A 60024-nucleotide genomic window follows, 5' to 3' on the forward strand; every position below is an offset into this window, starting at 1 on the left:
CCACCTCTAATTTGCCCGAATATCACCCCTGTTTTATTTAGGAGGGGAGTCAGATATCTATTGTTAAATGCCCTGCTAGTCAATCACCAACTTGTTATTAGCAATGACTTATTATTATTATTATTATTATTATTATTCGCAGTTATCAGCAATAATTTACGTAGCAGGGATCAATCTATCAGTAGGTACAAGCACGGTAAACCAGTAATCGAATTTAAGCACTGTGAGCCACCATAAGAGGGGACCGGTCAACACACAGATCAGATCCACCAACCAATTCCTTAAGTAACCTAATTAACCTAAATAGCAGGGCTCAATCCCAGAGCAGGAACAAGCAGTTAAACCAGTAATCCGATCTACGCACTGGATGTACCACAAGAAGGGACCGGTTACCCTTCCCCTTCCCCCCAAGAAAGCAAACTGGCACAAAGCAACCCGCAAAGGCACACGCAATACAATAGATTGAACTTGTAATATCACAATAGCAGCTGAGGAATGGTACCGGTAATGGCTAACGTGGGACTGTTGCTATAGCAAGTAACCCTGGAGCCTCACTCAAAATGGCTGCCGGGCTTAAATGAAGAGGAAACCCCTAAAAAATGGCGACTGCCAGAGCACGTTGCCACACTTAAAATGGCTGCCTGATTTGCACTGAAAAAGAGGCCCTCCAAAATGGCGACCATCAGCCGGGCCACACTCAAAATGGCTGCCGGGCTTGTAACCACACTCAAAATGGCTGCCGGGCTTGTTAGAGGAGACCCTCTCAAAATGGCGGCCGTCAACAGACCCACGTGGCCACACTTAAGATGGCTGCCACAGGACCCACCTGGCCACTCACAAATGCCTTCCTTTGAGCAAAAGAAAAACACCGGGAATAGGGCCTTAGGCTGACTCTAATTAAAATTTTTATTTATTTATTCATTTATTTTTTAAATCTACGGGGGGGATGAGGGAGCTGGGGACTGACTAAAGGAGAAAATGCACAAGGAGCCTAAACTAAACGGGGGAGCTGCTTGCAAGGTGGTGGGGGGGGGAAGAAAGGAAGCTCGAGAAGCTAAATGGGGGAGGGAGACCCAATGGTATTGCTCACCCGACCACACGGCGATGTTCAGGAAGGTCCTTGCACGAGGGCAGAGAGAGGAGGCAGCCGCCTCGACTCAATGGCCAGATAACCGGCTTCACTGCAGTGCCTTTAATGCAGACACAGCTGGCTGGCGCTTCCTTGTTGCTGGCGCTCAGGCTCCGCCGCGACTGTGAAGCTCCTGAAGGCTGCGGGAGCTTCGGACCCAAACAGCTGACTGGCGCTAAAGACGCAGTTCCCTCTGTTGCAGGCGCCGATGCTCCGCCGCGGCTAAGAGGCTCCTGGAGGCTGTGGGAGCCTTGGGGCCCGGATACAGCTGGCTAGCGCTCCTCCGTTGCTGGCGCCCAGGCTCCGCCGCGGCTGTGAGGCTCCTGAAGGCTGCGGGAGCCTCAGACCCGAAAACAGCTGACTGGCGCTGAAGACGCGGTTGCCAGGAACAGCTGATGAGCGGAGGAAGAGCTGATGAGCGGAGGAAGCCCCCAACGCGCCTACGAGGCAAGACCTGGAAAGGAAGGGAGAAAAAGAGGGACAAGGTGGGGGAAACAAGAAAAGGGGACCTAAAAATAAAGCAAAGCCACGAAGCAAAGGAAAAACGAGCGCTGAGACGAGCGCTTCTGTTCGCTCCGGCGAACTGGAATAAAGAGACCGAGTTCTGGCACGCGGGGGGTTTTAAGCGCTGCGGCCCCGCCCCCTCGTCCCTATTGGACAGGGGCGTGGGTGACGCAGTTGGAGGCTTCCATTGCGTGGGGGCTGAAACTGCAGCCCCCACGCAATGGGCTCGTCGGGCTGCCCACAATTCCACCTCCGGCAAAAGCACGGAAGTGGCTTTGTTGACTTAGCAGCATTGCTTTCATAGGATAAATAATAGCTGTCTTCTGAAGGGCTGAAGGGTGTTCCAAGTGCCGGAAGAACACACAAAGGATCTCCTCCTCCTCCTCCTCCTCCTCCTCCTCCTCCTCCTCCTCCTCCTCCTCCTCCTCCTCCTCCTCCTCCTCCTCCTCCTCCTCCTCCTCCTCCTCCTCCTCCTTCTTCTTCTTCTTCTTCTTCTTCTTCTTCTTCTTCTTCTTCTTCTTCTTCTTCTTCTTCTTCTTCTTCTTCTTCTTCATGTTCCAATAAAGCAATGCAGAGGCCTATTGCACTTTTTCATCACTTCACCTCTTTGTTAGATTAGTAAATGTTAGACATACCGGTAGGAAAACAAGCCTAAAAGCTATGCAAACCTTTTCTTCAGGCCGTATTATTGAAATGAAAACATATATGTTCAGAAACAAAATAAATGAAATATGTGGAGACATCTGTTAACCCAATGAAGCTGGGTGTTCTGAGTGGAATATGGCGCCATGTGCACAACGCTTCCCAAACCAGCCGTGGGATCACCCTGAATGCAGATTAAAAGTAAGAGTATCCACAGAATCAGCCTCTACTGGAGGGTTCAGGTTACACAAAGCAGTGGCTGATGGGAGACATCAAGTAGCAACAAATGATTTCAGCGAGGGCGTTTTGAATATTGTTACAGATTCCAGAGGATAGAATGCATGCGTATAACATGGTCAGAAGTCATTTCAGGTCGAGATGGCAGACAATTGAAACCCTGTGCTCTTTACTCCTCACAGCCAGCAGAGGACCTCAGAGCCAGCACTGGTCATTCCTGCCCATCCCTTCCTCAGAAGTGGAAGCTGTGACTTTGTAATTTAGAAGTTTCTCATCATGTCCTGCTTCCCACATGCGTTTGGTTGGCCACTGTGAGAACAGGCTGCTGGACTAGATGCGCCACTGGCCTAATTCAGCAGGCTCTTCTTATTTTCTGAAGTTATTTCAAATCATCTTGGCAATAAATCTCAGGCTATGCAGCTGCTTCTTTTTATGAAGGTTAATCCTCCCCCCCCCGGCTTGTGCTATTTTCAATCTACTAATCACCCCCTTGAAACTGCTATTTGACACATTACGGAGAACTAAGGATGGAGAGGAGTTCAATTTTGTCCACATTTTAATGAGAAACTACACAGCTCACATTCTTGGACCAATATGCAAATCGAAATGCAGTTATCGTGAGAAAGTGGCAATTCTCTGAATTTCGTGGTACAGTTGTTCAGCTACAGAATAATTGCAAAAATGCATATACTGGGGTAAAGTATGCATTAAAGAGCATATATCTGTGAAAACACAATGATATCATGCTTTATTTTAGCCAAAAGTGCAAAGAAAAAAGTGTGTGGTAGGAGAAATTTGCACTGATGAATTTTCATGAGATTTTTAAAAGTCCCAAACTGATGTGGAGATGTGAGGAATTGAAGAGTGGAAAATGAGGTGGTGGGTTGTTGGGAGGAACTGATACTGACAGATTTTCCCATCCCTAGTGAGAAGAAATGTTTTCCATGAGAAAGAACCCAGTTCAGAAGGAGATAAATTGGAGATGGGAGACGAGTCCTCACTCCACATCTGGTGGGTAATACTGTGGGTGACCAGAAAATCTGAAACAAGACAAAAGAGAGTCAACACTCAAGGGTGTGGAAGATGCACAAGCAACAAAAATTGATCTGTTGCCAGCCATTGTCTCATGAGACCATTTCACACAGTGCATGGCAACCACCTCAAGTTTGTCATCAAACGCCCGTTCTGCTGAATATCTAGGAGGCTGAAATTCAAAATGCACCTGTCACAGTGGCCTAGGTGGGCTACTTCAGAGTAAGGACTCCACACAGCTCTGCATTTTATCCTTTTATTGGTGCTGTGTATTTACAGTGCTGAAAACAGTGCTATTTACAGATAGTAGTACATGTTGTCAGTCTTGCACAGAACCTCTGAATGGCGGTTCGCGCGTTTTCCTCCAGCAAAGTAATCTTGGCATACTGAATCTCCTCCCCTGGCGCTTCTTACGCAATTCTGGGGTCGGTGGGATCGGCCTCTTTCCCACCGTCTCCCTGCTCCCCTGTTCCTTTCCCCGGCGGTGCCTGTGCCCCGCTAAGGTACTCATGCTCCTGCTTCCACTTCCTGACTCACCACTCGAAGTCTCCCCCCTCAGCTTGTGTTCAAGATGGGAGGGGGCTGTCGGTAGCTCTTCTCCCTCACATCCATCCCCCTAGGTCCCCCTCCCCCCTCCCTCGAGGGTTCCGAGAGCGCTGGGGACGACTGAAAACCTAAAAAGTCCATGGCATCCGAACTGGTGGGGGTGAAAAGCTGTTCCCAGTCGGGCTCAGACGGTGCCGCTTCCTGCGACGACGGGAATCCCAAGAATTCCGTGGCGTCCGAGTCCATGGGTGAGAAGAGCTGTTCTCAACCCTCTGCTGGTTCAGGGGCCCTGGGCACCCTATAGACCCAGTCCCCTTCTTCCTCCTCTTCAAACCTCGCTTCCCAAGACCAGGGTGAACTGCTCGTGTCTTCCCCTGCGTAGGATCCCCCCGTCTTCCCCCTGCGAAGAGGATTCCTCCTCCCGCTCCATGTGCCAAGGCTTTGGCTTGTGTGGAAAAAGGGCATGAAACTCCTCTACCAGAAATTCCTCCTGTACCTCCCTCGCAGGTACCCATTCATTCTGAGATGGAGGGGTGTCCTCTCATGCCATGCGGTACTCCAGGCCCCCCACCCCTCTTCTGGAATCAAGAATTTCCGTGGCTTCGTTGAGCTGCTCCGTGCCTCCCCTCTCCCCCCTCCCTCGGGGGGCTGGGCGCTGTCTCAGAACCTGCTGCTTTCCCTGTAAGGTGACAGCAGCGACCTGTGGAACACTGGATGCACCCTCATGTCTGCCGGCAGTTCCAACCTGAAGGCTACCGGATTGACCTGCTGCGTGACCGTGAAGGGCCCCAACCTCCTAGGTGCCAACTTCTTGCACCTCCCCCTGGTTGGAAGGCCCTCAGAGGACAGCCACACCCTGTCTCCAACCCTGATGACCTCCCCCGGTCGCCTGTGGCGATCTGCCCCCTTCTTGTACGCCTCCTTGGCCCTCTCCAAGTGTTCTCTGAGTTGTTGGTGCACCGTCTCCAATTCCTCCGCCCAATCTTCTGCTGCTGGGCCCTACTCCTCCTCCTCCCCCTCCCTCTCTGGGAAAGATCTGAGGTCCCTCCCGTAGTTGGCCTTAAAGGGCGACACCCCTGTGGAGACGTGCACTGCATTGTTGTAGGCAAACTCTGCCAATGGCAGACGATCCACCCAGTCCGTTTGCCTCTGGCTGACGTAGTCCAAGTCCATTCTTGGACCCCAGTCCAAGAATGCATGGGGCTTTGGTACTAAGTATCCACAGGAATTCCTTTTATAATTTCACCTTATTCTCTAGGAAGAGGAGATAGATCGATGCCAGATCTTTTCTTCTTTTTGCTCCCGCAGTTTGAATTCTTGTGTGAAGCACTTTTACGTATCCATATGCATACTATCCATATTACGCATCCATATGCATACAGAGGACGAGATGGTTGGACAGTGTTCTCGAAGCTACGAACATGAGTTTGACCAAACTGCGGGAGGCAGTGGAAGACAGGAGTGCCTGGCGTGCTATGGTCCATGGGGTCACGAAGAGTCGGACACGACTAAACGACTAAACAACAACATGCATACTATCTAAATGTGACTTACATTTCCGCTTTTATGAAGCTCATGTTTTTGTGAAGGCCATCAATGGATTTCATATCCTCCTCAGACAGCTGGAAAGTAAATGCCTGTCAGGAGGAGAGAAAAATAATAATGTTGAGGTGCTTTTACCTCATGTCTTCCTTTTGCACCTCAGAGCTATGCACCTTTTTCCAGCAACAGAGATATCAAAGCAAACTTTGCTACCACCTCCCAAAGTTTAATTCCTTCATTCAACAGGTTCAGTCCAGATGTCTTCCTACTGAGGGAATTTTATATGCATAGTAATGTAGTTTGCAATAGAACAGGAGTGGGGAAACTGTGGCCCTCCAGATGTGGATGGATTCCAACTCCCCATCAGTCTCTGCCATCATGACCAATGGTCAGGAATGAGGGAAATCATTGTCCAGCTAATGAGGTTCTTCATGCAGTGCATAGCTAAACTACTGAACTTGCTCCCATGGGAGACAGTGCCAGCCACCAACTTGGATGACTTCAAACATTAGACAAATTCATGGTGGATAAGAATATCAATGGAAGCTAATCATGTTGGCTGCACTCTGCCTTCACGGTCTGAGACAGTGATTCTTCTGAATGCCCACTGCTGGAGACTCCTCCAACATCTTGAGTCCCCAAACCAAGATGTGCGTCTTCCTTCCCACACAAGTCATGTGACCTGTGAGATCACAGTGTCCAAATGATGTCGTTTTTCGGTATTGCTTTTAAATGGATTTCTATATACTGCTTTACCTGGGCATTTTCCTCAATTCGTTTTCTGGTGTAGGTCTTCACCAGGACCACCAGGCCGCGCTGCAGTTGGTAGCGAATAGCCACGAGAGCTGGGCTTTTGTTGTACTTCTTGGCGATCGCAACCAACAAAGGGTCTTCAAGCAGGACAGGAGTGTTTGTATCTATCCTGCCGGAGAGCAACGTGGAAAGAAGGTGTGTTTCTGGTGTCCAGAATATATAAATCTCACTCTGAAATTAATTCAGTATTGGCCTACTCCATCCAATATACACTAAATATTTTGTATTTAAAGCTTGGTTAGTCGATTTGACCCACCTGTGGGACCCAGGTGGCGCTGTGGTTAAACCACTGCGCCTAGGGCAGGGGTGTCAAACTCAAATTCATCGGGGGCCGCATCAGCAGTTTGGTCACCCTCAAAGGGCCGGTTGCATCTGTAGGACTATGTGTCCACTCTTTATTATCATAAATTATTGTCACTGCATTCAATTATTACTGTTTTTTGTAATAATGTAAGTAATAACTAGCTCTGAAAGCAGAAACATAGTCAGAATAATGGCAAGTAGATATTCAAATGTACAATTATTGTACAATTTATTGAAAAATGATTTTTGGTAACAGACAGTATTTTTTTTTAACATACAAATATTGCCAAACGCTTGGAGCTGCTGTTCAGGAAGATGGATTTACAAGGGTCCCCCATCATCCCCCTGCGCCTCACAGGGTTCTCTGGGGAGAGGGGCTTGGGTGTGGGGCTGAGTGAGGAAGCCTTCAGTCCTTCCTCATTCCTGCTGGTTGGGGGGGGGCAGAAGGGGGCTGGGTGGGGCTCCTGCTCTGGCGCTTCATGGAGCAGAGGGCAAATGTTCTCTGCACTGCAAGCCTATGTATCTTTAATACCCAATGGAGCTTAGGTTTGTATAAATGGGTGTGGAAGTGCAGCCTTGGGTTGAGCCTCATAAGTCATACAATATGCAATGTGAACACAAGGGACCATGGATCCAGTAATCAGCAAAGCACGCAGGTATCTAGGACAAGTAAAAATGTTTTATATTCAACAAATTCTCAAACCGCTCTACTTTAGGTTACAGGTAGGTAGCCGTGTTGGTCTGGATCGAAGTAAAATAAAAAAAATTCCTTCAGTAGCACCTTAAAGACCAACTAAGTTTTTATTTTGGTATGAGCTTTCGTGTGCATGGTATCTGAAGAAGTGTGCATGCACACGAAAGCTCATACCAAAATAAAAACTTAGTTGGTCTTTAAGGTGCTACTGAAGGAATTTTTTTTATTTTACGCTCTACTTTAGAATATTCTGTTGCAGCTAGCTGCAGCCTGCAAGTTAGTCTATTGGTCGATCCCTGCGAGGCTCTGCCCTTCTGGCCCCGCCCCCTCTCCCTGTGCGGAAGTGAAGCCGGAGTTTAACCCTTTCCGTAACGTTAGTGGCTGCTTCTGTTCGTTCCTCAGAAAACGGACCATATATCTCCCTAAAAAAAGCTCAACTCAAGCAGTCTCTCTGGAGTTGGCCACCCCTGATCTATATAAACTATCCAGGGAGGAATGGAGGGCTGCCTCCCTCCTGCCACCCCTCCCCTGCCAGATAATATGCCATTCTTCTCCGCTCCTTTGCTAGCCGCCCACCCCTTCCCCCTCCCCTTTTTCGCCAATCAATCCTTCTCCATTTGGGAAATTTACAGGAAACCCAAATTCGCTGTCCTTGTTGGGTGAAGCAGATTTTGAAAAGCATAACACACACACACACACACACACACACACACACACACGAGAGTGACACCCTGTGTGTGATTAAATGTCTTGAAATCTGATTCTGATTTCCTGGGGAATCAGGAGGAGTTGATTTTTTCCTCCCCCCCCCACTTGGATTGAAACCTTTTTAAAAAAAACTCCCATTTAAAGGCAGCCCGACCTCAGTTTCTCCACTGTTGCTTTTCTCCCACCCCTCTCCCTTCCCACACCCCTCGCTGCTCTTTTGATCCCTCCCAGTGAAGCAACCCTTCATTGGGTAGTTCAGAGCCAGCCAGCGAGAGGGAGAAGCAGCAGCAGCAGCCAGCCCTGCCTCTGCCGCTCATTCCGGCGCCTCTGGAAGCCGCGGCTGCGGCTCCAGCGCGCTTGTCTCCTCTAGCCAGAAAGGGAGAGGGGCTTTGGAGGACTTACGGAGCTTCCGGACGAACGGCGACAAGGACAGCTTCGTCGGAGGAGACGACGCGGCAGCGGAGCGCGTTGCCACCGCCGCCACTGCCCCGCCCCACATTCAACCACCGCGCCAAAAGCGAGCGCGAAGTTGCGAGAGGTGGGGTTGGGGAAGGGAGCGGCGGCGGGCCATCTCGCGAGAGTAAGAGGCGAGAACGGTTTCCCGAAAGGAGCCCCTGGGAGCTGTAGTCTCCAAGCGGAGTGCTCCCCGCGCGCCTCCAGATAGCGGCCTGTTTGTCAGCGCGGCGCTTCAGCAGCAAGGTCCCGCTGCTGGGTCCTGCTGGCTGGGGCGCTCGGCGGGCCACATGAGGAGGTCTGGCGGGCCGCATTTGGCCCGCGGGCCTTGGGTTTGACACCTGTGTCCTAGGGCTTGCTAACCACAAGGTCGGTGGTTCGAATCCCTGTGACGGGGTGAGCTCCCGTTGCTTGGTCCCAGCTCCTGCCAACCTAGCAGTTCGAAAGCATGTCAAAATGCAAGTAGATAAATAGGAACCGCTACAGCGGGAAGGTAAACGGCGTTTCCATGTGCTGCTCTGGTTTGCCAGAAGCGGCTTTGTCATGCTGGCCACATGACCTGGAAGCTGTACGCCGGCTCCCTCGGCCAATAATGCGAGATGAGCGCGCAACCCCAGAGTCGGTCACGACTGGACCTAATGGTCAGGGGTCCCTTTATAGTCGATTTGAATTAATATAAGTCTTTAGTATCGTACTCTCCCCCTCCAATAATAAATCACGAGCTCATACGTTGCACACGGAACATTCTGTAGCCAAAATGATAGCATCCATGCACAAAAGAGAGGTCTTTTTCTTTGCTTAAGTACAATTCATATTTGGGGGTGGGGGGAGACCTAAGGATGGAAAGAAAGGCCCAAGGAATCCCGTGTGCCTGTTGGAGAGTCGATATGGAAAAGAGGGAGGGAGTTCAAATGAAATGGAGGATCCTGGAAGAATACATAGCTCATTGACTGGAAAGAGAACTCAATATTTGTTGCTGGTCCCACTTGTAAAAAATAAGCATTTAAGTCGTTTCCAATATAGATAAATACAATACAATTCAAAATTCTGAGAAAAAACAAAACAAGCTATGTAAAAAGAGAAATGCTATAAATGCATCTCTACCATTCTATTGCTTAAAGCAACATCTATATATATATAAATGTAAAAATCGTGAAAGTGTGTGTTCCACTTTTCTCCGTAACCGCTTGACCGATCGTCCTGAAATTTTGACACAACGATCCAGGCCACTTCCCGAGCGTTGTTAGGGACAAAAATCCCTCAAATCACACACCTGGCCAGGTATAGACCTGGTTTTCCACCAAGTCAAACAGCACCCTCAAGTGGCGTTATACCCTCCTCCACTCCCTCCCTTCCTGTGAAATCTAAGCCACACCCACAAACCAAATGACATCATCAACCAAGCAACTGAAACTACCAAGGCGGCCATTATCAGACCCCTAGGCTCCTGTCAGGCTACTAGGCTCCCACTAGGCCTGGGGGGGGGGGGAGGGAAGAGGGCAAGCGCCCAGATCGCAGGTCGCAGCACTGCCTTTGTTTTATGTAGCCCCCTGCCAGGCCCCACTAGGCCCGGGGGGGGGGGGGGAAGAGGACAAGCGCATGGATCACAGGCCACAGTACGACCTCTGTTTTATGTAGGCCCCTGCCAGGCCCCCACTCCCTCGGCTCCATTTTACAGACTAGGCCTCAGCTCTACAGCCCTTTAAATACTATCCCGAATGGAGCCCTGGGTGGGAGGTGGGGGGAGGAGGAGCCCAAATAGGTCATGGGCTGACATAGGGTGGGGGGGAGCAACTGTCCAACAACCACCAAAACAGCCATTCCACCCCCAAAGCCCAAGCCCAAAGCCTCTCCCAGCGGCTGCATTAATAAACGCCTGGCAGCATTAGGCAGTCGTTCATCATTTCTCCTAACACGCACTTGGGGGCACAGCGAGGGGTTTTCACTTTATAATTTAGTGGGCGTTAAGTAAGGGCAGTCATGCCCCCTTTAACCTAGGCTTTACCGTATATACTACAACTGATTACAACCCTCTGTGTTTTTTTTATTTTAAAAAAACAACCATGCACTTTCTCTCCCCAGTTTAAGTCCTCAGATATTTGCAGTGGCCACCCCCCACCCCATTTACAATCCCCTACCTTCCCCTTGCCACTTCCTGGGGTTTTTATGGAACTGAACAACTTGGGTGCTTCAGAACACCCTTGCAGGGCCAGACAGAGGCCCTGTTTTTAAACCTTTGGTTACTTTTTTCATTTTACTGATTGTGAATATGCTGACCGAGGCCCCCTTTGGATTCGGAGGCCCGCGCCAAGTGGCCCATATGACCCCCTCCTTCTGTCTGGGTGGGCCTGTCTGTTGCTATGGGGCTGTGGGGCTTCGCTATTTGACCCCTCCATCAGGATTCTTTAAGTAGTTCTCTGGGTCCCAGGGCACATCATCACCCCCGATCCTTAATCTAAAGGGGCCCCTGACCATCAGGTCCAGTCGTGACCGACTCTGGGGTTGCGGCGCTCATCTCGCTCTATAGGCCGAGGGAGCCGGCGTTTGTCCGCAGACAGCTTCCGGGTCATGTGGCCAGCATGACAAAGCTGCTTCTGGCGAACCAGAGCAGCGCATGGAAAAACCGTTTACCTTCCCGCCGCAGCGGTCCCTATTTATCTACTTGCACTTTGATGTGCTTTTGAACTGCTAGGTGGGCAGGAGCTGGGACCGAGCAATGGGAGCTCACCCCACTGCAGGGATTCGAACTGCCGACCTTCTGATCAGCAAGCCCTAGACTCTGTGGAGTAACTCACAGCGCCACCTGGGTCCCTGGCCAGACAGGGTCTGGGCCTGTCTGTTGCTACGGGGCTGTGGGGCTTCGCTATTTGACCCCCCCCATCGGGATTCTTTAAGTAGTTCTCTGGGTCCCAGGGCGCATCATCACCCCTGATCCTTAATCTAAATATATAGAAATGTTCACGATGCAGGGGCCAATGTATGGAGATACAGGGGGGAGGGGACAACAGAGGGCTAAGACAAAAGTGCATGCTTGGAAATAGAACCCAGAACCTAACAGTTCCTTCTCCAAGGGTGGGGGCCAAGGTATGGAGATACATGGGAAAGGGGCCAACACTCCCCAGGGACAACAGAGGGAAGGGTATCCTACTGAAACACAGGGATGAGCCGGGGTGGAGGGAGGAGGGGCAGGATACGTCATGGATCAGGACGGGGGGGGGGGAATCACAGGAAAGAACCACAGCAACACGTGGCCAGGTCAGCTAGTTAAAGATAAATGTAGATATGATTTAAAAACAGCACAAAATTTCAGGAGCAGAAAATATTAAATAGCCCCCTGCCTGAAACATTTAAAAACATACGTGTCACAGATGGGTGTTGGCTACTCCCGAGTAAGCACTCCACACCTCCTCTGGATTTTCAGAGTTTTATTGTGCATGCTATATACAGTGGTGAGATGTCTCAAATCATGTCTGCTCTGCATGGGGCAGAAGCCCGCAATAGCCTCTGGCGGGCTCTGACCCAGCCTTTAAGACTGGTCCCCAAAATGCCCCTCCTACTGGCGCTATGGGATCCCCATTGTGTCAAACCTTTCTCCTCAACTTCCTCTGATTCTTCCCTCTCCTTTCCACCCTCTGATGCAGCTGGCTCCACCCCTTCTTCTCTGCTTCCCAACTGCAGTTGAGGCTCCAGTATGCTGCTAGAGCCCTGGAACCTCCTTCCTGCCTTGATGCTCTTGCTGCTGCTCTCCCATCTGATGGAAGTAAGCAGAGTGGGCTGCTCTCTGCAAGCCCTCTCTCTTACAATACGTTTGGGAGAAGTCAAGCAGTTATATATTTAAAAAAACTCTTTAGTAATGGAAATGTTTCTGAGAATGTCTAAAATGGGAGGGGGAGAGCTTTGTAGATCTCTCTCTGGAACAAGTCCCTCAATTGTGGGACCACTACAGAAAAGGCCCTGGTGCTGGTATTCACCACGAGGATCTTTATTAATTGTGGGACCAAGAATGCAACCTTCAGAGCTGATGTGGATGCTGGGGAATAGTGGGCCTAGGTGGTCCCTGAGGTGGTCCCCAAAGGTTTGGCTTCATCTCTTACCAGTTTGGGTCCCTTTGGGATCCTAGGACACTATATCCTTCCAGGATGATATTGTTTGTCTTGCAGAAGGCCAGCAGCTTGCTTTGGTTCCGATAAGGATGGCATTCAACCTGTAGATTCAAAATCCCCCAACACAACCCAAAAGTGAGAATTCAGATGAAAGAAGAATACCGTGAAATAAATGAAAGAAAGAAAAGCAGAACCATGCTATTATTTTTTGAAATATCCAGCTGTTACCTTTCTTAAAGTGTGTTGTGTTTTCTGATGTATCAGAATCTTTAGATGACCATTCTTGCATTTGTGGTTTCCATTGCCACACTCCTCTTCTGTGAAATGTGTGTTAGCTGGACATGGGGGACAGGGCTTATTCCCCCACAATCTCTTGTCACCCCAGCCCTGTTGAAAATATCCTGGGCACACTGTCCTGCCTGCAGTGTCTCTATTTAAACCCACTCAATCTCTGAATTTTCTATGTTGAGCAAAAGGTCTGATGGGAGATTTACCTGGCTTTCCATCAACATGAGAAGATGCCTCTATATCAGGCTTTCTCAACCTCAGCCCTCCAGATGTTTTGAGACTACAATTCCCATCATCCCTGACCGCTGATTCTGCTAGCTAGGGATCATGGGAGTTGTAGGCCAAAAACACCTGGAGGGCCGAGGTTGAGGAAGCCTGCTTTATATCATCTGGGACTCTTCTTTATCAGGGTCTTAAAAAAACTTTGGTCTCATTGGTTATATGATATATAGCAGTGTCCAAGTGAATCAGGGCTGCTCGGGTGCCTAACTCAAAAGCCCTTCGCTCCCCCCTTGAGAACTTCCAGAGTCCCCACAAGAGGCTGTGTGGGCCCTGATTGCTTGCAGGCCTCCTTCTACCTGAGATGCCTGTTTCAAACATTATGGACTTCTTCACACTTCATTTTGTCTGAGGATTCAGAGGTCTTGATGAAATGGGAACCCATCACTGGTTCCAGGAATTGAGGGGAGTCCACCCCACAACTCATAACCATATCTTCTTGTGAAAGGATCTGCAACCTTATAGACTCAAGCAAGTTTTTTCAGGGACTGGCTGTGTTCGTCAAAACAAAAGTCCTCTCACAAAAGAGCTGAAATAAAGAAGCTTTGAACAGTGCTTAGAGCAGGGGTTCCCAACAAAATTTTCTCGAGGACCCCTCATCGAGCCGCTATTGTGACAAGGACCCCCATTAATTCCTAATCCTGAAATTAAAAAGTGAGAGCCAAATTAAGAGTCTTTTTATAAGAGTCCAGGGAGGAGGGAGGGGAATGGAGAAGACAGGGTACCTGCACAGAAGCACACATATGAAGCCGACGCGCGCAAAGCATCTTGGGGAGGTGAGCGTTAGTAGAATGCGCGTGCTGCCTCTTTGCAAAACAATAGTGTTTGTAAAGCGCCACCTAACGGCATACAGCAGAACTACTGCCTCATCTAATTCTAGTTTTGTGCTAGACTCTGCTCATGCAGGAAGCGGGCAAAACAAAAAATCTGTTATCATACGAAATATATTTAATATATATTTTATTCTAATGGCATCTTGCGGACCCCTCTGGCATAGCTCGCGGACCCCTGGGGGTCCGCGGACCACCTGTTGGGAACTACTGGCTTAGAGAACAGACCCCTAAAAAAAGCAATCACACTTGACCTGGTTTATCACTGGCTTGTATTTCAGTCCTGGCTTGTTCAGGATCATTTCCAGCTGCTTACGGGTGAAGTTAGACACTCCAATGGACCTCACCAAGCCAGCATCTTTGCACGCCTCCATTGCCTGGCAAAGAATAGACGGCATGTTTGTTGAATGGTGTTTGTTGAATAGCTGAGGCCACACTTTATTCCCCCAGATTAAGATTGGAAGCTCACTCATTTATTCCCAAGGGTGTGCAATAATTCACCTGCTCTCATAGGAGCCATTGTGTGAGTCATTGTTCTTGACATGTCTCCTCTGGTAGATCTGGTGCAGGTGCTCTGTATCTGAATGACTCAAGGGCTGGATTTGATTATCCCAGGCACATACCTCCCATGTCTGCCGAAGATCTACGTTGTCAATAATAAATTTTTTGTCTTCTCCAAAGGGAAATAAATCTGTTCCAGGCTGGAAAAGAAGGAGGGGGGGGGGAATAAGTGCAGGCCAGGCCTAGAAGTTCTCTTATCTCTGTAATATTATCTAAGACTAATGGACAGGGATAGGAAACGGGAGTGATAGAAAACAGGAGTTCACCTTGCAGGGGCTGATACCACAGTGCAGGGATCTGTGGGAAACTCAAGTCGCAAGCCCAGGTCTGTCTCCCCATCTCTACAACCCATTTTCTTCTTCCCTTGCTCCCTCGCCAAGTCCTGCTCTGGACACAATTTCTTATGATGCCTATGTGGTTAATGTAATCATTGTATGCAAAGGTTTTCATTAACTGGCATGTTTCTCCCCCAAAATCTGAGAGTGATCATTCTTTGATTAAGATATGATCTAGCAGAGAATTGTCAGCATCTCTAGGAAATGACAATTCCAAATGTTCCTTCAGGGAATCAAATATTTTAGCAGCCCCCCCTTCTCTCTCCCTCTCACTCTCCCTCTCTCTCCCTCTTCAAATATTGTACTCAATACTTGCGTTATGACATCAATAATTATTTACCTTCAAAGAATACGGATTGTGAATTATGAACAGATCCATGTAGTTAAACTGGAGTTTCTTCAGCGATTCTTCCAAGCATTTCCGAACCAGCTCAGGGCGGTGGAAGGTACTCCAGAGCTGCCAAAAATATATAGAGATTTATATTTTCACACAGCCATAGAGCTTTTGGATCTCAGGACAGTTTAGCTGTGGCAGGTGACTATTCTGGTGTGTATAGTGTTAAGGACACACTCAGATATTGTTCTGCGGAGTATTTTAAATTGCTGTGCTGAGGTAAAGCAATTTTAAAACAGTTATTACTAATAACCAAAAAATTTACCATTTATTTATTAAATTTATATATTGCCCTTCATCAAAAGATCTCAGTATGATTCACAAGATAAATGCACAAGATAAAAGCACAAATAAATAGTCAGAACAGAAGCAACAAAACAGGAATCCCTCCTCCCACAAAAAGGCTGTAGAATATTAACCAGCCCATGGCCTTGTTAAAGGGGAACATTTTCACCTGGCGCCTAGAGGTGTATAATGAACCTCCCTACAGAGAGCATTCCCCAAATGGGGAGCCATGCAGAAAAGCCCCCGTTCTCATGTTCCCGCCGTCTGAGCCTCACATGGAGGAAGCACACAAAGAAGAGCCTCAGAGGATGAACACAGAATCTCGGTAGGTTTATATAGGGAGAAGCATTTTGCTCTGATTTTGTTAAATAATGTCTGTGAAATATGCAATTGCATCATGATACAGACACTATACTTTTTAAAAAAATAAATAAATACCAAACTCACTCACTTTTCCAGTGTAGAAAATGTCTTCCCTTTTTACTGTTCCATCTGAAATCTTCGCACGAATGGCCCGCCCAATGTCCTCCTCATTCTGGTATACATATGCGCCATCAATATGACGGAAGCCGACTTCTATTGCTATCTTTGTAGCCTCCTCACACTTACTTTTTTGAACCTACCGGTTGAAAAAGTTAGTCATTGTCTCTGCTTCAATGGAGAAATTTATATCAAAGTAACACTGAGTGTTGGTGGACATTGTCAAACTAGAGCTGAGTCCCAGGGACTAGGCACATCAAAGAAAAAGAAAGAAAAGGCATATAGAAAAAGTGACTTATATGCGTTGTATGTGCGAAGTAACATTGCACCACCGAATGGCATGCAAGATTTAACATGAGTAATCAATTAAATTGCCAGTTATCATGGTTCAAACAGTGCAACACCATACAGTTTGTGGAATGCTCTTTTTAAAAATTGGTTTAAATGTTTGTGAAATAGGAGAGATATCCAAGAAGGGATTGAGAAAGTCTCTTTGTCAGCATGTATCTCTTTGTTTAAATAGATTCTACCCTCACTTTATATGTGACTGGGGCAGACATATGAATTGGAAAAATGGAAAAAGGAAAATTCCGTTGAAAAACTGAGTGGTAGCTTTTATTTAGTAAATTCATGATGTTCCTAGAAATCAATTTAATTACAAAACAAGAATCGACACCAATCCCTTCATTTGCATTGCTGGTGATATGGACCAAATGAAGATGGTTTGGATACAGAATTGATTCTATATTTATTGTTAGTGTCCAGAATAGTTAGCTAATGCCTGGTGATTTTGGATAATATTGTTACTCCCAACAAACTAATGGGGGACACTTATAGTTCCATAGAAAGATTTTTTTAAAATATCACTCGACATTTTGGATTGGGGACTTTGAACCCTGTAGCAGCAATTCACACTGGAAACTGTTTCTCAGCTACAAACCATCCAAGTCTTGCACAAAACATTATTTGCTCCTGAATCTGCTCACTCAGGCCCTTGTTGAATGAAAAGCAGCACTTTATGTGCTGCAAAGCATCTGTTGCATTCTTGGCTGTGGTGGCACAAGAAGTTCTCATGCACAATTGGCTTCTCAGATCAGGTGAGGTATCTCATGCTGTGCTTTGCGTTCTATGAAGCACCCAGCAGCTCCCAGGCATTTTGTTCCTCAAAAACAAGTTACCGTACTACAATCGTTAAATGTTTTACTTACAGCGTCCGGGGAATAGGTTCCAAACCCCAGTATGGGGATTTTGTTTCCATCATTCATTGTAATGCCACGGTCTTTGCTAAGTGCCATTTTCTGCTTCTGTGCTTGCTCAGTTCTTTGCTCCAGGATGAAACTGAACAACACTCTTGTGGTGAAAGGAAAAACTCGAGTGAGAAAAATGAAGTTCGTGTTTCCAATGAAATGTCTTCTGTTGGCATGATAGGAGGGGAGTGTCTAAGCAAATGCCCTGAACAAATGAGATAGAAGGGCGGGAAAAACTATGACCTACTTTTTATCAGTAAACTTCATCAGAATGTCATTTGGTAAACCAGCTGTTTCCCTGTTGACTTATCAACATTGCTTTCACATGATAAATAATAGCTGTCTTCTGATGGGCTGAAGGGTGTTCCAAGCGCCAGAAGAACACGCAAAGGATGTAAGGAAAGAAAGGACCGTATGAATAAGATCCGAAACTGCCTCTGGCTGTGTTCACTTTGCCAGCACATGTAAAACACATTTGATGTGCATGGCATTCCCCAAAGAATCCTGGGAACTGAGATTTGTTAAAGATGCTGGGAACTGTAGCTTTGTAAAATGTCTTCTGTTGGCACAATAGGAGGGGAGTGCTTAAGTACCCTGAAGAAATGAGAGAGAAGGGCAGGGAAACCTATGGCCAACTTTTTATCAGTAACTTTCAGCAGAATGTTCTAGCATTGCTTTCAGAGGATAAATAACCTATGGCCAACTTTTTATCAGTGATTTTCTGCAGAATGTCCTTTGGTACACCAGAAGCTTACATTGTTGACTTAGCAGCATTATAGCTGTATTATTATTATTATTATTATTATTATTATTATTATTATTATTATTAGCATTCCAATAAAGCAATGCAGAGGCTTATTGCAATCTTCAATCAAGAAACTTCACCTCTTTGTTAGATTAGTAAATGTTAGACATAGGAAAAGCAAACCTAAAAGCTATGCAGGCCTTTTCTTCAGGTTGTTGTGTTGAAATGAAAACATATATGTTCAGAAACAAAATAAATGAAATATGTGGAGGCATCTGTTAACCAAATGAAGCTGGGTGTTCTGAGTGGAATGTGCACAACGCTTCCCAAACCAGCCGTGGGATCACCCTGAATGCAGATTTCAAGGAAGAGTGTCCACAGAATCAGCCTTTACTGGAGGGTTCAAGTTACACAAAGTAGTGGCTGTGTGGGAGACAGCAAGTAGCAACAAATGATTTCAGTGAGGGCGTTTTGAATATTGTTACAGATTCCAGAGGATAAATGCATGCATATAACATCATTTGCTGTGAAACAGAGTGACCAGAAAAACATAGCCAGAAGTCATTTCAGGTCGAGGTGGCAGACAATTGAAACTCTGTGCTCTTTACTCCTCACAACCAGCACTGGTCATTCCTGCCCACCCCTTCCTCAGAAGTGGAAGCAGCGAATTTGTAATTTAGAAGTTTCCCGTCATGTCCTGCTTCCCACATGCATTTGGTTTCTAAATTTGCAATTTAGAAGCTTCCCCTCATGTCCTACTTCCCACATGCATTTGGTTGGCCACTGTGAGAACTGGATGCTGGACTAGATGGGCCACTGGCCTAATTCTGCAGGCTCTTCTTATTTTCTGACCATCCAAGTCTTGCACAAAACATTATTTGCTCCTGAATCTGCTGACTTAGGACCCTTGTTGAATGTGCTTCAAACCATCTGTTGCATTCTTGGCTGCTGTGCCACAAGAAGTTCTCATGAAGAATTGGCTTGGCAATAGAGAGGGATGATAAGTAAGGTGGAACATGATGTGCGGGAGTAACGCCCATATGCCGAGGCGAACATACCCCCCCGCCCCCAACATAAGATTACATTGCAACTCTGTATCATCCAATCTCTGATTGATAATTTTTTTAGCTGCGGTAAGATCAAAATTTAAAGCTTCTAGGGGGGAGATTCCAAAAAGCAAAAGCTTGGCATGGATCTTGTTCGCCCAGGGACTGGTGAATTCGTCACACCATAAACATTGGGCTAGATAATAATCAGGTAATCTGTGTGAGAGTGTTAGCCAGTAGTTGAAAACCCGTAGAAGTGTCTCTAGCAAGGGGACCTTCAGTTCCAGATGTATAGCCGCATTGCTCACACATCAGGGAAGTTTCAACAGGCGGCGTAAAAATTGATTTTGGAGGGTCTCAAGAGGGGAAAAATTTGCCAAGGCAGCCCAAAGTGGTGCAGCATAAGCGAATATGGCAGCTATTCTCGCATTAAACACCTTCAACCCCGAAGGCACATGCAGAGCCCCATCTGTGAAATAAAACTGGAGAAGTGGAGAAAATCTCTCTTTGTTAAAAGAGAGATATTAAAAGCACAACTTCAGGCAATACCAATGAGACGGAAACATGGAAGGTGCCTAAAGAAGCCAGGGTGGCTATCTAAAGAACTTTTGACTGAGTTAAGATTTAAAAGGGATATGTACAAAAAATGGAAAAGGGGGGAAATCACCAGAGAGGAATTCAAACATATACCCAGCACGTGTAGAGACAAAGTCAGAAAAGCTAAAGCACAGAATGAACTCAGGCTCCCCAGAGAGGTTAAAAGCAACAAAAAGGGCTTTTATGGGTATGTCCGTAGCAAAAGGAAGAACAAGGAAACAGTGGGGTCACTTAGAGGAGAAGATGGTGAAATGCAAACAGGGGATAGAGAAAGGGCAGAACTCCTCAATGCCTTCTTTGTCTCAGTCTTCTCCAGGGCCAGAAGAACTACATCCAAGAGTATTAAAAGAACTGGCAGAGGTGATTTCAGAACCACTGGCAATAATCTTTGATAATTCCTGGAGAACAGGCGAAGTTCCAGCAGACTGGAGGAGGGCAAATGTTGTCCCTATTTTCAAAAAGGGGGAAAGAGAGGACCCAAACAATTACCGCCCAGTCAGCCTGACATCAATGCCAGGAAAGATTCTAGAGCAGATCATAAAGCAAACAGTCTGTGAGCACCTAGAAAGAAACTCTGTGATCACTAAAAGTCAGCATGGGTTTCTGACAAAGTCATGTCAGACTAATATGATCTCATTTTTTGACAGAATTACAAGCCTAGTAGATGAAGGGAACGCTGTGGATGTAGCCTATCTTGATTTCAGCAAGGCCTTTGACAAGGTGCCCCATGATATTCTTGTAAAGAAGCTGGTAAAATGCGGGCTAGACAATGCTACCATTCAGTGGATTTGTAACTGGCTTACTGACCGAACCCAAAGGGTGCTCATCAATGGCTCCTTCTCATCCTGGAGAGTAGTGACTAGTGGGGTGCCACAGGGTTCTGTCTTGGGCCCAGTCTTATTCAACATCTTTATCAATGACTTGGATGATGGGCTTGAGGGCATCTCGAGCAAGTTTGCAGACGACACCAAATTGGGAGGGGTGGCTAATACCCCAGAGGACAGGATCACACTTCAAAATGACCTTAACAGATTAGACAACTGGGCCAAAGCAAACAAGATGAATTTTAACAAGGAGAAATGTAAAGTACTACACTTGGGCAAAAAAAAATGAAAGGCACAAATACAGGATGGGTGACACCTGGGTTGAGAGCAGTACATGTGAAAAGGACCTAGGAGTCTTGGTAGACCACAGACTTGACATGAGTCAGCAGTGTGATGCAGCAGCTAAAAAAGCCAATGCAATTCTGGGCTGCATCAATAGGAGTATAGCATCTAGATCAAGGGAAGTAATAGTACCACTGTATTCTGCTCTGGTCAGACCTCACCTGGAGTACTGTGTCCAGTTCTGGGCACCACAGTTCAAGAAGGATACTGACAAGCTGGAATGTGTCCAGAAGAGGGCAACCAAAATGGTCAAGGGCCTGGAAACGATGCCTTATGAGGAACGGCTTAGGGAGCTGGGTATGTTTAGCCTGGAGAAGAGAAGGTTAAGGGGTGATATGATAGCCATGTTCAAATATATGAAAGGATGTCATATGGAGGAGGGAGAAAGATTGTTTTCTGCTGCTCCAGAGAAGCGGACACGGAGCAATGGATTCAAACTTCAAGAAAAAAGATTCCACCTAAACATTAGGAAGAACTTCCTGACAGTAAGAGCTGTTCGACAGTGGAATTTGCTGCCAAGGAGTGTGGTGGAGTCTCCTTCTTTGGAGGTCTTTAAGCAGGGGCTTGACAGCCACCTGTCAGGAATGCTTTGATGGTGTTTCCTGCTTGGCGGGGGTTGGACTGGATGGCCCTTGTGGTCTCTTCCAACTCTATGATTCTATGATTCTATGATTCTAAGTGCTTGGGACACGGTTTTAGCTTCATTGAGGAGATATTGAATTTGTGCTTTCCATCTCAAGTTTTGTTGAAAAAATATGCTTAAATATTGGAATTTGGAAACTTGTTCCACTGTTGCTCCATCGAGCTTCCACTTGTATTGTTTTCGGCTTCTGGAGAAAATCATTATTTTGGATTTAGAATGGTTGATGGTTAACTGATTGGTTTGACAATAGGGAACAAAGATCTTTAGTGCTCTATTTAGGCCAACTCGAGAATAGGAAAGAATTACTGCCTCGTCTGCATACTGAAGCAGTGGGCAGCGATAATCCGCAAGGCGGGGGGCATGAATATTGACGAGCGACTCGATTAGGGGTTTTCTCATATCACTTATATACAAATTAAAGAGATAGGGAAGCTAGTATACAGCCTTGGCGGACTCCCTTATTTATAGGCACCGAATTCATGAGTTCACTTGCTGGAGTTAGTCTCACTCTGGCAACTGATCCCTCATGCAATTGAATCATAAGCCCTAGGAGTCTTCTGTCAATGCCCCAGGTAGCGAGTTTCACCCATAAGGTGTTTCTAGGGATGCTGTCAAAAGCTGCCCTCAAGTCGATAAAGGCAGCACATAGATGGCCCCGACTAGGGGTAGAGTATTTCAGTGCAAGATGGTAAAGAATTATAGCGTGGTCCGTTGTGGAGCGATTGGGTCTAAAACCTGCTTGTTCATGACCAATTAAGTTGGACTTTTCTGACCACTGGGTCAATTTGGACAGAAGAAAGCGGGCATAGATTTTCCCTAGGATTGAACTAATGTTACGATAGTTCGTGGGGTTAGCAGTGGATCCTTTTTTGTGAATTGGGATAATAATAGCTTCCTTCCATGACTTGGCAATGAGACCTGTGGTGTTTATAGCATCGAAAACTTTGGCCAGAATTCCAGCCCACCACTCAGGATGTGACTTAATGGCCTCCGCTGGGACCAAATCGGGCCCGGGAGCCTTACCCACTTTCAGTTGACATATCAAGTCTAGGTGGCGAAATGGGTAGATGGCAAAACAGGTGCTCCAAGCAGGCAGATGGTGCGTCCACCTGTGAGAAGCACTTCCTCAAGAACTGCTCCCAAGTAGGAGCAGGGATAACGGCCAGGGAGTATCTTCTCACTCTTCTATTAATTAGTGACCCAAATTCACGTGATCTATGCGATTTGGATGCTGCAATTAAAGCCTGCCGGCGATACGATTGCCAGGTGCGTTTAGCCTTTGTCTGGGCCTGTTTATAGGCCGTTTTGGCTTGAAAATATGTAACTGGCAGGTTGGTAGCACCTGAGACCTTGTACTTGTTGTAAATTGAGCGCAAAAGGGTTCTAGCTTGTTTACACTGAGAATCGTACCAAGGGGCACCAGAGTTATACTGTCTGCGATTTACCGCTTGGGGAGGTATCGTAAAGAAGGCAGTAAGATCCACCATAAAATGATTAAACAGCCCCAATAGTACATTTGGGTCATGGGAATCAGAAGCTGTATCAGTTAGCTGCACACTGATTTCTTTTTGATAAACGTCCAAATACAATTGACCTTAGACCAATTTATTCCTCTCACTCCAGTCGGAACGTTGGAATCTATTCGGATTGGATGTCTGTGCTCGACTGAATGCCAATCCAGAGAGAATGTGGCTACTAAGGGGAGGTGATCGCTAGATTGTATATTGTCGACCTTAAATGAAGAGACATTCAGGAACAAATCCCTCAAAATCGAGAGGTAATCTACCATAATACACTGTTGGATTTTATGCCTAGATGGGTGTACTCCCCCGGTACATCTGGGGGGCACCTGCCATTCAAGGGGACTAGATTTAGACAGATGGCCATTTGATAGAGAAGCACTCTAGCCTTGTTTACTCTGGAGTCTTTAGAGGTTCTCCCTATGGCTTGTTCCAGTTCATAGTTGTCAAGACATGGGTCAACCCACCATTTGGCTTTATTCAAGGATTTCCAGTTGGCTGAGGTACGGGCATTAAAATCCCCTCCAATTAAGGATTGAGTATTGGGATACTTGACGCGGCATGATAATAGATGGTCTCCTAGTATTTCCCATCTAGAGCGAAGTTCAAGGGACAAACCTCCTGGAGGGAGGTAAACATTGGAAATTAGCCATGAAACCTTTCCCCCGGATATCAGCCCAGATAAGACATAAGGCGAGGAAACCTGTACTAAAGTATGTTTGGTATGTAACTTAAGCGAGTTACCAATTACAAGACCACATTTGGGACAGCCTCCTTTCAAGGAGGGGAAAGCAGGGAGTGTTAGGAGGTCGAATCCATTTATGTCAATTTCCTCTTCCTTCAAAATATAGGGAGAGGTGGGCAGGTGTTCCGATGCACTGAGCCCGAAAGAGGAAGCTAAGGGACACGTGCAGCGGTTAAACAGTGGTCCTTCAATCACTTTGATTGACGTCCCTCAAGTCCAAATGCTCCCAAGATCGAGGGACCACCAATAGGGTGTTGTGGCCACTCCAATGTTCCCACCCACAACACAGGGTCTGGTTGCCAGGTCCCACCGCAACACCTTCAGCAGAATGTCCTCTGGTACACCAGCAATTTCCTTGCTGACTTAGCAGCATTGCTTTCATAGGATAAATAATAGCTGTCTTCTGAAGGGCTGAAGGGTGTTCCAAGTGCCGGAAGAACACACAAAGGATCTCCTCCTCCTCCTCCTCCTCCTCCTCCTCCTCCTCCTCCTCCTCCTCCTCCTTCTTCTTCTTCTTCTTCTTCTTCTTCTTCTTCTTCTTCTTCTTCTTCTTCTTCTTCTTCTTCTTCTTCGTGTTCCAATAAAACAATGCAGAGGCTTATTGCAATCTTCAATCAAGAAACTTCACCTCTTTGTTAGATTAGTAAATGTTAGACATAGGAAAAGCAAACCTAAAAGCTATGCAGGCCTTTTCTTCAGGTTGTTGTGTTGAAATGAAAACATATATGTTCAGAAACAAAATAATAAATGAAATATGTGTAGGCATCTGTTAACCCAATGAAGCTGGGTGTTCTGAGTGGAATATGGCGCCATGTGCACAACGCTTCCCAAACCAGCCGTGGGATCACCCTGAATGCAGATTAAAAGTAAGAGTGTCCACAGAATCAGCCTCTACTGGAGGGTTCAGGTTACACAAAGCAGTGGCTGTGTGGGAGACAGCAAGTAGCAACAAATGATTTCAGCAAGGGTGTTTTGAATATTGTTACAGATTCCAGAGGATAGAATGCATGCGTATAACATGGTCAGAAGTCATTTCAGGTCGAGCTGGCAGACAATCGAAACCCTGTGCTCTTTACTCCTCACAGCCAGCAATCGTTATTCCTGCCCATCCCTTCCTCAGAAGTGGAAGATGTGACTTTGTAATTTAGAAGTTTCCCATCATGTCCTGCTTCCCACATGTGTTTGGTTGGCCATTGTGAGAACAGGCTGCTGGACTAGATGCGCCACTGGCCTAATTCAGCAGGCTCTTCTTATTTTCTGAAGTTATTTCAAATCATCTTGGCAATAAATCTCAGGCTATGCAGCTGCTTCTTTTTATGAAGGTTAATCCTCTCCCCAGGCTTGTGCTATTTTCAATATACGAACCACCCCCTAGAAACTGCTATTTGACACATTAGGGAGAACTAAGGATGGAGAGGAGTTCAATTTTGTCCACATTTTAATGAGAAACTACACAGCCAACCTAGCAGTTCAAAAGCACGTCAAAGTGCAATTAGATAAATAGGTACCGCTCCAGCAGGAAGGTAAACGGTGTTTCCGTGCGCTGCTCTGGTTTTGCCAAAAGCGGCTAAGTCATGCTGGCCACATGACCCAGCAAAACTGTCTGCGGACAAACGTTGGCTTCCTCGGCCAGTAAAGCAAGATGAGCACCAAAACCCCAGAGTTGTTTGCGACTCGACTTAACTTTCAGGGGTCCTTTACCTTTACTGTTAAACAGCTCACACATCTTGAAGCAATATGCAAATTAAAATGCAGTTATCGTAAGAAAGTGGCAATTCTCTAAATTCAGTGGTACAGTTGTTCAGCTATAGAATCATTAAAAAAATGCATATAGTGGGGTAAATTATGCATTAAAGAGCATATATCAGTGAAAACACCATGCAATCGTGCTTTATTTTAGCCAAAAGTGCAAAGAAAAATGTGTATGGTAGGAGAAATTTGCACTGATGAATTTTCAAAGGTTCTTTTTTTTCATCCGAAACTGATATGGAGATGTGAGGAACTGAAGAGTGGAAAATGAGATGCTGGGAGGAACTGTTATTGACAGATTTGCCCAGTGTTTTAAATGAACAAGGACCCAGGTTCAAAAGGAGATAAATGAGAGATGGAAGACGAGTCCTTATTCCACATCTGGTGGGTAATACTGTGGGTGACCAGCATATCTGAAACAAAAGAAAAGAGAGTCAACACCCCCAAAATTACATTTTGTCAGAAACTGGACTTTTTCAAGACTGTCTAGGATCAAATAGGACTGGGATAGCTCGGTCGGTAGAGGATGAAACTCTTAATCTCAGAGACATGGCCACGCTGGGCAAAAGGTTCCTGCATTGCAGGGGGCTGGACTAGATGACCCCCGTGGTCCCTTCCAACTCTACAATTCTATGACATGGACACTTGTCCATACACTTGCACCCCACTCCAACCATGCATGGGGCTTTGGAACAAAGGATCCACAGTAATTGCTTCTATAATTTCACCTTATTCTCTAGGAAGAGGAGATAGATGGATGCCAGATCTTTTCTTCCTTTTGCTCTCGCAGTTTGAATTCTTGCGTGAAGCACTTTTATGTGTTCATATGCATACTATTTAAATTTTACTTACGCGTCCCCTTTTAAATAGCTCATGCTTTTGTGAAGGCCATCAATGGATTTCATATCCTCCTCAGACAGCTGGAAAGTAAATGCCTGTCAGGAGGAGAGGAAAAAAAATACGCTGAGGTGATTTTATCTCATGTCTTCTTTTTGCAGCTCAGAGCTATGCACCTCTTTCCAGCAAGAGAGATATCAAAGCGAACTTTGCTACCACCTTCCAAAGTTTATTTCCTTCATTCAACAGCTTCAGTCCAGATGTCCTCCCACTGAAGGAATTTTATATGCATAGTAATGTAGGTTTGCAATAGAACAGGAGTGGGGGAAACTGTGGCCCTCCAGATATGGATGGACTCCAACTCCCCATCAGTCTCCACCATCATGACCAATGGTCAGGGATGAGGGAAGTCACAACGCAGCAAAGGTTGTTTAGTCCTTCAGTACTCACAGCTGTCCATGGAGGCGCAGGTCAATTCTGTGTCTAGGGCAGCTGTTTAGCAGCTCCATCTAGTATGCAGGCTGAACCCTATCTGCCCGCAGACTGTCTGGCCAGACTGGTGCATGCTCTAGTTATCTCCTGCTTGGACTACTGCAAAGGGGCTACCTTTGAAGGTGACCCTGAAACTAAAACAAATCCAGAATGTGGCAGCTAGACTGGTGACTGGGAGCGGCTGCCGAGATCATATAACACTGGTCCTGAAAGACCCACATAAGCTCCTAGTACGTTTCCGAGCACAATTCAAAGTGTTGCTGCTGACCTTTAAAGCCTTAAACGGCCTCGGCCCAGTATACCTGAAGGAGCTTCTCTACCTCCTTCTGTCCGGACACCGAGGTCCAGAGCCGAGGGCCTTCTGGTGGTTCCCTCCCTGCGAGAAATGAGGTTACAGGGAACCACGTAGAGTGCCTTCTTGATAGTGGCACCCACCCTGTGGAATGCCCTCCCATAAGATGTGAAGGAAATAAACAACTATCTGACTTTTAGAAGACATCTGAAGGCAGCCCTGTTTAGGGAAGTTTTTACTGTTTGATGTTTTATCGTGCTTTTAACATTCTTTTGGGAGCAACCCAGAGTAGCTGGGGAAACCCAGCCAGATGGAGGGCATATAAATAAATTTATTTATTATTATTATTATTATTATTATTATTATTATTATTATTATTCCATGCAGTGTATAGCTAAACTACCGAACTTGCTCCCATGCGAGGCAGTGACAGCCAGCAAATTGGATGGCTTTAAACCAGGGGTAGGCAACCTAAGGCCCATGGGCTGGATGCGGCCCAATCGCCTTCTCAATCCGGCTCACGGACGGTCTGGGAATCAGCATGTTTTTACATGAGTAGAATGTGTCCTTTTATTTAAAATGCATCTCTGGGCTATTTGAGGGGCATAGGAATTCGTTCAATTTCCCCCCCCCCCAAACTATAGTCCGGCCCCCCCACAAGGTCTGAGGGACAGTGGACCAGCCCCCTGCTTAAAAAGTTTGCTGACCCCTGGGTTAGGCTGAGAGAATGTGAATGGACCACCAAGTTCACCCAGTGAGTTTCATGGCAGATTGGGGATTTGAACCCAGGTCCTAGTCCAACACTCTTAACTGCAAAACCCAACCATTAAGTGTAGCTGCAGGCTCCACTTAAATTTGAAGCGAGTAAGATAAACAGCGGCGGCGGGGGAGCTGAAGAAGCAGCTGGCAAAGTTTGTAGAGAAAGCGCAACAAGGAAACTGCTTGTGCTTGCATGTTATACTCTTTGGGTAACAAAGAGCTATTTCATCCCCAAGGGTGCTGGAGACTTGAAATGAAACCGCCATTTGACTCTGCAGCAAGCCACACACTCTCTACTGAGAACTGATGGATAGGCTGACACAAGCTTTCTCTCTTCCACCTCTTTCTTAGACTGAACCTGTTTCTGCTCCACCCACCCCCCAAAAAAGGATTTTTGTTTCTGAAGTTTGTTTATTGTTTGTTGTTGTTTCGACCATCATAGTCATATCAACCACCGGAAAAAAGAATATACATCCTTTACAGTATATACATAAATATAGCATTAAAACATACATTCACACAAACGTGATACTAATAGTTTTTTATATATTTCATTCCCAATTAAATCTTTACAGTCCACCACATTATCCTCAATTTTGGGGCAGCAACTGTGAACCTCACAAATTTGTCTTTCGCAAATTTGCCAAAACCAGACAACTAATAAGTGATCAGCCACATCAGGCCTCTTGCTTAGCAAATCAAGGATAAACCTAGTTCTTGGTTCGGAATACAGAGAGCAATATAGTACATAATGTATAGATCTTCTGCTGCTTGGGTACCAAAAATTTTGGTACCGCCAAATTTTCCTGTAGCATCCCTCTAAATCAGCAGTAGGCAACCTAAGGCCCGTGGGCCAGATGCGGCCCAATTGCCTTCTAAATCTGGCCCACAGTCAGTCTTGGAATCAGCATGTGTTTACATGAGTAGAATGTGTGCTTTTCTTTAAAATGCATCTCTGGGTTATTTGTGGGGAACAGGAATTCGTTCTTTTTTTTTATTTTCTTAATATAGTCCAGCCCACTACATGGTCTGAGGGACAGTGGACCGGCCCACAGCTGAAAAAGGTTGCTGAACCCTGCTTTAAACAATAAACAAATTCATGGTGGATAAGATGTTCATCTTCGCTCCCATAGCCCCACACCAGTTATGTGACCCGTGAGATCACAGTGTTCAAATGATGTGCTTTTTCAGTATTGTTTTTTAAAGAAGAAGAGGAGTTTGGATTTGATATCCCGCTTTATCACTACCTGGAGGAGTCTCAAAGCGGCTAACATTCTCCTTTCCCTTCCTCCCCCACAACAAACACTCTGTGAGGTGAGTGGGGCTGAGAGACTTCAAAGAAGTGTGACCAGCCCAAGGTCATCCCAACAGCTGCATGTGGAGGAGCGGAGATGCGAACCCGGTTCACCAGACTACGAGCCTACCACTCTTAACCACTACACCACACTGGCTCTCTAATGGATTTATATATACTGCTTTACCTGGATGTCTTCCTCAATTTGCTTTCTGGTGTCGGCCTTCACTAGGACCACCAGGCCGCGCTGCAGTTGGTAGCGAATAGCCACGAGAGCTGGGCTTTTGTTGTACTTCTTGGCGATCGCAACCAACAAAGGGTCTTCAAGAAGGGGAGGAGCGTCTGGATTTAACCTGTTGGAGAGCAACAAGGAGAGAAAGTGTGTTTCTGGTGTCAAGATGCACAAATATATACACACAACTATAGGATGGGGGGGCACTTGGGGACCCAACCTGTCCAGCAAAACAAACTTTTCAATCACAGGGGTACCTAAGAAGGGAAAGAAAGGCCCAAGGAATTCTGTGTGCCTGTTGGAGAGTCGATATGGAAAAGAGGGAGGGAATTCAAATGAAATGGAGGATCCTGGAAGAATACATAGCTCATTGTCTTGAAGGAGAACTCAGTATTTGTTGCTGGTCCCACTTGTAAAGAATAAGCATTTAAGTGGCTTCCAATACAGTGGTACCTCGACTTACGAAGGACTCGACAACCGAATTTTTCAACTTATGAATCGGGCAAATGGCCGCACGCTTACGAATTACTCGACATCGGAACAGAAACCGTGGCGGTTTTAGATAGGTTTTTTTCGACTTTTGAATTTTTAAATGGGGTTGCTTCAACTTACGAATTTTTCCGTTTCCAATGCATTCCTATGGGAAATCGCGTTTCCAATGGCGCTTTTCGACTTACGATTTTTTTGACCTACGAAGGTGCCTTCGGAATGGATTAAATTTGTAAGTCGAGGCACCACTGTATAGATAAATGCAATACAATTCAAAATTCTGAGACACAAGAAACAAGCTATGTAAAAAGAGAAATGCTATAATTATTCAAATGCAAGGCCGGGTGCAGAGTCCTTTCATCCTTGCCATTTTACTGCTTTAAGCTCCATGAAACATTATATAAAAGTGATTTAAAAACAGTACAAAATTTCAGAAGCAGAAATTATTAAATAGCCCCCTGGCCACAACATTTAAAAACATATGTTTGGGAGAAGTCAATCAGTTATATATAAAAAAACACTTTAGCAATGGAAAGGTTTCTGAGAATGTCTAAAATGGGAGGGGAAGAGCTTTGTAAATCTCTCTCTGGAATGAGTTCCCCAATTGTGGGGCCACTACAGAAAAGGTCCTGATGCTGGTATCCACCACGAGGATCTCTATTAATTGTGGAGCCAAGAATGCAACCTTCAGAGCTGATGTGGATACTGGGGAATACTGGGCCTAGGTGGTCCCTGAGGTGGTCTCCAAATGTTTTGGCTTCATCTCTTACCATCTTGGGTCCCTTTGGGATCCTAGGACACTATATCCTTCCAGGACGATATTGTTTGACTTGCAGAAGGCCAGCATCTTGCTTTGGTTCCTATAAGGATGGCATTCAACCTGCAGATTCAAAATCCCCCAACACAGCCCAAAAGTGAGAATTCAGACGGAACAAAAATACCGTGAAATAAAAGAAAGAAAGAAAAGCAGAACCATGCTATTATTTTTTGAAATATCCAGCTGTTACCTTTTTAAAAGTATGTTGTGTTTTCTGATGTATCAGAATCTTTAGGTGACCATTCTTGCATTTGTGGTTTTCATTGCCACGCTCCTCTTCTGTGAAATGTGTGTTAGCTGGACATGGGGGACAGGGCTTATTCCCCCACAATCTCCTGTCACCCCAGCCCTGTTGGAAATATCCTGGGCACGCTGTCCTGCCCGCAGTGTCTCTATTTCTGCCCACTCAGTCTCTGAATTTTCTATGTTGAGCAAAAAGGTCTGATTGGTTACATGATTTACACCAGTGGCCTAGTGAATCAGAGCTGCTTGGGTGGAACAGCTTTCCCCAGTTGCCTAACTCAAAAGCCCTTCGCTCCCCCCTTGAGAACTTCCAGAGTCCTCACAAGAGGCTGTGTGGGCTCTGACTGTTAGGATTCTTGCCCTGTGCTTGCAGTCATGGGATTGGTTTTATCACATGACGGTGTGGGAAGTGACGGAGACATGATGTTTCGTATTACTGTGTTCCGTGATGTAGGACTATTGTCCTTTGTTCTCTCTCTCTGCTGTTTGATGCTGAGTCAGAATGTTCTGAGTGTATTATATGTAAATAAAGTAGTTTAGCCAAAATGCTGCGCTGCTGAGTCTGTCACGCAAACTGATAACACTCTGCTGTTCCTAAGCGTGCTAATGCCGCTGTGATGTTCGGGCTGGAGAAAGCTTTTGAAGATCCCGAACGACTGACCAGGAGGGAGAGAACGTTCCAGTCGGGCATGTGTCTCTATCGGAGTCCTACTTGCATGTAGGATGATCCTGACACTGACTGCTTGCAGGCCTCCTTCTACCAGAGATGCCTGTTTCAAACATTATGGACTTCTCCACATTTCCTTTTGTCTGAGGATTCAGAGGTCTTGATGAAATGAGAACCCATCACTGGTTCCAGGAATTGAGGGGAGTCCACCCCACAACTCATAACCATATCTTCTTGTGACTGGATCTGCAACCTTATAGACTTAAGCAAGTTTTTTCAGGGAATGGCTGTGTTCGTCAAAACAAAGGTCCTCTCACAAAAGAGCTTAAATAAAGAAGCTTTGAACAGTGCTTGGAACAAACCCCTAAACAAAGCAATCACACTTTACCTGATTTATCACTGGCTTGTATTTCAATCCTGGCTTGTTCAGGATCAATTCCAGCTGCTTACAGGTGAAGTTGGACACTCCAATGGACCTCACCAAGCCGGCATCTTTGCACGCCTCCATTGCCTGGCAAAGAAAACATGACAAGTTTGTTGAGTGGTGCTTGTTGAATAGCTGAAGGCACACTTTTTTCAGATTAAGATTGGAGGCTTATAGTTCACCAGCTCTCATAGGAGCCATTGTGTGAGTCATTGTTCTGGACATGCCTCCACTGGTGGAAGGTTATTATGCCCTGTATCTGAATGAATGACTCAAGGGCTGGATTTGCTGATCCCAGGCACCTACCTCCCATGTCTTTTGAAGATCTACAATGTCAACAATCAATTTCTTGTCTTCTCCCATGGGAAATAAATCTGGTCCAAGCTGGAAAAGAAGGAGGGGGGGAGGGAATGAGTGCATTTCAGGCCTATGAGTTCACAAGAACCACATTTCACATTCTTGTTTATTCAAGAGGGAAAAAGTGTTACTTTATCCAGGAAAAAATACTTACCGTATGTTGAAATATTAGGTAAAGGACCCCTGAACAGTTAAGTCCAGTCAAAGGTGACTATGGGGTTACAACGCTCATCTCGCTTCCAGAACGAGAGAGCCTGCATTTGTCCTCAGACAGCTTTCTGGGTCATGTGGCCAGCATGACTAAACCACTTCTGGCGCAACGGAATACTGGCGCAACGGAAACACCATTTACTTTCCCGCCGTAGTGGTACCCATTTAACAGTATCTGCTTGCATTGGCGTGATTTCAAACTGCTAGGTTGGCAGAAGTTGGGACAGAGCAATGGGAGCTCACCCCATTGCAGGGATTCGAACCACCAACCTTCTGATTGGCAAGCCCAAGAACCTCAGTGGTTAAGACTACATCTCCACCAGCATCCCCCCCCTTTCAATATTAACTCTGTATTGTCTCTTTTAACCCGGGGGAGGGGAATTAGTGGATCTCCAGGCTTTGCTGGCCTCAAAGTCCCATCAGCTGCAGCCAGCAAGGACAATGATCAGGAATGATAGGAGTTGCAATTGAGCAACATCTGGAAGGCCACAGGTTCCCCATACATGCTTTAAATTTTTCTGTGCCCCATAGAACAAACTGTCTTCTCTCTCTGCACAAGTTTTTCTCCCCATCTCTCAAACCCTTTTTTCCTTCCCTCGCTCCCTCGCCAAGTCCTGCTCTGCACATGATTTCTGTCTTATGATGCCCATGTGGTTAAAGTAATCGCTATATGCAGATGTTTTCTTTATCTGGCATGGTTTCTCCTTCCAAATCTGAGAGTGATCATTCTTTGACTGAGATATGGTCTAGCTGTCAGCATCTCTAGGAAATGACAATTCCCAATGTTCCTTCAGGGAATCAAATATTTTAGCAGCCTCTCTCTCTCTCTCTCTCTCTCTCTCTCTCTCTCTCTCTCTCTCTCTCTCTCTCTCTCTCTTCAAATATTGTACTCAATACTTGCATTATGACATCAATAATTCTTTACCTTCATAGAATACGGATTGTGAATTATGAACAGATCCATGTAGTCAAACTGGAGTTTCTTCAGCGATTCTTCCAAGCATTTCCGAACCAGCTCAGGGCGGTGGAAGGTACTCCAGAGCTGCCAAAAATATAAGGAGATGTATATTTTCACACAGCCATAGAGCTTTTGGATCTCGGGACAGTTTAGCTGTGACAGATAACTATTCTGGTGTGCACAGTGTTAAGGACACACTCAGATACTGTTCTGAATAGTATTTTGAATTGCTGTGATGAGGTAAAGCAATTTTAAAGTCATCATTGCTAATAAACAGTATTTTTTACCATTTATTTATTAAATTTATATATTGCCCTTCATCAAAAGATCTTGGAGCAGTTCATAAGATAAAAGCACAAGATAAAAGAACAAATAAATAGTGAAAACAGAAGCAACACAGGAACCCCTCCTCCCAACAACCAGTGTCGTAGGAAGCCACTCGGGCGCCTGGGGTGGGCAAGCCACCCATAGAGGTGAGGTGAGGTTGGGGCCTCCAGAGTCTGTCAGCCTCCTCCCACTCAGCTGCCCCACAGCTGGGGGGGGGAGCAGAGGGCAGACCGTTTGGGCAGCGAGGAGCCTGCGCACGCCCAAGCCACCACGTCACTCCCAGGAGAGATGTGTGGCTTGGACGTGCTGAAGGCCCCATGGTGATTGCCGCCCGGCATTTTGTCACCCCTGTCACTGGTGACATCCGGGGCGGACCTCTGGAATGAATTAAGTACAGAACCAGAGTACTCAGTTTTTTTAAAAAATGCCAAACTCACTCACTTTTCCAGTGTAGAAAATATCTTCCCTTTTTATTGTTCCATCTGAAATCTTCGCACGAACGGCCCGCCCAACGTGCTCCTCTGTCTGGTATACATAAGCGCTATCAATATGCCGGAAGCCCAATTCTATTGCTATCTTTGCAGCCTCCTCACACGTACTTTTGGGAACCTGCCGAATGAAAAGGCGAAAAGGTTAGTCAAGGTCTCTGCTTCAGTGGGGGAATTAATATCAAAGGGTACCGCTGAGTAACACTGAGTGTCGGTGGACATTTTCAAACTAGACCTGAGTCCCAGGGACTCAGCTAGGCTCCATCTAGACGCATCAAATGAAAAGAAAGAAGAAGTGTAAAGAAAAAGCGATTTATATGTGTTGCATGTGCAATATAACATTGTGCCACCAGATGGCGAAACGGAGTCCTGTTTTCCTCTACCTGTTTTCCCTGTTTAAATTTACGCTTTGAACAAAAATGCTTCTTTGATGTGTCTAGATCCAGCCCTGCTGATGCCTGAGTCCTCTTGTGGGGTCTCTTTCATGAGGCAAGGTGGCGTTGACCAGCCATGACAACAAGGCTCCAATCAAGGTTGCGAGGTGGTGAGTTGTCATTTTAATTTTCCATAATCCCTCCACCAGCACACACCAAGGCACTGTGGGAAATTAAAACGGGTGCTTCCAGATAGCTGCCAGGTGGGGAACAGGATGAAATCTTATTTTGCATTCATGGTATGTACATGTATGAGAAACAGCAATTTCTGAGTGTTTGACCCCAAAATGCCAGATTTATTCATGGATTTATGAATGGTCAGGCAAAGAGAGACAATTTTCAGGACTTTTAAGATCACATCAAAGTCAGCAGAGTTATTGCAACCCCCTATAACACATGCATCTCTATGGAGAGGACTAATTAATCAGTGAACCTATTATATACGCACAGTACCTTACCGTTTCGTAGCTGACAATACAATAATATGTACTCCAGGGTTTGGTTTGGCTTTTATGTCATGTTGATGGTGTTATGTTATAATACACACACACACACACACACACACACACAGAGAGAGAGAGAGAGAGAGAGAGAGAGAGAGAGAGAGAGAGAGAGAGAGAGAGAACGAACTGCATATGTAGAGACAGGGGATGGATCAGGAAAATTCAGATTAGCCTGGGAAACAGCAGGCTTTTATTGACTGCAGGTCAGCACCAGATTTAAGGGGGTATGGGTGGGTCTACACATGGGATGCAAAGTCAAGGGGGCGCACATTAATGGTGATGTTGGTTATACCTATATTTATTTGGGTACCTACTGAGAAGATCCATAAAAAAACTGTACCAAAAGGAATTATTGTGAAAAAATGAAATATTTAATGGTGTGTGTGTGAAATTTTGATGTAGGTGGCGTTTCGGCTCTATGCCTGATTTCCTTCTAACCCCAGGCTCCAACAAGAATCCAATTGCTGGAATAGGTATGCAAGTCTCTTGGCAATGACCACTTAAGTATGAGAGGTTAAGGTAATAAACGAAGCAGCTCTGTGCCAGAGGGCAAATGGGTGGGTAGTTAGAAAGTCAAAAACTAGGGTGTGTGTATGAGAGAGAGCCAGGAGTTGGAAGCAGAAAGCAGGCTGGGCAGCTGAGAGATGGAGCCAGGCCTGGTTTCTGCTGCAATCCAAGGTTATGGCCATGGGAGAAGCAAGTTAATGCTGTGAACCCCTCCATCCTTCTTGCTGGCAGCTGTCTGTCTCTAGAGACAATGGAGTGTGCCTCCGGGGGAAAGTCAAACTGCTGTGTTAGCAGCACCAAAGTCACTTCCCTAGGGCGCAAGTCTGGGCAGTGGGTATGGAGGTCCTGGGCTGCCCAGATGAAAAGGCCTCCCTCTCATGTTTGCTGATGTGATCCAAAGGAAAGCAGAGTAATATATTTGGCACCAGCTTGGCTGCAGGAGTTGCCAGAAGGAGGCATGCAATGCGTCACCCAACCATCTTAGGAATGCCACCCTGAAGATATCCCACAAGGCAGCTGAGGTTCAAGAGCAGAGTTTTCCTTCTCCTAGATAGGCTACCTCCCAGGGCCGGCTCTACATAGACCCCCGGTGGCGCAGCGCACCACGGCGGGGGGCTGGTAAGGTGGGCGCCGGCCTGGCAAGGAGGGCGCCGCGCGCGCGGAAACCAATTGCGCACTGCGAGGGCGGGGCGGGCGGCGGAGCGATCTCCACCCCTCAGCACCAGGGCGCGCGATCTGCTCAAGACGGCCCTGCTACCTCCCTAGCTGGATGAGCCCCATCCGCCCTTCATTTCCCTCTACAGCCCGTACAGAAACCGCCTTCTTGACCGTTGGATCCACTAGTAAGCTCATCTGTTCTATCTGCCAGAGCCTCTCTTCACATGCAGGATTGAAAATGAGCAATCAATTAACTTGTCAGTTATTTTGGTTCAATCAGTGGAACTCTGTTGAGACATAAAGTTTGTAGAATGCTCTTTTGAAAAATTGGTTAAAATGTTTGTGAAATAGGAGAAATATCCAAGAAAGGATGGAGAAAGTTTCTTTGTCAGCCTGTATCTCTTTGTTACTCCCAACAAAACTAATAAGGGGCACTTATAGTTCTATAGAAATATTTTTTAAAATATCACTCGACATTTTGCATTGGGGACTTTGAACCCTGTAGCAGCAATTCACGCTGGAAACTGTTTCTCAGCTACAAACCATCCAAGTCTTGCAGAAAACAAGCCCCTTGTTGAATGTGAAGCATCAACTAGGCAGAGGGCCTTCTTGGTGGTGGCGCCTGCCCTGTGGAACGCCCTCCCAACAGAAGTCAAAAAGGAAAACAATTACCAGACTACTCTGTTGCATTCTTGGCAGCTGTGCTTTGCAACTGTATGAAGCACCCAGCAGTTGACAGGCATTTTGCTCTTCAAAACCAAGTTACTAAAATTGTGAGAGTTAAATGTTTTACTTACAGTGTCCGGGGTATAGGTTCCAAACCCCAATACGGGGATTTTGTTCCCATCATTCATTGTAATGCCACGGTCTTTGCTAAGTGCCATTTTCTGCTTCTGTGCTTCTTCAGTTCTTGGCTGCAGGCTGAAGCTGAACAACACTCTCGTGGCGAAAGGAAAAACTCGAGTGAGAAAAATGAAGTTTGTGTTTCCAATGAAATGTCTTCTGTTGGCACAATAGGAGGGGGGTGCTTAAATACTTGGAAGAAATGAGAGAGAAGGGCAGGGAAACCTATGGCCAACTTTTTATCACTAACTGTTGGCAAAATGTCCTTTGCTCTACACCAGCAGTTTCCTTGTTGACTTAGCAGCATTGCTTTCACAGGATAAACAAACTGTGGCCAACTTTTTATCAGTAACTTTCAACAGAATGTCCTTTGCTACACCAGCAGTTAGTTTTCATTGTTGTTAGCAGCATTGCTTTCATATGATAGATAATAACTTTCTTCCTCTTCTTCTTCCTCTTCTTCTTCCTCCTCTTCTTCCTCCTCTTCTTCCTCCTCTTCTTCCTCCTCTTCTTCCTCCTCTTCTTCCTCCTCTTCCTCCTCCTCTTCCTCCTCCTCTTCCTCCTCCTCTTCCTCCTCCTCTTCCTCCTCCTCTTCCTCCTCCTCTTCCTCCTCCTCTTCCTCCTCCTCTTCCTCCTCCTCTTCCTCCTCCTCTTCCTCCTCCTCTTCCTCCTCCTCTTCCTCCTCCTCTTCCTCCTCCTCTTCCTCCTCCTCTTCCTCCTCCTCTTCCTCCTCCTCTTCTTCCTCCTCTTCTTCCTCCTCTTCTTCCTCCTCTTCTTCCTCCTCTTCTTCCTCCTCTTCTTCCTCCTCTTCTTCCTCCTCTTCTTCCTCCTCTTCTTCCTCCTCTTCTTCCTCCTCTTCTTCCTCCTCTTCTTCCTCCTCCTCCTCCTCCTCTTCCTCTTCCTCTTCCTCTTCCTCTTCCTCTTCCTCTTCCTCTTCCTCTTCCTCTTCCTCCTCCTCCTCTTCCTCCTCCTCCTCTTCCTCCTCCTCCTCCTCTTATTCTTCTTCTTCTTCTTCTTCCTCCTCCTCCTCCTCCTCCTCCTCCTCCTCCTCCTCCTCCTCCTCCTCCTCCTCCTCCTCGTGTTCCAATAAAGCAATGCAGAGGCCTATTGCAATTTTTGTTAAAGATGCTGGGAATGGTAGCTTTGTGAGGGGTAGACTAGAGTTCCCAGAATTCTTTTCGAGAGGTCATATGCTTTAAAAGTGCTCTATATCATTGGATCATAGAAATGTAGACTTGGACGGGACCGTGAGGATCATCTATTTCAGCCACCTGCAATGCAGGAATCTTTCGCCCAGTGTGGGGCTCAAATCCACAACGCTGAGATTAGAGTCTCAATCTGTACCAACTGAGCTATCCCTTAGGGTGAGTTTGTTTACACAGTCACCTTCTGTTTGGAGTAAACACCATCAAAACGCAATGCACCATAAGAAATGTTAGGGTGGATAAAGGATGTGGAATGTGGCGCTGTGTGCACAACGCTTCCCAAACCAGCCGTGGGATCACCCTGAATGAAAGGAAGAGTGTCCACAGAATCAGCCTCTACTGGAGGGTTCAGGTTACGCAGAGCAGTGGCTGAGTGGGAGAAGCAAGTAGCAACAAATGATTTCAGCAAGGACATTTTAAATACTGTTACAGATTCCAGAGGATAAAATGCATGCGTATAACATCATCTGCTGTGAAACAGAGTGACCAGAAAAACATAGTCAGAAGTCATTTCAGGTCAAGATGACAGACAATCAAAACCTGAAGAAGTGTGCATGCACACGAAAGCTCATACCAATGACAAACTTAGTTGGTCTCTAAGGTGCTACTGGAAGGAATTTTTTTATTTTGTTTCGACTACGGCAGACCAACACGGCTACCTACCTGTAATCGAAACCCTGTGCTCTTTACTCCTCACAGCCAGCAATCGTTATTCCTGCCCATCCCTTCCTCAGAAGTGGAAGCTGTGACTTTGTAATTTAGAAGTTTCCCATCATGTCCTGGTTCCCACATGCATTTGGTTGGCCACTGTGAGAACAGGCTGCTGGACTAGATGCGCCACTGGCCTAATTCTGCAGGCTCTTCTTATTTTCTGAAGTTATTTCAAATCATCTTGGCAATAAATCTCAGGCTATGCAGCTGCTTCCTTTTCTGAAGGTTTTCTGAAGGTTAATCCCCCCCCCCCCGGCTTCTGCTATTTTCAATATACGAAACACCCCCTTGAAACTGCTATTTGACACATTAGGGAGAACTAGGGATGGAGGAGGAGTTCAGTTTTGTTCACATTTTTAATGAGAAACTACACAGCTCACACTTCTTGAACCAATATTCAAATCAAAATGCAGTTATCCAAAAGAAAGTGGTAATTCCCTGCATTGTGTGATGCAGTTGTTCAGCTACAGAATAATTGCAAAAATGCATATACTGGGGTAAAGTATGCATTAAAGAGCATATATTAGGGAAAACACCATGCAAAAAATGCTTTATTTTAGGCAAAATTGCAAAGAAAAATGTGTATGGTAGATTCATCTGTTGAAGGGAGAGAAGAACATCGAGGACAGAATCAGTCAGTTTTATTCATCTCCGAATGTATAGTTAGGATGGGAAGCAAATCTGAAAAATAAAAATCAATGGAGCTTCTAAATTACAAGGAGAAAGAAAGGGTGAGATTCAGGCCTCAGAAGGAATATCCAACACATTTAAAGCACATGAAGCCTAGCCACTGGAATTTACCCTCGGAGAACTACAATTCCCTTAACAAACTATCTCAGGATTGTCATCCTTGGCCCACCCACCACAATTTGCTTGCCTTAGGCAAATTGCAAGATGGTGCACATTTCATATACAGAAGCTAGCTGGAATGACAATCAAAACTTACTTCTAGATTGGCAGCAACATAGTGCCCTTCACCAAACCCGAGTGTCCTTCACCACAACTGAGGGCAGCAGCAGGCTAGTTATGTGGGTGCAGGACAGCTGTGTGATGTACACAGCTCTGTCCTCCAACACAAGGGGACGGGCAGGGTACTCAGAAGTATCAGCTGGGGAGGGGGCTGGCCTGGAGGGTGCTTCCACACTGGGCATTTGAATGTGGAATTTACTCTCTTTTCCCTGTGGAAAGTGAGGAGAAAACTGGTTGATGCACCAGCAGAAGCACACATTACCTAACAGTAGGGCCGGCCCTGGTTCTGTCTCAATAGGGGATGTGTACTTAGGCCCTTAGTCTTTAGTAGCAGAAAGGGGAAATTACAGTGTGCCATCTCTGAGTTGTTTTAACTGGCATACCAGAGTAAGCCACATGGGAGACCTTTTGGTTTGGAGGGCAATCGTTTTTGAAATGTGTTGGGTGTAATAAATTGCTTCTTTCGAGTACCAGTCTGATGTCTTGCCCCTTGTGTGCAGCTTGTGTGTGTGTGTCCCCTCCCACTCCCCCCCACCAAATTGTCAGGGGTTCTACCACACCCTCCCCAGGGCAACAAGGAACGAGGAGTGCTCTGGCTGCAACCACAAACACCTGATTCCCACCAGGAGCTGCCTCCACACGTGGGCTCTCAAATGGCCACCTGTATCACTGTGTGACAATATGGATGGGGCTGAACTCTAACAACAGATTCCCTTGCCTTGCCACCTTCAACTCACCCTGTCAGTTTCATGTAGCGAACATTTCTTTTGAGGCCATTGAGTGTTTTCATATCCTCTTCAGGCAGCTGGAAATCAAACACCTAGCAGAGGAGACAGGGTTGCATATAATCAGCAAGGGCTTTATTATTTATTATTATTATTATTAATTATTATTATTATTATTAATTATTATTATTTATTTATTATTATTTATTATTATTATTTCAATTTATACCTGTACCTGGAGGTCTCAGAGCAGTTCACAAACAAGACCATAACATATAAAATCAATCCAAAAACAATAACCCAATAACCCCTCCCCCCCCAAAAGCCACTCTAAAAGGGTGTTGGGTGTCAATAAGATCAACCAAAGGCCTGGTTAAAAAGGAACATTTTTGCCTGGTGCCTAAAGGTGTATAATGAAGGTGCCAGGCGAACTTCCCTGGGGCGAGTATTCCATAGACGGGGAGTCACTGCGGAGAAGGCCCGTTCTCATGTTGCCACCCTCCGGACCTCTCAAGGAAGAGGCACATGAAGAAGGGCCTCAGAAGATGATCTTGGGGTCCAGGTAGGTTAATATGAAAAGAGGCTGTAGATTTTCTGAAGCTCAAGCACTGAGACAAAGTGGGCAGAAAGAGGAGACATTGGCTCCCCTATCCTGCAGAATCTCTCACTGATCTCACCTGCATTTTCATTCTGTTGTAGATGTCAATGGCTCCCATTCAACTCAGCTTACGCAGTTGAGCTCCTGTGAGTAAGATGGACCCCGTCTTCACTATTGCTTACCCCACAACTTAACTCTGGCAGTCTGTTGTTACTGGTTTGTGTTCCGTATGCGGTAGGTTATTCTACTTAAAGTGCAGGGATGAACGAACACTCAGCTCCCAAGGCCTTGCCTAAACCAGCACACATTAGACTTTAGTTCACTGCATCTGCATATTACTGCCGGTTTACCTGGAGGTTTTCTTTAATGTGTTTTTTGGTGAAACTCTTTGCCAGAACCACCATGCCACGCTGCAACTGGTAGCGCAAGGCAATGAGCGCTGGGCTTCGGTTGTGCTTCTTAGCAAGGTCAACCAGTACTGGTTCCTCACGCAGAACTGGTGTGCTTGTGTCCATCCTGCAAGTGGAAAGCAACCTCAGGTGTCATTAAATAGCAATATTGTGACATATTCAAGTCAACATTTGAGCATATCTAGACACTGTAAGTATGAAGCTGTTTTAGACCAGATCATCTGGTATGGAGGAACCCAACCAAAGAACCCTGCAAGGGTGCAGAGAGCAGGGAAAGCAGACCAAAAGCACAATCTTATGCTCATCAGTCTTACTGGCCATACAGTCGTACCTCGGGGTGCGAACACCTCGGGTTACGAACAACCCGGGTTACGAACTTCGCAAACCCGGAAGTATTTTCGCCGCACGCCTTTGCGCATGCGCAAAACGGCGGTTCGGGCCCTTTTCGGGTTATGAACTTTTCGGGTTACAACTGCGACCCGGAACGGATCATGTTCGTAACCCGAGGTACCACTGTATTCATATACTGATAAACCATGGTTTGTTGTGATGGGACTGAGCCTAGCCTCCCTCTGAACTCATATGCTCCTTTCCTCCTTTGGTGCAGCTGCAAGGAGTTTAGAAGCGAATCCCAGAGGGATTTAGTCCACACTGCTTAAAATGGTTGGGTCTGGTAGATAGACAAAATTGCAAACAGAAATGTGTGCATTAGCAGAAATGCACACTAAAATGCTGTCAAATTTTCACGAGAACTTAAAATAAAAAAAGTTTGCAAACTTTAAATTTGATGTGGAATGATGCGGAAACTGGAACTTAAGAAAAAGGAGAAACCCAAATTGTCAGATTCACCTATGCCTGTTAAGCACACATTCCTTTCTCCTAATTTCTGTATGGCTTTGACTAGGTGCTACTTTTGTGCCCCTTCCCCGATCCCATATTTGCTATCTTGGATCAGATATTCTTCCTGGTTTTGATGGTGCACTTTTTCTCCTTCCTCTCTGATCCTTGATTGCTGCACTAGAACAAGCATGGGGAACCTCTGGCTGAGCTGCTACTGGCCATCATCCCTGACCATTGTGCATGCTTGCTGCAGCTGTCGGGAATTGTAACTCAGCCACATCTTCAGGGCCAAAGGTTCCCTACAATTGTTGGTTAATTATTGGCTAATCATTGAAATACTGGAATAAATTATCAAAGTTCTCCTACCAAGCCTCGTCTCTCTGTGATCCTAAAGCAGAGAAAGCTTCCAGGACAATATCCTTTGATTTGCAGAAAGACAGCAGCTTGGCTTGCTTGAGATAAGGGTGGCATTCGACCTGGTGGAGAATTTGTGCACAAGCCAAGAGTAAGAAGCACGGTCTAGAGGAGCAGTCTTTACAGTCTTGTTACAAAATAACAAAAATAAATTGGTTCTTGAACACAGAGCATTATGAATGGGCATGGACATCTGGAATGGAATTTTTGAACAGAGCTCCATGTGGATGCACTGTGGCCAGGATTCCTGCATGATCAGGGCCCTCAGTTATTGTGAATTCAGAACCCACATCCACACTTTCCACTGATGCAATCTCACTCCCCTTTGTTCAGAGATTTATTTATTTTTAAAGTCTTTTACCTCCTTTTGGAAGAACAGCTTTTGCATTCTATCAATGTGTGAGCAGGGAGAAAACTAGCCTTGTCCTCTGGTGTCTAAACAGACAGAATGAAGATTTCCATGTAATGTGGATCCCTGCTCATTTGGGTTTCCAGATTGCATGGGAGCCTTCATGCATATAGATGCACCTGCAAAGGCTTCCTCCTGGCAGACATTCATGTTGTATGAAGAAATGCCAGGGTACATTTCGCTAGCTAAAATGCAAGGTGCCAGGGAAAGAGCTAGCCAACACAGTCCTGCTCCTCATTCTAACATCGATAAAATATATGAGCCATTATTCCGAATATATCTCGTTGTCAGACAATCTCCCCCGAATGTAATTCAGACAGGGAGCAAAAAGCAAGTTAATATTGTTGCACCAATCTCTGAACATTGAGATGTTTTTGGGGTTCCAATGTGTGCTTCGGGGGTTCATTTCCTTTGAATGAGGTCACTGGAGATTTGCGGAGTTTCTCTAATGTGGAGGTTTACTTGCACATTATATAGAGGCTGAGCATAAGAGGGAAGATTGAGATTCCTGGATTGCAGGATGCCCTTTCACACACAGAGATACTTTTATGACAGCATCTCCACCCAGGGAAGGGGCAAGAAAAAACTTGCTCTCTTTTGATCAGTGGCGGAGCTACATGCTCCAGCACCGGGAGCGGAGAACAGGCAGGGCCATGGCTGGCATGCGTCCCAGGGGCGTGGTGTGCATCCCGGGGGCTGTGCAGTGCGTGTCCTGGGGGCAGCCACGATGGCACCCTGCCAAGGATGGCACCCGGGGCAGGCCGCTCCCCCCCCACACCCTTCATTTGTCAGTGCTTTTGATCCCCTTCTAGAAGTATCGACAACAATGGTTCCCAATTTGCTAATTACTGAGGACCCCCTAATTATTTAATAATAAAAAAAAAAACTCAGGACCCTCTACTTTTGAAAAAATTGATAATTATGGTGGTTGCTTCTGCAAAGCAATTTTTTGAACAAAAAGCAAAGGATTTTAGGTATACTAAAAAAACAGACCAGGGCTGAGCGACATCTGCTTTTCAACATCGTGATATTCTGATATATCCTGATGTCTGAAATTGGAGATCAGGCGTGGGGATGAGGGAAGGAGCAGCTGCGGAAACTGGATGGGTGGGGGGAGGAGGCAAAGCGGTGGCAGCCAGCGAAGACGCACATCCACTGTGGCTGCTGCTGCTGCTTTCCTGCTGACTGAGAAAAGCTGCTCTGCCTCGGTGCTAGGGGAAGGTAGTGCTACGGTGCCTTGAAATCGGCTGCCCTGCTCTGCCTCGCGTGAGGAGTGGTATATTGCTGCGGATTGCTGGGCCAGAATCATTATCGCAGTGTGATTTTGGCCAATCTCACAGCGCTAAAACAGACCATAAAATTTGTGATATTCCCATGCAAAAAAATTAGTGGGGGGGGGAGGCAAGGGATGGGGCTGCACACCCCCTGGGTGTATTCCGTGGACCCCTAATTAGGAACCACTGATCTACAACTAATATGGTGACGTATTGACTCTGACTTACTTTACAAAAGTGCACAAACCTGGCCAGGGCTACTACTGACTTAACAAAGGACCTGCTCTGGCAGCCCCTTTTCACAGAGGGTCACAGGGTTGGAGGGAACTCTCAAAACCCATTTAGTTTAGCCTCAGTCACAGAACAATACAAGCTATGGGGGATGAATGGATGGGTTTTCCTGGTCATGTCATGGACCAATGAGCATTTATTCAGGAAAGCCAGTGTGGTAGAGTGACGGATAGAATATCACAAATGGATTGGGAAAACCTGGCTTCAAACTCTGGCCATAAAACTGTCTGAGCCAGTCACTACCGTTCAGCCAAAACTACGACACTGGGCATGTTGTGAGGCTAAAATAGAGAAGCCCCTGGGTAGGCTGCCCTTAGGTTTGTGGAGGAGGGCTGGAATACAGATGTGACAGACAGATCAATACTCAAGAGATTTCCTCCACACTCACTATTTTGTGGGAGGGATTCAGTTGCATACCAGAAAGTTTAGGGTTGTGCTATGAAAGTGAATTTAAGTGCTCCAGTGCAACAAATAATTTTTTTAATGCAGTTTGGAAAGTGAAGAGGAAATGCACTAAAAGAAATGTGGGATAATGATCAATTGAAAGGAAGACATATAACCACTGTGCAGGCAAATCAGAATGAATTCTCACTATCATATAGCCTCCCTGCAAAGTAGAAGGAATGCTCAGTAATGAGTGAACATCATATAACCTCAATGCAAGCTTCCTTGTGAAAGCAAATCAGAATAAATGCTCAATAAACAAGTCATCTGGAGGATCCCAGAATTATACCTGGTTGAGAACAGGCTTGTACTTGAGGCCAGGTTTGTTCAGGATCTTTTCCAGAAGCCTCTGGTTGAAGTTGGAGACACCAATAGACTTCACCAAACCTGCATCTTTACATAATTCCATGGCCTGCAGAAGATGATGAAAGTATATAAACAAAGCAGGCTGTGTAAATTATGCTGCTGAAATAAGTGTACAGTTTTGATTTGGGGGGTTGTCCTGCTGTTGCTACACAACAGTGATGATACACACCTCCCAGGTTTGACACAAGTCAACGTCATCGAAGACCAGCTTTCCACTTTCATCTTTTGGTAGCGGATCGGCTCCTGGCTTCAAAATAATAAAAACCAAAACAAAATTTTACTCAACATAGAAACAACAGCACCAAAAACCTATTAAAATATTTTACGTCCCATCTTTCCCCTTAATGCCTTTGAGATGGCATACAATTTTGAGCTTAGGATCATAACTATAAATATTAGCATTAGGGCTAGACTTAATTATGCTCAGAGACCCATTGAAAGCAATGGGACTTAAGCTAGTCATTAATTTCAGTGGTTGACTCTGACTGCTATCGCATACACAGATACCTGGGAGTAAGTTACATTGAACTCAGTGATACTTATTTCTGAGTAGACATCTGCTGGTTTGTGATGTCAGTCTGGAAACAACCCGTTATCAAGAAACAATTGTAAAAGCAGATTAAACAAAATGAAAGCTTTGACTTTTTTTACATTTAGTTGATTATGATTATTACATTTGCAAACAAGGTTAAGATATGTTTCCAGATGTAGATTATTTTATATGTCCTCCCCCCCTTGTGGTCCAAATGGGGCTTGTCCTGGCTGCAATTTCTAATTGGTGAGGGAATGCAACTTATCACATATTTACGGTAAATACACTCCTCTGTTATTACAGTTATACTTCAGTGCACACTTATGACTTCATTGATCAGAGTTAGACAGAGAACCAAATTAACTCTATTGCAATTGTTGTTACTTTTACAGTTACTAGCTCTAACTAGAATACTGTGAGGGGTAACATTTTTCCTCTTGCACTGCAGTCTCAATGAAAATCCTACTCTAGGTTGCTATTACTCAGAGTGGTCTTGCTCCCATTGGTACCAGTGGGAGTTCCCTCCATCCCTCAAGTTCAGTTCCCATATATCCAGCTAAAAAAGGTTTTGGTAACAGGACTTAAAGAAAGTTTTTTTTAAGCCTCTGAGATTTTGGAGAACTGCTCCCCATCAGAGGAGACAACATTAGCCACTTGATAAAACAGTTGTCATGTAATCCAACTTCATCTCTACACCAAAACGTTTCCTTTTAAAGACAGCAGTCATGGGTAGGAAAATACCCTACTTATTTTTCCTTGATTTTGAGAACATCTAAAGTGTGAAGGATAGTTGCATATGATTCAAAACTTTGCTCCCAGCATTTGAAACAGTATTGACATCATCTCTCTCTCTCCCTCTCTCTGTGTCTCTGTGTTAGTCATCTTCGGAGACCAACATGGGTATGTTTCTGATCAAAACAATTAATGTGTACGCTTAACAGTAAATCCATCTTAATATATAGTTCTTCTATTAAGAAAAGAATTTTACAAGGAAGGAACGAAAGTTTGGTTTTGGTTCATCAACTACTGAGGGGGGGGGGGCGTGAATTACCTTGAGAGGAAATGGCATGTGAATAAGAAAGAGATCCATATAATCAAGTTTAAGTTTCTTCAGAGATTCTTCCACACTTGTCTGGACAAGTTCTGGGCGATGAAAGGTGCCCCAAAGCTGTAAAGGGTTTCAAACAACAGAACATGGATACAGTTCACCTTCAGAATGAATGGTTCTTACTGAAGCATATAGACACACTCCAATTAATTTCAATGGCCATTGTGTCGGATAATTTTCTGCCTATCCGTATGACTGTTATCATAGCTTCTTTTTCACAAAGGTTGTATCTTCCCAGGTAGAGTTAAAACTAAATGAACATACATCATGTGCTATTGGTTTATTGCCTCAAAGGAAAGGACCCTGGGTGTTTCGTTTTCCAGGTGTAAAATTATATGTGACTAAATTATTAAGAGAACGCACTGAGTTTTTTTTCATATAGGTAGGGGGACCAGTCAGTTCCAGTTTCCATAGTCTAACTTTCCTATAAAGAGAGCATTCTTAAAACAATGGCTTTCAAACTGGGTTCTGAGACACCTTGGCTTCGCTGGAAACTTAACAGGTGCACTTCCAGACTGCCAATATATTGTGGTTACAGGTAGGTAGCCGTGTTGGTCTGACGCAGTTGAAACAATTTTTTTTAAAAATTCCTTCCAGCAGCACCTTAGAGACCAACTAAGTTTGTCATTGGTATGAGGGTGGGATATATTGTGGGTGGGAATCAAGCACATGCCAGAACTTTGCAAACAATTATCAGTAGTATCCAAGGCAACACGTATGACCAAGTACAACAATACAATAATACAATGTCAAATATCAACTCTTTATGAAATCTATAAAATCATAAATGAAATGAAATATATAAAATATGAACTCTCTTCAAAAACCAAATAAACAGAAATCTTATAATTCTCTGAAAGTCTCGAAATATAAACTCTTAATGGATGCTCTTCAAAACATAGAACCAAATAAGCAGAAGTCTTATAAGTCTCTGAAAGTCTCTGAAGACTATGTAAGTCTTTTAAGGAAGCAATATATCAGATTCTTATCTGGTGCAAACGAGCTGTAGAACTTTGTTTTATGGCATCCAACGCTGCTGAAGTAGTCCACAAACATAACCCACTGTTTCATAATTCTTCAGCACATAACTTTATGACCACTGATATTTTCATACATATTCATTCACAAAACGAAGCATTATAATATCCTGCTGTGCTGAAGAATTACGAAACAGTGGGTTATATTCAGAATCACTGTTCACTACGACTGTTTGTGGACTACTTCAGCAGCGCTGGACACCATAAAACAAAGCTTTACAGCTTGTTTGCGTCAGATAAGAATCTGATATATTGCTTCCTTCAAAGACTTACATAGTCTTCGGAGACTTTCAGAGACTTATAAGACTTCTGCTTATTTGGTTCTATGTTTTGAAGAGAATCCATTCAGAATTTATATTTCGAGACTTTCAGAGAATTATAAGAACTCTAATTAAAGCAGATTAAAGCACTCTATCACACTGGTGCAACAAATCTACAGTGGTACCTTGGTTCTCAAACTTAATCTGTTCCGGGAGTCCATTTGACTCCCAAAACTGTTCGAAAACCTTCTGATTGGCTGTAAGAGCTTCCTGCACTCAAGCAGAAGCTGTGTCGAACGTTTGGCTCCCGAAAAACATTCACAAACCAGAACACTTACTTCCGGGTTTGCGGTGTTCAGGAGCCGATTTGTTCGAAAACTAAGCCGTTTGAGAACCAAGGTACCACTGTACTTTTCTTCTTTCCTTCAAAAGACTTTATGTAGTTAGGAAAGCAATGATGAACAAATACTTGACAGGAAGACTTGTAAATACCACATGAGCAAATCAGGATAAGTGCTGATTTCTTTATTACCTCACCAGAAAGACATCAGAATGAATGCTTGGTAAAGACCAGATAATAGTCTAACCTAAGTTTTTTGCACATAGCAAAACAGGATGGATATTAATAAAAAATAGGTCAGGGGGAGCCCTAGGAGTTTCGCAAGATGATCATCAATGATGAACAACCTTCCCTAACAGGCTGCTTGCCCATCAAGAAGATTCCATTTCAATGGGCAGACATAGTGTAATGTTAGGTATATCTCTAAGGGCATCTTCAGAGTTTTGCAATTGGGATTCAATGGCAAACTGCAAAATTCAGGTTGCACAATTCAAGTAGCTCTGCTGCTCTGGTGCAAATCTGCTTCTAAGAAAAACAAATCAAACTTTTTGCAGCAAGGAAAGTGCACTAGAAAGTGCGGGATATCAATTGCTTGCCCTTGATCTTGCATAACCTCCCTGCAAACAAATCCAAATGAATGCTCAGTAAACAGATTGTCTGGAAATGACCTGAGTTATGTTCTCAGAGTAATGTTGGGCGGCCAAGTAAAAACAAAATGAAGCAGGCTCTTGCAGCTTCATTAGTTTATTATTAATTATTATTATTATTATTATTAAAGATTTTCTTGATTTACAAAGATATATGCAATGTCTCTCATAACATTTTTTACAAATCAGTTTCATTTGTTGATACATTGGGAAGAAAGGGGGAAAGAGGTAGATGGGGGAGAGATGGGTGGGGGTGGGTGACGGTGTTTCTATTTTACTTAATATATGTGGGGGGTTTTGTCAGCTTCGCTTGTGCAGGTTCTCTGCTGTTTGCTTGTGTTCTTTTGGTGGTGAGAGATGTTGGGGTTGGCCTAGGGTATGGTTGTTCCTTTGTGGTTGGCTGTGGTGGTCTTTGTTTTGTGTGTGAGTGGGGTGGGTGGGTGTTTTGGATCAGGTTAGCCATATTGATTTGTATGCTGTTGGTGTATTTTGGTCATTGTCTTGTTGGGCTTCATTAGTTGTATAGAGAAGGGATTTCATCAGTTGTTGCATGTATGACAACACATTCTGAAATTCCTCCGTTGCACAACTGCCAAAGTTGTCCTTTTTCCTGCCTGGCAATGGTGAGGATGTCTACAATACACAGGGATTCCTCAGGAGTCAAGTCGATTCCGAAAGGAAAGAAGTAAAATTTGGAAACCACTGAGTTGAATAAATGAACTTCCATTGCCTTAAAGGTAAAGGTAAAGGGACCCCTGACCATTAGGTTCAGTCGTGACTGACTCTGGGGTTGTGGCGCTCATCTTGCTTTATTGGCCGAGGGAGTCGGGGTACAGCTTCCAGGTCATGTGGCCAGCATGACTAAGCCACTTCTGGCGAACCAGAGCAGCACACAGAAACGCCGTTTACCTTCCCGTCAGAGGAATTTATCTACTTGCACTTTGACGTGCTTTCGAACTGCTAGGTTGAGGTTGGCAGGAGCTGGGACCGAGCAACGGGAGCTCAGCCTGTCATGGGGATTCGAACCACTGACCTTCTGATCGGCAAGCCCTAGGCTCTGTGGTTTAACCCACAGCGCCACCCATGCCCCAAGCGTCCATGGCCTTAGCTGTTAGGAAAGGATGGTAGAAGCAAAGCCTGTCCACCAATCAACCAACTACTACAGGAATTAATATTTACTGACCTTTCCAGTGTAAAACAATTCATCCCTTTTCACAGTTCCATCTGCAATCTTCGCATTAATCCCTCGTCCAATTTCCTCTTCATTCCCATAGATGAAGGCTCCATCGATAAGGCGGAAGCCAAGCTCGATGGCTACCTTTATAGCCTCCTCACACTTGCTTTTTTCAACCTGGTGGTTAAAACAACAAATAGTGTCAGCAATTTTCACTTACACTTTGGCAGGAGGGTTACGTGAAAAAACAGGGTTTTTTCTCTCTGCTAGACCAGGATTTATTGCAGCTATATAAACAATATTTTCACATAATTGAAAAGCATTCTGGCCACACTTTCAGAATGGTTAATACCAGTGTCAATAGGAAGGGAGTTCCAAAATGTGGGTGCTGCCACACTAAAATATTGGTTTCTTTGTCACCTTGCCAACAAAGGTTCGTATAGTTAAAGCTATGGTTTTCCCAGTAGTGATGTATGGAAGTGAGAGCTGAAGAATGCTGATTGCCGAAGAATTGATGCTTTTGAATTATGGTGCTGGAGGAGACTCTTGAGAGTCCCATGGACTGCAAGAAGATCAAACCTATCCATTCTTCAGGAAATCAGCCCTGAGTGCTCCCTGGAAGGACAGATCGTGAAGCTGAGGCTCCAAAACTTTGGCCACCTCATGAGAAGAGAAGACTCCCTGGAAAAGACCCTGATGTTGGGAAAGATTGAGGGCACAAGGAGAAGGGGACGACAGAGGACGAGATGGCTGGACAGTGTTCTTGAAGCCACCAACATGAGTCTGATCAAACTGCGGGAGGCAGTGGAAGACAGGAGTGCCTGGTGTGCTCTGGTCTATGGGGTCACGAAGAGTCGGACATGACTAAACGACTAAACAACAACAACAAATGCAGAATGAGGCACCTGTAACAGTGGCCATTCTGCAAAATGTAGGGCAAACCGATGTGAAATAAAGATATCACTGCATTTAATGCAACTGATTTTTCAAATACAAATACCTGTCAACTTCAGGTTATATTTTAGTGAGTAAGATCTAATTTATATATTTTAATTGCTGCTATATCTGTACCCTCCCTGTTATACCGAACTGCAAATTTAAATGTATCCCTATTGCGTTCCATGACTTCCCTGATTTTGTATGTGAGCTGGAACTGGTCCATGACTGAAATAATAAATTCATTCATACAAATACCTGCAGACTGGGACAATAGTGGACAGGCAGGAGAAATTCACACACACATACACCCTTGTCTGCCACAGACATGACAAAAATCATCCTCTCTACACACAATGAAATTGCTATTTGCATCAGGAGAGATACAAATAGCAACTTGGGATGGGTAAGTAGCCAGGGTCCGTGGTGTAGGGATAAGGGTTAAACTCTCATTTTCCTCCCACTGTGGCTCTGATCCTGATCAGGCTCTCTCCAACAGCAGCTATTTGTGTTGTAAAACTCAAACATCTTCATGGAATGACATGTAGATTGACCCTTGGGAGGGGTCCTGCAAAACCATCACAAAGGGTGGCCATTTATTGGCTTTCCATGTGAGAAAGCAAATTTCCTATAAAGGCGATATAAAAAGAAAACCTTAAGAAAGTTGACTTACTTCATCAGGGCAATAGGTACCAAGCCCAATCAAAGGGATTTTGTTTCCATCGCTCATCTTAAGGCAAGCATTTTTGTCCAGAGTCATCTTTTTACAGCTTTGGTCTGATGTGCAAGCAAATGTACTCTGCCAGAGTTTTGGAGAAGAGAAGCGGAGTTGGCTACAATTCTCTTTTTCTCTTATAGAGTTACTTCCTCAGGGGCAAGGAGAAGTGATGCTGATGTAAGGTAGATGAAAAACAACCCTCAGAACCTCGACACTATAATAGATCCCTGAGGTATCAAATACTTGGCATTGTCACACTATCAACTCAGAGGTCACATGCTGTTTTCATCCAGTCTCCACCAGTTCACTGGGCAACTAGTTAGAAGACAATGGAAAAACACAGCTTACTTGAGTATAAACCCCCAAATTTGGAACCCCCCTCCAAACCGGTGCCAAAGTTTTGCAGTTGTTGGCAGTGTTTTGCAGGACAAATCCCATATTTTGCGACACCCTCACCCCAAACTGAGTAAATAATACATCAAATCAGGGTTCATAGTCAACACCCAAAAATCCATCTCAGCAGACAAATGACCAGATATTTATGCTGAAGTTTTTCACCCTGAGCCCTGAAGTAGAGGTGTTCCCAGATGGTTTCTACGTTCAGGTCTGATTCAGAGGTCTTGTGCAACAAACTTATTAACCCAAATTTTGCAATATGGAAAGTGATGTGAAAATGTCAGGAATACTTGCTTAATGCAGCAGTGCCAGACTCATGCCTTACATTTATGCCTCACCCCAAAGAATCCTGGGAATTGCAGGATTCTGGGAGTTGTTAGGAGACTCCTATTCCCCATAGAGAGCTACAATTCCCAGAATTCCTTGGGAAGACGAATTGAAACCACTTGGAACTGTAACTCTGTGAGAGGAATAGGGGTCTCCTAACGTCTCTCGAAGAGGTCACGAAGAGTCGGACATGACTAAACAACAACAACAACAACGTCTCTCAGCACACTGAACAAACCACACTTCCTATAATTCTTAGTGGGGAAGTCATAACTGTAGGCCTGCCAGCCTGCATCAAATTAATGGTTCTTAGACAGCACTATTTTTCTAGAAAAAGAGGTGCTGGAACTCACTGTGAACACCTCCCTTGTTCTCTTATAATGACAATGGTGTCCACCTGAGAGGTGCTGGAGCTGGGAAAAAAAGTCCTGTTCTTAGGGCAAAAGATAAATAAGGGTTAAAAATAAAAGTGTGGCATAAAATTCGCTTGAAGAATCCTGCTGAATTATCTGTGTGAGGGCCAAGCCGGGCTGTTGAGAAGTTAAACTCCAGTTCAACTCCCACTGAAAAATGCACAGGCTGCTCTAATGATCCCTGAGACCAATTAGAATTGCCCCTGCATGTTCCAGTGCGAGAGAGTTGAAAAGGTTACTCCTGCTTATGGCTCCATACAGCAGCTGGGTGGCACAGCAAGGGCGAGGCAGAGAGCAGAATCTGTATCTAGGTGAGAGTGGTGTTACGGCAAAGTTCCCGCAATGGCACACAGCTCCTGCTTAAGAACAACTTCTCACCCTGCTGTGCCAACCTTTCCACTTGGACCCATCCATCTGCCAAAAATGTCGATGCAGATGTCCACATACGAACAGCTCGGCAGCTCTGCACACCTCCCAGTGCTTCAGAGATGGAAACAGGCTCCAGAAGGGGGTCTGTGGGTTTATTTACAGCATTAATTCCCCTGCTCTTTAGCCAAAAAGAATCTCAGCATGGCTTACAAAAACCAGTTCTCAGACTCACATTCTAAAAAGACATGACACACAAGGAAAAAGGAATAGGAGGGAGGAGGGAAAAGCAAGCTCAAACACAGGTGCTTAAAGTCACAGTTTGTAAAGTTACTGTCGATGCCAGTGCTAGTTCTGACTGCCTTCCCTTCCCTGGAGTCACTCCCTGATCAGATCCAGGAGCACAGATGGTGACAATGAGTGATGCAAGAAAGCAACAATTTCCTTTCTGATCTGCATTCATCATAACCAGTGCTGTTTCCATTATGCTACAATGTTGTTTCCAGCAAATACTGTGCTAGTCTTCCTGTCCGTTATTACAATGGATTTTTAAAAATTAATTATGAATTGCTTGTGGACTTAGGGTGGAATTCAACATAGCGTTAAAGAGAGCATTTCAATCTCTCCTCCTCTATCATTCTATTCTTGGGATTATCCTGACCCGCCAGAGTGCACATGTTTTTTGGGGTGGTGGTGGCAGGGGGCATGTGGAGATGGGGGGGAAAAGCCCCATTGTGCTATTGGGAGTCCTTGCCCTGGCTTCTGCTGACAGAGCAGAGATAGAATCCAGTATCTGGAGGGCCACAGGAGTCCTACCCCTGCTTTAAAGTGTCAGGATAAAATGGGAGAGATCTTTAATGCCAACTAAACCAAATGTTTTGGAGATTGTTGGTGTGATCCTTTTGCCTCCGACAGGCTGGAGACGAGCTTTTTCCTACAGTTGAGAATGGGATGGCATTGCCCAGTGCCACAAATTTCCTGGGCACATGGGAGGTGAGGGGTGATATGGGAGAAGCCGTCTTTGATGTCTATGTTTGGATCCACATCTGGTGTTTTGGGGTGTGAAACCATATGCCTCTCATAGGCCATAACTCTTGTGAACTTTCCAACATCAGCAAGTTGAGATTGATGAGCACATTTTGTCATCTGCAACAGAGATGGGGAACCTGTGGCTCTTTGGATGCTGTTAAGAGTTCATCTCCCATGAGATCCTGCCAGCATGATCACAGTCAAGGATGATGTTGAGTTGTAGTAAAACATTCTTGCCTTACATGATACAGTACATTGTAGTGGTAGGAATTTGAGCAAGTATGGAGTTGTTCTCATTAATTAGCTCCAATGAGTTATATCCAGACTTTGTTCCTATAAACTGTGCCCGATTGTTATTCCACACTCAAGCGCATTATTCTGCAAAATGGATACTGACTAGCTGTGACCCTAATTTATTTATCTTTTACTTACATTCTGCCTTATAGGTTTGCCTTCTGTTGGTTGATTGCATCTCCGGTCCCATTGAGGAACTAGAGCAGGCACCCCCAAACTCGGCCCTCCAGTTGTTTTGGGACTACAGTACAACTCCCATCATCCCTAGCTAACAGGACCAGTGGTCAGGGATGATGGGAATTGTAGTCCTGAAACGTCTGGAGGGCCGAGTTTGGAGATGCCTGAACTAGAGGATGCAGGCCGCGTGAATTCCATAGGTATCTTTAATTGTAAAAAGATGAGAGGCTCTGGAATAAACAAGGATTAAAATACAACCCAGTGAATAACCAGGTAAATTGCTCTCACATTTTGGCCAAGAACCTAATTTTTGTGAGTGTCTGGATCTGCTCATGGTGCTTTGATATCCAGCAGGAGCAGTGTTTATTTATTTCTGTTTATTTAACAGAATTGGTTAAATAAACCACCCATAACCTTGCATAGAATGATATGATAACAGTTTGCATAGAATGATATGTGCAATACTCCTAGCTACAGGGTAATCTTCAGGTTTGAGGGCTTCTTGGCAAAGTAGCCTCCATTTGTTTCCTCCTTCAATGCTACTCCCCAGCCACAGGGCCTACTTGACAGCCAATGTGTTCAGCCACAAGCCGCCATTTTCAATTTCCCAGAACGCTCAAAGGCATTGTGGGAAACGTGAACGGCACATGTGTGCACGCACACACATACGGTGGAGACTGCCATTTAAAATTTTATTATGTTGCCCATTTATGTATTATATTTGTTGCTTTATGTAATGGATTAGCCCCAGGATGGAAGATTTATTACACCCTGGATTAGAAAGAGTTAATCCACCTCCAGCTTAACTGACAGCGCATCTTTAGGAGGCGGGAAGGTGCCCGGTTTAAAAAGGAGGGAATAACTGTTTTGGCAGTTGGAAGAGGGGGAGTGTGGTGACGAAGAGGGAAGAAGAAGGGTGTGGGGCCAGGATAGTGGTGGTTTAGGTTAGGCTTAGGATATAGTAACTTGAAGTTAAAGTCTGACAGAGTTAATGTATAACTGTAACCAAGCTTGTAAACTTATGCATCACTAAGAAAAACCTATGTTCTCAAGAAAATAAAATTCATCTTTTTGTGCCAAAGAGTATAGTCTTGGTCATTCCAGCAGCGTATTAAAACTCACAGAGGTGGAGACTCAGAAAAGGGCAAAACTTACCTAAGAAAAAGGGGATAGTTTGTGTCCTAGAGTCACACAAGGGCAGTATGGTGAAAACCTAGAGTGCCACAAGTTTGCCGGGGTGATATGGCAGACTGATACAACCACCACCACCGAAAAGATGTTACACAAAAAGGGACTCCACGTGGACCCCTCCTGATGGACGCAATACCACACTAGATCTGTACATCGACTGCTTCCGCCACAGAATCCAAACAGATGTGACCAGAAAACACCATCACTTACAACAAAATCTAAACCATGCTGAAAGGAGAGCCATAGAAAATCTCAGGAACAACCCAGACATTATAATTAAAGAGGCAGACAAGGGTGGAGCTGTCGTCATCATGAACAAAACTGATTACATCCAAGAGGCCCACAGACAACTTTCCAATACTGCCTTTTACATGAAATTGGACTCAGACCCCACACAAGCATACAAAAAAGAACTGAAAAAGATTGCCAAGGAGCTACCCCTACACATCCAAGAACAGATCCTCACAAACACACCAGCGGAACCTTGACCAGGAACTTTCTACCTTCTACCTAAAATACACAAACCAGGAAATCCAGGACGCCCCATCATCTCAGGTATTGGCACCATTACAGTGGGTGTTTCCGGCTATATGGACTCTGTTCTGAAACCATATGCTATCAGTGCTCCCAGCCACTATGGATGTGGAATCTCTATACACCAACATCCCACACAATGATGGTTTACAAGCCATAAGGAACACCATTTCAGATAAAACCACAGCGGACTTTGCTACCAAACTCTGCCACTTTGTCCTTACCCACAACCACTTCAAATTTGGTGATGACCTGTTCCTCCAGATCAGTGGCACAGCCATGGGCACCCGCATGGCCCCACAGTATGCCAACATCTTCATGGCAGATTTAGAACATCGTTTCCTAGACTCCTACCCACTCAAACCTCTCTTGTACCTACGATACATTGACGATATTTTTATTATCTGGACACATGGACAACAGACCCTGGAAACCTTCCACCAGACATTCAATGACTTTCACCCCACCATCAACCTAACAATGAACCAATCCATGCAAGAAATACATTTTTTGGACACTACTATAAAAATACAGGATGGACGTATAGACACCACCTTATACAGAAAACCAACTGACCGACAAACATATCTACATGCTTCTAGCTACCATCCTAAACATACCAAACAATCCATCGTATACAGCCAGGCCCTACGTTACAACCGTATCTGTTCCAACTCTACAGACAGAGAATCTCACCTAAGAGATCTACAGCAAACCTTTTTAGAACTAAAATATCCACCTGATGAAGTTAAACAACAGATCAACAGAGCCAGACTGATACCTAGGGAGAACCTGCTGCAAGACAGACCCAAAAAAGAAAATAACAGAACACCACTAGTCATCACATACAGCTCCCAAGTTAAAACAGTACAACGCATCATCAGAGATCTACAGCCTCTCCTGGACAATGACAGCTCCCTTTCTCAAGCTCTGGGAGGAAGACCTTTCATTGCCCACAGACAGCCACCCAATCTTAAACAACTCCTCACCCACAATAATACAACCACCAGACTTAACATGGACACTGGTACCAGAGCCTGCAATAAACCCAGATGCCAACTTTGCTGCCACATACACCCGGACAACATCATTACTGGCCCCAACAACATCCAACATACCATCTCAGGACTATTTAATTGCTCATCTTCTAACATTGTGTATGCCATCAAATGCCAACGGTGCCCTTCAGCTCTCTATATTGGACAAACAGGCCAAACCCTACGCCAAAGGATAAATGGACATAAATCTGACATCAGGAACCATAAGACTGAAAAACCAGTAGGAGAACACTTCAATCTCCCAGGACATTCTATACAAGATCTCAAAGCAGCTGTTTTATTACAGAGAAATTTCAGGAACAGACTGGAAAGAGAAGTTGCTGAATTGGAACTAATTACCAAGCTTAAAACCATGGAAGCACCTGGGATGAATAGAGACATCGGATTCTTATCTCATTATGCATGATCAAGCTCTCTTTAGCACCTCAGCCCAGGACTAATTGCAGCCATCAGCAGCCATTAACAGCCATCTCCAGGTTTACCACTCCCATCAGCCCACCACCCATTCCCACCCACCCCCACCACCCTCTGTATATATATAGGGTCTGACACTTCTGTTTCTAGTGTATCTGAAGAAGTGTGCATGCACACGAAAGCTCATACCAAAATATAAACTTAGTTGGTCTTTAAGGTGCTACTGAAGGAATTTTTTTATTTTGCTTCGACTCAGACCAACACGGCTACCTACCTGTAACTGATACAGTGGGGATCTGAGTTGAGGGAGTCCCTGTTCTGTAGGCAAGAGGTTGGTCATTCAAATAACCCTGAGTGTTTGTGAGATCAGGCCATGAAAGCTGGAATTAGACTCTCTTTACTGAGAAGCCCAGAATTGAGGGGTTTATTTTAAGGCGCAAGGAATTGAGTGGGGATTGCTTTACCCCGTACCCTTTCGTCTCATAATCTATTGGCAATGTCGGTGAGGGGGTTCATCGCACTTACTACAAAAAAATGGCTCATAGTGATTGACAGTTGCCTAGAATGCCTGCTGCTGTAGCAGTAGCTCTGGGATATTGTGGGAAATTTTAAATGGCGCCTGATGTGGCCGTTTAAATGTGCCGTGGAGCTCCCAGGGCAGCTGTCAGCTTTCCAGGATGCCAAGGCCCCAGCAGTTGCCAACCATACCAGGTGCTGGTGGCAAGCCTCCACTACACATTGGCTATCCTGTACAATGGGCTTGCACCTCCCACCATTAAATGCAGCCCTAGGCACTCCTGAACAAGTGCAAACAGAGCAGTGGCAGCTTAATGTTCCAAAGTGTGACTCTGCCTCTTGCTGTGACTAGCCTATGAATGTTGAGGAATGCCTACTTGCCCGTCAATTTTTGCTCTCCGCCTGCAGTAGGGCTCCCTGTTGGGGGTAGGGCGGGGAGTATGGGAGGCTGTCTA

The 60024-nt window shown here is 45.2% G+C and overlaps 3 protein-coding genes across 3 annotated transcripts; all 3 read right to left on the minus strand.

Moving 5' to 3' along the window:
• Nucleotides 1-3050: 3050 nt before the first annotated feature.
• On the minus strand, nucleotides 3051-17678 carry LOC132592776 (aldo-keto reductase family 1 member C3). The gene is made up of 9 exons (XM_060280012.2): nucleotides 17367-17678; nucleotides 16130-16297; nucleotides 15340-15456; nucleotides 14727-14804; nucleotides 14358-14480; nucleotides 12698-12807; nucleotides 6389-6554; nucleotides 5645-5727; nucleotides 3051-3552 (listed from the first exon to the last, which is right to left on the minus strand). Exons 1-9 carry the CDS (start codon nucleotides 17451-17453, stop codon nucleotides 3510-3512), a joined length of 975 nt encoding a protein of 324 aa, XP_060135995.2. The 5' UTR covers nucleotides 17454-17678; the 3' UTR covers nucleotides 3051-3509.
• Nucleotides 17679-25731: 8053 nt separating this feature from the next.
• On the minus strand, nucleotides 25732-37725 carry LOC118090693 (aldo-keto reductase family 1 member C3). The gene is made up of 9 exons (XM_035126701.3): nucleotides 37401-37725; nucleotides 34456-34623; nucleotides 33655-33771; nucleotides 32469-32546; nucleotides 32127-32249; nucleotides 30782-30891; nucleotides 29478-29643; nucleotides 26469-26551; nucleotides 25732-26029 (listed from the first exon to the last, which is right to left on the minus strand). The coding sequence occupies exons 1-9, from the start codon at nucleotides 37485-37487 to the stop codon at nucleotides 25987-25989; spliced, it is 975 nt and encodes a 324-aa protein (XP_034982592.3). The 5' UTR covers nucleotides 37488-37725; the 3' UTR covers nucleotides 25732-25986.
• A 2182-nt stretch (nucleotides 37726-39907) lies between these two features.
• On the minus strand, nucleotides 39908-53011 carry LOC118090915 (aldo-keto reductase family 1 member C3-like). Its single transcript, XM_035127287.3, has 9 exons — nucleotides 52810-53011; nucleotides 51210-51377; nucleotides 47686-47802; nucleotides 46272-46349; nucleotides 46026-46148; nucleotides 43271-43380; nucleotides 42005-42170; nucleotides 41069-41151; nucleotides 39908-40043 (listed from the first exon to the last, which is right to left on the minus strand). Exons 1-9 carry the CDS (start codon nucleotides 52894-52896, stop codon nucleotides 40004-40006), a joined length of 972 nt encoding a protein of 323 aa, XP_034983178.3. The 5' UTR covers nucleotides 52897-53011; the 3' UTR covers nucleotides 39908-40003.
• Nucleotides 53012-60024: the final 7013 nt, after the last annotated feature.

The sequence above is a fragment of the Zootoca vivipara genome, chromosome 9 (assembly GCF_965207765.1).
Source record: "Zootoca vivipara chromosome 9, rZooViv2.hap1.1, whole genome shotgun sequence".
Lineage (NCBI taxonomy): Eukaryota > Metazoa > Chordata > Lepidosauria > Squamata > Lacertidae > Zootoca > Zootoca vivipara.

What these genes read in the sequence shown, in the direction of transcription:
- LOC132592776 (XM_060280012.2), bottom strand. Translation starts at nt 17,453, where the DNA reads ATGGCACTTAGCAAAGACCGTGGCATTACAATGAATGATGGAAACAAA. An exon ending in ACAAGCCAGTGATAAACCAG is followed by an intron (nt 12,808 to 14,357) that starts GTCAAGTGTGAT and finishes TTGAATCTACAG; the next exon opens with GTTGAATGCCATCCTTATCG. An exon ending in TCCCAAAGGGACCCAAACTG is followed by an intron (nt 6,555 to 12,697) that starts GTAAGAGATGAA and finishes GCTCTCCGGCAG; the next exon opens with GATAGATACAAACACTCCTG.
- LOC118090915 (XM_035127287.3), bottom strand. Translation starts at nt 52,896, where the DNA reads ATGACTCTGGACAAAAATGCTTGCCTTAAGATGAGCGATGGAAACAAA. An exon ending in GTACCTATTGCCCTGATGAA is followed by an intron (nt 51,378 to 52,809) that starts GTAAGTCAACTT and finishes TTTAACCACCAG; the next exon opens with GTTGAAAAAAGCAAGTGTGA. An exon ending in TCACAGAGAGACGAGGCTTG is followed by an intron (nt 42,171 to 43,270) that starts GTAGGAGAACTT and finishes TTCCACTTGCAG; the next exon opens with GATGGACACAAGCACACCAG.
- LOC118090693 (XM_035126701.3), bottom strand. Translation starts at nt 37,487, where the DNA reads ATGGCACTTAGCAAAGACCGTGGCATTACAATGAATGATGGGAACAAA. An exon ending in ACAAGCCAGTGATAAATCAG is followed by an intron (nt 30,892 to 32,126) that starts GTAAAGTGTGAT and finishes TTGAATCTGCAG; the next exon opens with GTTGAATGCCATCCTTATAG. An exon ending in AGCTATTTAAAAGGGGACGC is followed by an intron (nt 26,030 to 26,468) that starts GTAAGTAAAATT and finishes CTTTTGTTTCAG; the next exon opens with ATATGCTGGTCACCCACAGT.